The sequence below is a fragment of the Trichomycterus rosablanca genome, chromosome 10 (genome assembly GCF_030014385.1).
Source record: "Trichomycterus rosablanca isolate fTriRos1 chromosome 10, fTriRos1.hap1, whole genome shotgun sequence".
Taxonomy (NCBI): Eukaryota; Metazoa; Chordata; class Actinopteri; order Siluriformes; family Trichomycteridae; genus Trichomycterus; species Trichomycterus rosablanca.
The window spans coordinates 12,821,758-12,893,846 of NC_085997.1; the positions used below are offsets into that span (position 1 = coordinate 12,821,758).

Here is a 72,089-nt window from a genome sequence, read left to right on the forward strand (position 1 = left end):
TGACTTAATGTTGGGTTACATTGCTGGATAGTTACAACTGATGGTTTTGTAAAGGTGTTCCATCTTGCCACACCCATAACCCTTCCACCTGTGACTTAGTAAGTCCAAGCCAAAAAAATTGTGTCTCTAAAAAGCTGCTCATATGGCCAAGGATAAACTCCTGTTACATAAAAAGAAGTGATTAAATGTTTAAAAGCATTGAAAAACCTGTTTATCATTTAATATTTGTATGTAATTTAATCATTACAAACAAACATTTAAAGGTACAGCATGTGGTGTTGGTGAAACCCAACTCTTTTGTCCTAAAGTGATGGATTTGAACCTTTAGTCTGATTGAATTACATTAGGAAAAATCTGTGCAAATCTTTAATGAACGCTGTAAAAAGCAGTGGCTTAAATAGTGCAGACAAGTGACAAATCAAAGTAAAATTTATGCCATCAAACTGCTAGGCTTTCTTCTGCATCTTACAAAGAAGATTCTCATTTTGTCTCTCATAGTTGAAGTGTACCTATGATGAAAATTACAGACCTCTCTCATCTTTCTAAGTAGGAGAACCTGCACAATCAGTGGCTGACTAAATACTTTTTGGCCCCACTGTATGTGGTACACAAGGCTAGGTAAATTGTAAAAAAAAAAGTGCAATTTGGTTTCGATTTGACAATACACGGTTCTATAAATGAACTGGGGAAAACATGCAATATAACATTAAACACATCTAAAAATAGATTTCGGATTGAATTGGTGTTTAGGGTTTTGTTTACTCTGAATAGATAGTTTAATATGATTAATATGATTCATTTGTCAGTTGGCTGTGGCATCAGCTATCTTTTATGGAGTGGTATGCTGGGGCAGATAGATCTCTACGGCAGACAAGAAGAGACTGAACAAACTCATTAAGAGTTCCAGGCTCTGTCCTGGGAAGCCCCTTAGACCCAGTGCAGGTGGTGGGATACAGGAGGATGTTACCCAAGCTGGCAACCATGCTGGAGAATGACTCCGACCCCATGCATGAGACTCTGGCAGCACTGGGCAGCTCCTTCAGCGACAGGCTGCTTCACCCCAAATGTGTGAAGGAGTGGTATCGCAGGTCCTTCCTTCCTGCTGCTGTAAGACTCTACAACCAGCACTGTTTCCAGCAGATCACGTACACACACACTTAAAACTATACAAGTAAAAATACAGAGAAATGGCTTTATAAATGGCTTCATAAATTAGAACTTGGAAGTAGTTTATAAAAGTGAAGAGCTCTTAAAGAGCTGATCATGTTTTACTGGAACCATTGCTTTTGTTTCCCACTTTTGCCATGTTAGTTATAAATTATACCTGTAGTGATGTTGTGAAGTAATGCAGTGAGTCTCTGAAGGTCCTCATGAAGCTTTAATATCTCTCTCTGAGAGTTCACCTCACCCAAACAAGCTCTGCTAGCATTTAGGCCTCCAAACATATTTGATAATGCTGCAATCAGAAATACAAACATGTATGTATAAACACGGTTTATGCCTACCTATGAACAATCGACAATATCTGCTTCATTTTGGCATGAATATGCTTAGGACAGGACACAAGTCCAATGCAGTTCAGCAGGTGAGATTAAAACCCAGCTCTCCTGGATCCTGGACCTGTGCAACACTCAAACTACCTATACAGATAGCACAGCTGTAAATCTGCTCCTCTATACATGTTTATTTAACCATGCACTCTGTAGCAGAGCTCTGTAACAGATTGACTAAATTAAGGCTTACAGATAAGAAATTGTGTTATTATTTTTATATAATACAGAGAGTGGCCAGTGTGATAAAAAGTCCTTTAACTATTAAGATGGTGATCAAAAGACCCAGTGGCACCCACATGCTTCGAGGTGTTTTATTCTCACTCAGTTCTCTATCTGCAACTGTGAATTATATATTTTAAAATATTTAGTACACAATTTTAAAATTACAATGTTTACTGCCCATTTTGATCCAAGTCATAAAGACAAACACAATCAACATTTATACTCGTTTTTTCTCACTGTTAATAACATCATTTGTATATTAGCATAGTAGACTAAATCAAGTATGTACCCTGTGTTAAGTCCAATTATTTTGGTAAGGTCATTACCCAATGTGGCCAGTTAGGATGAAAAGTCCTAGATTGTCTGGGACAATAGTTTATATACAGCTGGGTAAGAGGTTAAACTTGGCATGAATGCACAATACTATGTATGGAGACAAAGGGCACTCAGACCAATATATCTCAAAATATCTACAGGTAGGCATTTGATGGATGCTGCTATCCAAAATGAATTACGGTTGGCTAAACAGTACTTATGGCCACTTGGCACCAAGTACCACACCAAAGCTTCACACATTTTGTCTACATTTAGCAGATGATTTAATCCAAATTACATATTAGATATTAGATACTGTAACAGGGCAGGTCACGCAACAATTAAAAATGAACCAAAGTGCAGGATGCCAGAAAAAAAAAAGTCACAAACGAAGATGGGATAAGCACAAAATAAACACAGTGGTCAAAATAATAGAAACAAAGTAGCAGCCCACGGCAGTGAAAGTGGATAGAAAAGGGAAAGCACAGAACTTTAAAATGGTTGTCACAATACAACAGACTACTCAGGCTGTCTGTGACAACCCACTTCGTGAAAAAAAACAGCAGAAAACCAGACAGGACCAACTCTGGCACTAGTTCCAGAGAAAAGCAGGTTTTTCTCTGTTGGCAGCTCTAACAGAGGAGCTGCCAACAGATAAAAGCTTATCATGAAATTTCATGGAACAATGTCTTACTAGAGGTCACTCACCTAAAGATTAGATGAACTGATGATGCAACAAGACATTGACCAATGAAAATCAACAGAAGGATGCCAAGTTATAATTCATAAACAAGTACTAGTGTTTATTAGCTTAGGTAGCATCTGTTTGTCTGTTTTAATGACTTGGATGATTAGACACAGTTTATTAGCAATTAATGTCAAAATTCAGGACATTAATAAACTTTTTGTTGAAATTGTACATATTTAAAATGCAGAAGCATCTTAGGAGGACTTACCTGCATATATGCTCCTAGGATGCTCAGAAGTTATATGAGATACTGCCATAACTCAGCTGTTTTTATTAGCTGTTTAGAAACTTAGACCTCTGAGTTCGTAAACTGAATGCTCCTTCTTCCTCACTCACAGTTTCAGCAACATTGCCTCTTTTTCTGGGAGGGGTAAAAAGGTGTGATTTTTTATTTAGCTGTAAAAGGACAAGGAGTGAACAGACTGGAAATGCACTATTTTAAAAAAACAGAACACAGTACAATCTTGACATTGATCATGGTTTAACTGAATAAATCCAATGTATTTTCTGATTTTAATGTTTTAATTTTCACAATAATTATATTACATATAATGCACAGTTAACTTTACAACACCCCATCTCGTCCTGTTCCAACAGACTCTGTGCAACAGTATCAACCTAATCAAAAAACAACAATAAAAAGGAAACATAAGCCTATGTTCTTTTGTAGTGAGTAGTGATTTGTAAATCCATTTCACCTGTAGGTATAAACCAACACTTTACAGGCATGTCACACTGCACATTAAGCTGCTGAGAGGACTGTTACCATTTTTAGCAGCCAGCAGTTAGTGGAGTGATACAGGTATCGTGAAAAATCAGTGTTACTGACTCATTGTTTTCTCATTACGGCATGTAAGCGAGCCAAGTGCAACAGCAAACGTTTTTCAACCCACACACGTAATAATTTTTATATACACAGTTCTATTAAATAGAGTGTTTGTTGCTTGGTACCGTATTTTATTGTATTTTTATCGTTTTTCGTTTTCATCTTTTTACACACCTTGTGGATCTATTTCTTTTGATACTTTTATTTGTGCTTTTGATACTTTTTGTTCTTTCTACTGTACATCGCGTCTGCGGCCGGTGGTGAACGGTTGATGAGTTTTCCTGGGATCGGCACAATGTTGAACTATTCCGTTGACCAGCTGAGGAAGTTCAACAATTGCACTACTCCATCGTGTATTTCAGTCATCAAACAGCTTGGACTCCTTCGCCGGCCTCGTTATATTCACAGGGGCTCCCGGAGAAAGCTTGTTTATTTTCGAAACGGTAACGCTATTCCATCCTTCTGGTCAGCCGTGCGCACTGCCGCTCCGCAAACACATCTTCAGAGCACTGCTGCCTTGCACACTAGTAGCGGTGTAGTCTCCATGACAACGCTGTCCACGGAGTGGGATGGGAAACGCGGAGTGGACTTTGCAAATCTCCGTTCTCTTCCTCGTTCCTCACAGCCAACTACACAACAATACCACTTGAAAATGGCATTGCTTAATGTTCGTTCACTCAACACAAAAAGTACTGTACTTAGTGAATTTATATCTGACAGTGAACTAGACTTTTTCTGTCTCACTGAAACTTGGCATAAACCCTTGGATTATTTTACATTAAATCAGACCACGCCAATGGGATACTCGTATATTGATGAACCTCGTATGGAAGGGCGAGGTGGTGGTGTTGCTGCAGTCTATAGGGATGATATTAAAATAACCACTTTGTCTTTTCCTGCTGCTCTTTCTTTTGAACACCTGGCTTTCAAGTTGTCAGGGCCTACTCCTCTGGTCACTGCTGTAGTTTATCGTCCGCCAAAGCCAAACGCTTCCTTTCTCTCTGATTTTTCAGATTTTTTAACCCAGCTTAGTGCCCTCTCATCCTCTGTACTGCTTATGGGTGATTTTAACATCCATATTGATGACAACAACTGTAAATTTGCCAGGGAATTTTTGGAATTGTTACAGTGTTTTAATTTCACACAACATATAAATTTTCCAACTCATAAAAAAGGTCATACTCTTGACCTTGTCTGCTCTACTGGTGTCCTAGTTCATCAGCCGTCCAGCCATGACCTTACTGTCTCTGATCATTTGACAATCATCATGGACATTGAGGTCACTAAGCCCATCACTAGAGCTAAACGTAAAATATCCTTCAGGAATCTTCAATATATCTCTCCCTCTGCTTTCTCAGATTCTCTTGTTAAAAAGATGTCTGTCTGTCCTGTACTGTCTAGTAATTCATCTGACCTTGTCGATTACTATAATGACATACTCGCCTCATGTCTTGATGAGCTGGCTCCTTTGAGAACCAAATTTGTTTCATTTAGTCATTCTGCACCATGGTACACAATTGAGCTTCACCAAATGAAATCCCGTAAACGCCAGCTTGAAAGACTTTATAAGAAAACCGGTCTAACAGTACATTATCAGATTTATTCTGATTATCTTCAACATTACAAAGACGCTCTTACGGCAGCCCGATCCACTTACTATTCCGAACTCATACATGCTGGATCAACAAATCCTAAGACTCTCTTTTCCACAATAAATAAACTTCTCAAACCAGTTGACAATACTACCAATTCCTTTACAGTTGACAAGTGTAACTCTTACCTCTCATTTTTTCAAACAAAAGTTGAGAATATCCACAATTTTCTGACAGTTTCCCCTGTCATCTCTGTTTCTCCGCCTATCTCACCTCAATTTATTACCCAGCCTCTGTCTCAGTTCTCACCTGTGTCTCATTTGGACCTATCTGAGATCTTAACAGGGATGCGAAGCTCCACTTGTGTTTTGGATCCTGCTCCATCAAAACTTGTTAAGGGTTGTTTTCCAGTTATCTCATCACTTATCACAGAGATAATCAATTCCTCTCTTAGTTCTGGCTCAGTCCCTCAATCACTCAAATTGGCTGCTGTTACTCCCATACTTAAAAAACCTGGACTTGACTCTAATATTATGAGTAACTTTCGGCCCATTTCCAATCTTCCATTTCTGTCGAAAATACTGGAACGTGTTGTTGCCTCACAGCTCAAAGATCACCCAAATTCCAATAATCTATTTGAATCATTTCAGTCTGGTTTCCGCCCCCAGCACAGCACTGAGTCAGCCCTCCTCAAAGTCACAAATGACCTTCTTCTTTCCTCAGACTCTGGACAAATTAATATTCTCGTCCTCCTTGATCTTACTGCAGCTTTTGACACCATTAATCACTCCATTCTTCTGTCCCGCCTTGAATCCTCTGTCAACATCACTGGTACTGCCCTTTTGTGGTTAAGGTCATATCTCGTAAACAGACAACAGTTTGTTAATATCAACAATTGTAGTTCTGCCATTGCTCCACTGTCCCAAGGCGTTCCCCAAGGCTCAGTGTTAGGTCCCCTTTTGTTTATTCTTTATATGCTCCCCCTTGGTGACATCATACGTCGGCATGGTTTACATTTCCACTGCTATGCTGATGATATTCAGCTTTACATCTCCTCCAAATCCATTAATACTGAACTTCACTCCACTCTGACAAATTGCATCACTGAAATGAAATTGTGGATGAAAGCTAATTTCCTCAAATTAAACTGTGAAAAATCAGATATGATCATACAACCCTGGCAAAAACCACAAAAAATTTTCAAATTACCATTGATAATGACACTTTGTCTCCGTCTTCTAACATCCGAAATCTTGGTGTAATTTTTGATAGCAACCTCTCTTTTGACCGCCATGTAAATCACATCACCAAAACTGCTTTCTTTCATCTAAAAAACATAGCACGTCTACGTCCATCACTCTCCTTTTCTGCCGCCAAAACCTTGATTCATGCTTTTATTACATCCAGAATTGATTATTGCAATAGCATCCTTTATGGTACATCTAACAAAATCCTAAAAAAACTTCAGTATATCCAGAATTCAGCTGCTCGCCTCCTTACTCATACTCGCTCCCGTGATCATATTACACCTGTTCTCCAAAAACTTCATTGGCTTCCCGTTGCTCAACGCATTCAATTCAAAATTCTTCTATTCACTCACAAAGCTCTCCATAATCAGGCCCCATCCTACCTCACCGACCTGCTCCATCAGCACATTCCCTCCCGTAGCCTTCGCTCTTCTGAGGCTAACCTACTGTCCATACCCTCTAGGACCAAGCACCGGACCTGGGGTGACAGGGCCTTTTCCATAGCTGCTCCATCTTTATGGAATGCTCTCCCCAAACACCTACGAGATTGTCCTGACCTGTCCAAATTCAAGTCACTTCTCAAAACTCATCTATTCAAAATGGCATTTAACTTGTAACAACACGAAATAAATGCTTTTATTTTTGCTATTCTTTTTAATAGTTTTTATACTTAGATCACGACAGAAATGTGAAGTCCTAGATCCTAAAACTTGTAAAGTTTTCAGTTTCCTGATTGCATGTGAATCTGTCCTGTTTCTGTCTCATTTTAAGAAATTGTTCTATATTTGTTGTTCTCTCTCATAATTTAGCTAATTTTTAATGAACTGTCTTATGCTGCTCTCTTTGTTTTTATCTTAATTATTCTTGATGTTGATGTACTATTTTGATTTTGTACTATGATTTGTATGGTGTATGTACGTATTTGTTTTGATTATTTGTCTTATGTAAAGCGTCTTTGAGTATCTTGAAAAGCGCTATATAAATAAAATGTATTATTATTATTATTATTATTATTAAGAAGTACTAATAATCATTACTAAAATAATCTTAAGAGAGGAAGAAGGCTGGTTATATTCTTATGAATAATTCTCCAGGCTGTTTAACAGCCAGCTCCCACCATGATTATATAAATCAGTCCCATTTGAAAAGATGTTGCACCCGACGGTCTTGAAGAAGTATACTGTATATAGTATACTTTTAGTTCATCATACAGGTTTGTGAGGTTTGTAAAGAAATGGGCTAAACCCCACAATGCAGAAAATTATTCTGTTGTTCTGTTTTGGGTTGGAAGATATGAGAAGATTCTTGGGTATTGTATAAATACTAACAGGGGATTTTACAGAACCAACAAAACAACAGCAAATAGGGGGTAATAATAATAGTAATGGTTGTGAATTAACCATTTGAACATACAGTGTATCACAAAAGTGAGTACACCCCTCAAATTTCTGCAGATATTTAAGTATATCTTTTCATGGGACAACACTGACAAAATGACACTTTGACACAATGAAAAGTAGTCTGTGTGCACCTTATATAACAGTGTAAATTTATTCTTCCCTCAAAATAACTCAATATACAGCCATTAATGTCTAAACCACCGGCAACAAAAGTGAGTACACCCCTTAGTGAAAGTTCCTAAAGTGTCAATATTTTGTGTGGCCACCATTATTTCCCAGAACTGCCTTAACTCTCCTGGGCATGGAGTTTACCAGAGCTTCACAGGTTGCCACTGGAATGCTTTTCCACTCCTCCATGACGACATCACGGAGCTGGCGGATATTCGAGACTTTGTGCTCCTCCACCTTCCGCTTGAGGATGCCCCAAAGATGTTCTATTGGGTTTAGGTCTGGAGACATGCTTGGCCAGTCCATCACCTTTACCCTCAGCCTCTTCAATAAAGCAGTGGTCGTCTTAGAGGTGTGTTTGGGGTCATTATCATGCTGGAACACTGCCCTGCGACCTAGTTTCCGGAGGGAGGGGATCATGCTCTGCTTCAGTATTTCACAGTACATATTGGAGTTCATGTGTCCCTCAATGAAATGTAACTCCCCAACACCTGCTGCACTCATGCAGCCCCAGACCATGGCATTCCCACCTCCATGCTTGACTGTAGGCATGACACACTTATCTTTGTACTCCTCACCTGATTGCCGCCACACATGCTTGAGACCATCTGAACCAAACAAATTAATCTTGGTCTCATCAGACCATAGGACATGGTTCCAGTAATCCATGTCCTTTGTTGACATGTCTTCAGCAAACTGTTTGCGGGCTTTCTTGTGTAGAGACTTCAGAAGAGGCTTCCTTCTGGGGTGTCAGCCATGCAGACCAATTTGATGTAGTGTGCGGCGTATGGTCTGAGCACTGACAGGCTGACCCCCCACCTTTTCAATCTCTGCAGCAATGCTGACAGCACTCCTGCGCCTATCTTTCAGAGACACCAGTTGGATGTGACGCTGAGCACGTGCACTCAGCTTCTTTGGACGACCAACGCGAGGTCTGTTCTGAGTGGACCCTGCTCTTTTAAAACGCTGGATGATCTTGGCCACTGTGCTGCAGCTCAGTTTCAGGGTGTTGGCAATCTTCTTGTAGCCTTGGCCATCTTCATGTAGCGCAACAATTCGTCTTTTAAGATCCTCAGAGAGTTCTTTGCCATGAGGTGTCATGTTGGAACTTTCAGTGACCAGTATGAGAGAGTGTGAGAGCTGTACTACACACCTGCTCCCTATGCACACCTGAGACCTAGTAAAACTAACAAATCACATGACATTTTGGAGGGAAAATGACAAGCAGTGCTCAATTTGGACATTGAGGGGTGTAGTCTCTTAGGGGTGTACTCACTTTTGTTGCCGGTGGTTTAGACATTAATGGCTGTATATTGAGTTATTTTGAGGGAAGAATAAATTTACACTTTTATATAAGCTGCACACAGACTACTTTTCATTGTGTCAAAGTGTCATTTTGTCAGTGTTGTCCCATGAAAAGATATACTTAAATATCTGCAGAAATGTGAGGGGTGTACTCACTTTTGTGATACACTGTAGGTAGTCCAGTGGTGCAGCAGGTATTGTGAGTGCCGCACAGTAACAGGGTCCTGGGGCCTGGAGTCAGTGATTCTAAATATGCTTCATGCAACCTCTGTAGTGTAGTTAAAAACAAAGTGACTTTTATTACTGGTCTTTTCTCAGTTAAAGTAAAAATATACATTGTTCCCCTCCCTGAAAAAGGTGTTACTGTTGTTAAACTGAAAGTAACAAGAAACACTTATTTTTATACTATTTACAGAGACCACCAGAGAGATCTGTTTCAATCAAGTGAATGATTATTAACTTGGACATAACATGTTGAATCAAAAATACTAGACAAAAATTTTGTTAAAGACTTACCTTATTTAAAGCATTTTAAACCTCAAGTGGTATTAATGCCTTAGGTAAAGAAAAGTCACAGGGTTTGGTATAGTGCACCAAGCTAAACAGTTCCATAAAGTTTATCTATATCACTAAATATTTTATTAACTGGATGCAGGCCATTAAGATATAAATTCCAAAGTAACATCTATTTTTTCCTGTTTGTACTGCCCTTACAAAAACAGCAATTCATTACCTTTTGCTCTTAATGTTAGTAAAAACTAAAAGAGAATCCATTTGGTTAGAATAAAAAAAGATCTAAACACCCAACATTAAACAAGTTTTAGTAATTTTACTGCATTAGACAAATAAGAATGATGATTGATAAGGGAGAAGTGGGTGCTTCAGTGTCAGTAAAGTGTTCTAGTACCATACAGCTAAGATCCAGGGATCCAGGAATTGAATCTCAGTGGAATTACCTGGTTTGCACCAAGATGTTTGGCTAATGTTCGAGAGGGATGTAGCTGAAACAGCCTAGCCCTTGGGAGGTTCACCTTTACATTGCAGCATTAAAAGTTTGTATATCTCTCGAACATTTCTCCTCTTTTAAATTTTTTGCCTGTTACCTTTTTTTTAAAAATGTATTTACTTGATTAATATATTGATAACATATTTGTATAGGAGGTAAAAAAAAAGGTCAATCAAGGACATTTATGCTTAAAATGTAAAATATCTGAGAGTGTTGCATCTGCAACCCAGACTTAGCTGTAGTGTTTCTAGAGGTTCAGGTGCAGCTTGAAACTTGCTTGTGAAACACTCTGATCCAAAAAATCCTGTCACACTTAATCTAGTAATGTAAGTACATGGTGAATATTCTGCATAAATTGAACAATCCATTACTTTCTGCTCACTTCATAAACAGAATGGCCTGTGACCATGGTCTATTTCTACTGCATGAATCAAGGCCCGTACATTACCTTAGTACATGAGTTATTTTGTTCAGTCCTTCTTGACCAGGGACATGACATACCAAACAAGTAACAAGTGCCCCTTTTGTTCTTACTAGTACTCTATGCAGTTGGAAATTGGCACTCACTGTCCATTTTATCAGCTCCACTTACCATATAGGAGCACTTAGTAGTTCCAGTCCATCTGTTTCTCTGCATGCTTTGTTAGCCCCCTTTCATACTGTTCTTCAATGGTCAGGACTCTCCCAGGACCACTGCAGAGTAGGTATTATTTGGGTAGTGGATCATTCTCAGCACTGCAGTGACACTGACATGATGGTGGTGTGTTAGTGTGTGTTGTGCTGGTATGAGTGGATAAGACACAGCAGCGCTGCTGGAGTTTTTAAACACCTCACTGTCACTGCTGGACTGAGAATAGTCCACCATCCAAAAACATCCAGCCAACAGCGCCCCGTGGGCAGCGTCCTGTGACCACTGATGAGGGTCTAGAAGATGACCAACTCAAACAGCAGCAATAGATGAGCGATCATCTCTGATTTTACATCTACAAGGTGGACCAACCAGGTAGGAGTGTCTAATAGAGTGGACAGTGAGTGGACATGGTATTTAAAAACTCCAGCAGCGCTGCTGTGTCTGATCCACTCATACCAGCACAACACACACTAACACACCACCACCATGTCAGTGTCACTGCAGTGCTGAGAATGATCCACCACCTTAATAATACCTGCTCTGTAGTGGTCCTTGGAGAGTCCTGACCATTGAAGAACAGGGTGAAAGCAGGTTAAAAAAGTATGTAGACAAATAGATGGACTACAGTCAGTAATTGTAGAACTACAAAGTGCTTCTATATGATAAGTGGAGCTGATAAAATTAAGGTGGAGGTGGTTTTAATGTTATGGCTGATCAGTGTATATTTTAGGTGTATATTCAAACAGACTTTAATTTTGAAAAATAAAAGTCTGCGGCGCTGCTGTTAGTGTTTTCTCATGAGGAAGTTTCTCTGGATCATTAAATAGTTGAACTTTAGGCTGGGTTGTGTAATTCTCTAACACAAACACACATACAGAGTTTATTTCAGCTTTTTAACGCTGTTGTGTGTTTATTTAACGGTGTGATTTTGTATTGCTCCAGCAAATATGAAATCCGAAACGGATACATTCATACACAGTGCTTATCTCAGCATTTGTAAACAAGGGAGGCATTTGGAATAAATGTAATTTGAATCCCTATAAATTAATAAGTAAAGGTTTTTTATCAGAAATGTCTCTGCTCGATTCAGAAGAAACTTCTCCACTCCTTAAAGGAGATGCTGAAAGGTAACCACATAGCTCACTGTATTCCGCACAGTTTTATCGAATTCTATATTAAAGGTAAACAAGATGATTTGATGTACGCATCCGATTGGGATTTCTATCTAACATGTCGGGAATTTGGTTTTGCTTTCATGTTAACATGTACTTTCTACATTTCAGTCCCAATTCATTATGTATGCTTTCCTAAATTGCGTTTTAACATGCAGCCACTGGGCGATTATGTACACTCCCTACACACATTGGTCAAACTGTTTCTCAGTCATTCTCCTCAGCTCCACCCAGACAGGGATCAGCGCCAAGAGAATGAATGAAACTCCTGAATTCAGTGATTTAAGTGCTGTCCTAATACTTTTGTCCATATATTGTACATTTACTGTTCAATTACTAATATTTCCCAAAAAACAAACATTGAATTTTATCCAGAACTGCAGAAAGTGTCAGTTGACTCGCAGGTCAACTGAACTAGGAACATTGAGAGGACTAAAGGTGTCTAGTGTAATAGTGGATTTTTATTGCAACTGGTTTATATTTGTATGTTGCTGCAGACATCCCAAGTTGCAAAAACTCATTTCAGGGAGGTATCCCCGGACCTCGACCCCGACCCCCCAAGCCCCAAAAAAAAAAGCTAAAAAACCTCGCGCACACACCAAAGGATATGGGTGATAACAGAACTTTTAGGAGCTGCTAACTGAGCTACTAAGCTAACTGTTCGCGACAAAAACACATTAATGTATACTACATAGTGCACTAGATAGTGTGAAAGATAATAGATTTATGTTCCCTACATAGTGCATTAGATTGTATATTAGAAAAGAATTTATGTTCCTTACTTAGTGCACTAGATAATAGACTTATGTTTCTTACATAATGCTTTAGGTATAATACATAATGCTTTTGTATATCAGATAACAGATTTATGTTCCCTACATAGTGCACTAGATAGTATTTTAGATATAAATTTATGTTCCCTACACAGTGCACTAGATAGTGAATTAGACAATTGGTTTATGTTCCCTACACAGTGCACTAGATTGTATATCAGATCACGGATTTATGTTCCCTACGTAGTGCACTAGATTGTATATCAGATCACGGATTTATGTTCCCTACATAGTGCACTAGATAGTGTATTAGATAACGCGTTCATGTTCACTACATAGTTCACTAGCTAGTGAATTACATAATTAATTATGTTCCCTACATAGTGCACTAAATTGTATATCAGATAACGGATTTATGTTCTCTACATAGTGCACTAGATTGTATATTAGAAAAGAATATACAGGGGTTGGACAAAATAACTGAAACACCTGATTTTAGACCACAATAATTTATTAGTATGGTGTAGGGCCTCCTTTTGCGGCCAATACAGCGTCAATTCGTCTTGGAAATGACATATACAAGTCCTGCACAGTGGTCAGAGGGATTTTAAGCCATTCTTCTTGCAGGATAGTGGCCAGGTCACGACGTGATGCTGGTGGAGGAAAACGTTTCCTGACTCGCTTCTCCAAAACACCCCAAAGTGGCTCAATAATATTTAGATCTGGTGACTGTGCAGGCCATGGGAGATGTTCAACTTCACTTTCATGTTCATCAAACCAATCTTTCACCAGTCTTGCTGTGTGTATTGGTGCATTGTCATCCTGATACACGGCACCGCCATTGGATGCACATGGTCCTCCAGAATGGTTCGGTAGTCCTTGGCAGTGACGCACCCATCTAGCACAAGTATTGGGCCAAGGGAATGCCATGATATGGCAGCCCAAACCATCACTGATCCACCCCCATGCTTCACTCTGGGCATGCAACAGTCTGGGTGGGACGCTTCTTTGGGGCTTCTCCACACCGTAACTCTCCCGGATGTGGGGAAAACAGTAAAGGTGGACTCATCAGAGAACAATACATGTTTCACATTGTCCACAGCCCAAGATTTGCGCTCCTTGCACCATTGAAACCGACGATTGGCATTGGCACGAGTGACCAAAGGTTTGGCTATAGCAGCCCGGCCGTGTATATTGACCCTGTGGAGCTCCCGACGGACAGTTCTGGTGGAAACAGGAGAGTTGAGGTGCACATTTAATTCTGCCGTGATTTGGGCAGCCGTGGTTTCATGTTTTTTGGATACAATCCGGGTTAGCACCCGAACATCCCTTTCAGACAGCTTCCTCTTGCGTCCACAGTTAATCCTGTTGGATGTGGTTTGTCCTTCTTGGTGGTATGCTGACATTACCCTGGATACCGTGGCTCTTGATACATCACAAAGACTTGCTGTCTTGGTCACAGATGCGCCAGCAAGACGTGCACCAACAATTTGTCCTCTTTTGAACTCTGGTATGTCACCCATAATGTTGTGTGCATTGCAATATTTTGAGCAAAACTGTGCTCTTACCCTGCTAATTGAACCTTCACACTCTGCTCTTACTGGTGCAATGTGCAATTAATGAAGATTGGCCACCAGACTGGTCCAATTTAGCCATGAAACCTCCCACACTAAAATGACAGGTGTTTCAGTTATTTTGTCCAACCCCTGTATGTTCCTTACTTAGTGCACTAGATAGTATTTTAGATATGAATTTATGTTCAGGCTATGTTAGAGGGGCCAATTACTTTCTGCCTAAATGTGCATTGTGGGCATTAAGAGGAAACAGTCGATATTCAATAGAATTCAACATTTTATTCATGTAGTTTTCAGTCTACATTTTCTTGAGTTTGATGTAAATAGATTAACAAAGAATCACCATTTAAGGCATTTGCTCTGCTTAAATGTCATTTATTCAGTCCTTTTCTTTTTCATATTCAATTTGAGTTACATATACTGTATTCCTAGGGGGGCTGTAGGGGGGACCGCCACTGAACCCCCTAGAACCGCCACTGGTAAAAAGTGATAAAAGTCAAAATGTTATTACTATTTAATTTGTAAAATATATTTAAAAATGTTTAATTGAAAGCAATATTTTTTGTATATTTTATTGGTTTGTCTGTAACATCTATAAAGGTGACTTTTAATGGTTCTTCTCTGTATCTTTAGTTGCAGAAAAACGTACAGTGCAGTAAAGCAAAGACGAGAATAGTGTAACTATTGCATTTAGACAGATAGCTTAATTAAAAAAAAAAAACAGTATACGTTCCCTAAAATACAAATAAATGTCCTGTTTCTACTGTGCTGGCCCTTTAGTCAAGTCAAGAGAGGCTTTATTGTCATTTCAGCTATATACGAGTACATATTGAAACAAAACAACATTCCTCCAGGACCAAGGTGCAACATAAAACGAAAAGAGCAAGACAGTACAGTACACAGTGCAGTGTACAATAAATACAAAAAAGACCTAAAATAAACACAAAAGACATTCATAATCTAAAGAGTAATTAAGGAAGACAAGACTAGAGACAAGTGTTGGTCAGTACATGGTACTGAGTAAATAATGGGTGAGGTAGAAAAAACATATTCCAATGTGCATATTCTAATGTTTCAAGTTTGATTCTGGCATATAACGTTTCAGTTTAGAATTACAATAGTTTTATAATGTCCAGATGTGCAGGTATTGTACAGAATAAGTTGTGTGTAAGTCAAGTCAAGTCAGACTCATTTATAGCACTTTTTCAATGAACATTGTCTCAAATCAACTTTACAGAATCCGGGACCAACAGACCAAAACCCCTATTGAGCAAGCCGAGGGCGACAGTGGCAAGGAAAAACTCCCTTAGAAAATTACAGGAAGAAACCTTGAGAGGAACCAGACTCAGCAGGGACCCATCCTTATTGGGTGGTCTGGAGGATACTTTAAATAAATAGGATTCAAACAAATCATACAAAAACTAAATTAAATTGAACTGAAAGTTGTAACTCTGCAGGTTCCCGTCCCATCTAGTAGGAGCACGCCAGGTTCCCGTCCCATCTAGTAGGAGCACTCCATGTTCCCATCCCATCTAGTAGGAGCATGCCAGGTTCTCGTCCCATCTAGTAGGAGCACGCAAGGTTCCCGTCCCATCTTTGTAGGAGCACGCTAGGTCCCTTCGCATCTAGTAGGAGCAGCGTTGTTGGCCCTACTAGATGTGTCTACTTACAGTGCCTACTTAATGCATCAAGGAAAATTTTCCCTATTTCTTTTAACTAATAACAGATAAGCTTATATCATCCATTCAAAGTATAAAATACAGCACTTCAGTCATGCTTCATTGATTTAAAACAGTGTAACATAGTGGACATGTCAGTACTGTAGAATAGTAAGATAAACATAAACACCATGAGCAGAACAAGTTCAGCTTTCTGCATGCAGACTTTATACAGTAGTCTGTAGCAAACAGTTGATTATAATAAATAATAATGTTACACACAAATCCACATATTAGCATGCATTCAGACTCCAAACTGATACAAAAGAGCTTCCCTTTTTATTTTAATGTTTATTAGTTCTGTTTATGATTTACATAACGTAAGTACCTTAAAAAGTTTTTCTGTTTAGTTTAGATTGCCAGCGTTTTCTTAAACAGAGTTTGTGCACCTAGCTGGCGCTGCACACTGCAGGTGTAAGGATTAGTCTCAACACAATAGTCTGAACTCTCACTAACTCTTCTGTCAGTTTAGATCAAGCATCAGCTGTTGTAGATTCAAATCAAACAATGACTTATTTGTTGGTTATCACATAACCGGTCATCATCCCTAAAACAGACCAAGAGAACAGTAATCTATTCAGATTCTTTAGAAGTAGAAGAAGATATACTTTATTTGTCATATATACATATACAGATGTACAGTACAATGAAATTCTTTCTTCACATATCCCAGCTTGTTTGGAAGCTGGGGTCAGAGCGCAGGGTTAGCCATCCTACGGCACCCCTGGAGCAGAAAGGGTTAAGGGTCTTGCTCAAGGACCCAACAGTGGCTGCATAGCAGAGCCTGGATTTGAACCGCCAATCTTCCAGTTGATTGCCCAAAGCTCTACCCACTGGGCTACCACTGCCCTTTATTAGTATTAACTAGTATATTAAGATATATTTTATAAGATACTCCTAAGCCCAAATATGTTGGTATTATTAAAATAGATATCTGAGTATGTAGAAGTGAAAAAATGAGGTAGTACATCTTGTGGTAAAACAAGCTCTAGAAAAAACACACATTGGAATAAAAATTGTATTTAGTAAATTATTAGAGTGGCAGTAAAACTGAACTGGCAAGCTTGATTGGAAGCTGTGGTTGATTTTTTGGCACTGTTTTTTTCAAGGAGGGTTGAGGGCATGGCTCATAGGCCTAACAGTGGCTGCTTGGCAAGACTGAAGCCTCAGCATTCTGATTAATAGCCCAGAGCCCTAACCACTGAGCCATCAATGCCCCTTAAGACAATTACAGAAAGGAAAACAAGATATGGTAATGGAAGGGAAGACGACATTTTTACATGGCTGCATAATGTACAAACAGGATGAAACGGTTCACTACACAACATTGAAAAACAGGAGTAAACAGTGTAATCAGCCAGGAATGGTAAAACATGTACTATTATATTGTTAAAAGCAGATATCAGTATGTTACAGTGATCAAACCTGAGATTAAGCAATTTAACAATGCCATGTCATTTACAAGATGTACCAAAGTGTGTTTTTTTTTTAAATGTATAGAATTAAACGGGTCCTTCTGTTCTTTACTCTATTTTATCTGTCTCAGTCAATATTAATCACTCCATAATACCCAGTCCAGTTGGTAGCCGCCAGGCTCTGTGCTTCTTACATGCTCTTTTCTTAGTTTAATAATACACTTGCTTTAATAACATTTTGGTCAGTGAAAGCTACAAATGATTTATTGTGATGTCTGTTTATAGCTTGCAGGAAGCTGAGAAAAGTCGGTGGAGGTCCATTAGGATCATGTACTTTACCATGTTCCTGAGCAGTGTGGGTAAGAAAGACAGCTACTGCTTCTTAAACCCCAAATACCAAAACAGAATGCTTTGAAGTGTTCAATCATAAAATCTCTTCTGGTACATCCCCTAATGTGCTCTGCTTGATTTAGGTCTGCTGACTGGGGAGCCCACTGAAGTACACAGAGCTCATTGTCATGTAACCAATTTAAGGTGACTTGTGCTTGTGCATTATCATGTTGGAGCTAGCACTAGTAATGAACAGTTTATGATCTTGCTGTTCTGTATTGCTGTCAAGTTCACTACATGATGCAGTTTTTTATTTAATAAAGCATAAAGATGACATTAAAATAAAACTCCGGGGCGACCCGGTGGCTAAGTGGGTAGCACTGTTGCCCCACAGCAAGAAGGTCCTGGGTTTGATCCCCAGACGGGTTTTTTCTGTGTGGAGTTTGCATGTTCTCCCCGTGTCTGCGTGGGTTTACTCTGGGTGCTCCGGTTTCCTCCCACAGTCCAAAGACATGCAAGTGAGGGTAATTGGAGGTACAAAATTGTCCATGACTGTGTTTGATGTAACCTTGTGTGAATTGATGAATCTTGTGTAATGAGTAACTACCGTTCTTGTCATGAATGTAACCAAAGTGTAAAACATGACGTTAAAATCCTAATAAACAAACATAAACAAAATAAAACTCTGTGATGTCCACAATTTATGGGACAGATGAATGCAGCCAAATACAGGAACATTTTAAAAGAAAACCTTCTTTAGAGTGTGTACGAACTCAAAATGGGGCAATAGTTCGCCTTTCAACACAGCAGTGACCTGATGCATACAGCCAAAACTGCTCTGGAGTGGCCTCAGAGCAAGCTAACATTGGGTTTTACTTCTCTCAGACGAGAACAGAAATCTTATGGTACAGTGGGCACAGGTTTGCAGAAACTTTACTGAAGATTGAAAAAATATCAGATTATAGGTTCAGAATTTAGAGTAAACACAATGAATCCATGAACCTGACCTGTCTTGTTTCAACAGATCAGGATAATGGCGACAGTGGCAAAGAAGTGTAGACAGTGTTTTTATCCTTCACTTTGGGCCTGTCAATACTATTTAAGCATCATTTGAATGCAGTGGCTTATTAGTTTTGTTGTTGACTATTATCATTTCAATATGATAATATGATAATGCTGAATATGATAATGCACTATGGCTCCAAGTTCTCTCAAACTGGTTTTATAAACATGAGAAGTTTTAGTGTTCTGTACCTGATGAAGTTATCATAACAAGAACCAAAATTGACCTTGTTGTCACAGGGCTGTGTTTCAAAGACTGTTATCTTCCTTCCAGGTTTTACGATTGTCATCACATCGATATGGCCTTATCTGCAAAAGGTAAAAATATTTTTAAATGAGATTTAAATGTGTTGAGGTAATTTAGTTTTGGGTTAAAAGCATATTCATACAGTTTATTTTTACAAAAAAAAGTAAAAATAGAATAAGTTAAATTAGTCAGACACTTCTTTTCACACTAGATGGTTTTTTACAGACATCAATAACTTTAACCTACTTTAACAAAGTATTAGTTTAAGGGTGGGCATATTTATGCGATCATATTATTGTAGGTTTTTTTTTATTTCACTCTAAAACGTTTCAGTTTGTTTTTCAATGAAATTGTACTGATTATAGCTTACGTTAAAGTTAAAATAAATCTGAAATGATTTGTCTTGGTTTTATTTATTTTTTATCACAAAAAAGTGGAATTTTAACAAGGGCGTGTGGATTTTTTATATGCCCTGTAGAGTGGCCCATTAAATTTAAAACACATCTGTGAGCTTTATGTCAACAAGTACTTGTAATGTACACCGAGCAGCCATAACATTAAAACCACCTCCTTGTTTCTGCACACACTGTCCATTTTATCAGCTCCACTTACCATAGAGGAGCACTTTGTACTTCAACAACTACTGACTGTAGTCTATCTGTTTCTCTGCATGCTTTCTTAGCCCCCTTTTATGCTGTTCTTTCCCAGGACCACTACAGAGTAGGTGATATTTAGGTGGTGGATAATTCTCAGCACTGCAGTGACACTGACATGGTGGTGGCGTGTTAGTGTGTGTTGTGCTGGTATTAGTGGACATGGTACTTAAAAACTCCAGCAGGGCTGCTGTGTCTGATCCACTCATACTAGCACAACACACACCAACACACAACCACCATGTCAGTGTCACTGCAGTGCTGAGAATCATCCAGCACCTAAATAATACCTGCTCTGTGGTGGTCCTGTGGGGTTCCTGATCATTGAAGAACAGAGTGAAAGCAGGCTAAAAAGATATGTAGAGAAACAGATGGACTACAGTCAGTAATTGTAGAACTACAAAGTTCTATATGGTAAGTGGAGCTGATAACATGGACAGTGAGTGTAGAAACAAGGAGGTGGTTTTAATGTTATGGCTGATCAGTGTATACATGGCAGTAATGCAGAACAGTAAGATGCATATAAACACAATGAGCACAGTCAGTAGCAAGCAGTTTATTACTACCGCTAACTAAACATGCTAATCAGATAACAAAGAAGCTGTTGGCTTATTAAAATCTTACAGACAACATTAGGGTTGTTATTATAAGAGGATAAGCAGTTGTTTTCCCTTACTGGGACATGATGCAAAATGTCCAAATTATTTTGTAAAGAAATAACATTATACATAGAGCCACACATGCAGAATTTAATATTTTGTAAAGAAATAACATTATACATAGAGCCACACATGCAGAATTTAACATGCAGACTAATACTGGTGCAAAACAACTTCACAGTTTGTAATTTGGTTCGGTCGTTCATGATTTAAATGATATCAACAGAAATTTTTGTTTGGATTAAAACAGCAGCACTTTTCTCTGAATAACTGAACAGTTAACTTGCCCATGTGCAGTGAGAAGGAGTTACAAATCAGTGGTCTTAATTCTGTACCACTTAGAAATTTGGAGTTTCACTTTCCCCTCATAATGAAGAATAAGCTGTTGGATATTATTTAAATGACCTTTTACATTACCTTTATTAACAACAGCCTTAACTGAACATTGACTTAAATGTTGGTTATTGGTTAAGCAGTTAATCAGTTAATTCTTAACATCCCTCATTGCTAACAATAATTTGTACCTGTTTTGTTTTGGCATTTTAGATTGATGACAGCGCAGATGCCAGCTTCTTGGGTTGGGTAGTGGCTGCATATAGCTTGGGACAAATGGTGGCATCACCTCTGTTTGGGTTTTGGTCCAATCACAGGCCTCGACGGGAGCCACTGGCCTGTTCTATAGCAATCAATGTTGTGGCCAACATCTACTATGCTTATGTGTACCTTCCTGCCTCTCATAACAAGTACCACATGCTCCTGGCTAGAGTGTTTGTTGGATTTGGAGCAGGTAAAGACTTAAAAAACTAGTATCAGGGGTCTAACTGACATACTGTGCTTATACTGTTGCTTAAAGACAGCTGTTGTTGTGTGTTCTTATTAATATCTTGTAGGTAATGTAGCTGTAGTGAGATCTTACGTAGCAGGTGCCACCTCGCTGAATGAGAGAACTGGTGCTATGGCTAACATGAGTGCCTGCCAAGCTCTGGGATTCATTCTTGGACCAGGTATTATCATTTTCTACCAGTGCTGTAACAGAAAGCAATTTGCCTTTAATGACATTGGGTACACTGACAGACGGTACATGTTCTCTGGATTTAATAGACTCAGTGCATTTTCAGTGCGTTAGCTAAAAGATAACACCACAAAACAAAACAATTAACCAGTCACAGAAAACCTAAACTTAGTATAAGAAGCACAAAACCTGGACTGCTAAGCAAGTATATAATTAAAATGAACAGATAAGTCAATGAGTTTATGTTTTAAAAACACTGGATACCTTAAAATATGTGCAGATATCTGTTGTTAAGTAGACATCTGCTGAATGGCGAATCCAAAATGGTCTGGGCAGCAATTTTGGCAGAAGTCAATCCACCCAATAAGCATTCTGTATGGTTAAAATAATCAATAAATATCAGGCAATTTCACTAGGTGCACTTTTCTAGGTGCACTCTTTTACATTGATGTTTTCTCATTTTAGCATGACAGTGCACCTATACCTACCACAAAAGGTATATAAATATATATATACAGTATATATATATATATATATATATATATATATATATATATATATATATATATATATATAGACAAAAAATAAAAGATAAAGATATAGCTCTCAGGTTAGATCAGTAGAAAGTCTACACAGAGAAAAGTTTAGCATTAAAACTCCATTAACATTATTAATGTTAGATTTACCAAGTGTTGGGCAACTAGTGATGGACAAAAGCCATCAGGTTGTTGTACCCAGTCATTAATGTTCAAAAAAATGTTAAATTCTACTCTTTTATATGAGTTTATTCTTTTAAGTATTGTTTTTATCAACATAAAATACAACCCCAAATCAGAAAAAGTTGGGACAGTATGGAAAATGCAAATAAAATAAAATGCAGTGTTTCTTACTTTTACTTTGACTTTTATTTTATTGCAGACAATTTCAACCTGAGATATGTTTTATCTGCTCAACTTCATTTTATTTATTAATAAACATCCATTCCTGCATTTCAGACCTGCAACACATTCCAAAAAAGTAATGAAGAGAAAAAACTAAATAAGGGTGTGATAAACAGATGATGTCAACAGGTGATTGTAATCATGGTTTGGTACAAAAGCAGCATCCAGGAAAGGCTGAGTCTTTGATGAGCAAAGATGATCAGAGGATCTCCAGTTTGTCAACAAATGTGTGAGAAAATGATTGAAATGTTTAAAAACAATGAACCTCAAATAAAGATTGGAAGGGATTTGCATATTTCTCCCTCTACAGTGCATAATATCATTAAACCATTCAAGGAATCGGGAGGAATTTCAGTACATAAAGGCCAAGGGTGCAAGCTTGATCTTCAATCCCTCACACGGCACTGCATCAAGAACCGCCACTCAACAATAGCTGATATAACCACATGGGTGAGGGATTACTTTGGCAAACCTTTGTCAAGCTCTACAATACAGAGTTACATGCACAAATGCCACTTCAAACTTTACTGTGCAAAAAAGAAGCCTTATGTTAACCATGTCCAGAAGCGACGTCGACTTCTCTGGGCTCAGAGGCATCTAGGATGGACCATCACACAGTGGAAACGTGTATTGTGGTCAGATGAATCAGCATTTCAGCTCTTTTTTGGAAAAAAATGGACGCCGTGTGCTCCGGACCAAAGACGAAAAGGACCATCCAGACTGTTATCAGCAACAAGTCCAAAAGCCAGAGTCTGTCATGGTATGGGGCTGTGTCAGTGCCCTTGGCAAAGGTCATTTACATTTCTGTGATGGCAGCATTAATGCAGAAAAGTACATTGAGATCTTAGAGCAACATATGCTGCCTTCAAGACGTCATCTTTTCCAGGGATGTCCATGCATTTTCAACAAGACAATGCAATACATGCTGCACACATTACAAAGACATGGCTGCGGAAGAAGAGGGTACGGGTACTGGACTGGCCTGCCTGCAGTCCTGACCTGTCCCCAATAGAGAATGTGTGGAGAATTTTGACCCTGTACTGTTGCACATCTTAAGACGTGTTTGCAGGAAGAATGGGACAAAATAAAAGGTGAAACAGTAAATCACTTGGTATCCTTGGTGAGGGAAAGGAATGGCGACATTACAAAGTGGTAAATGCTTTACTGTCCCAACTGTTTTTTGGAATGTGTTGCAGACCTGAAATGCAGGAATGGATGTTTATTAATAAATGAAATGAAGTTGAGCAGATAAAACATGAAATTTCTCAGGTTCATCCTGTCTGCAATCAAATAAAAGTCAAAGTAAATGTAAGAAACTGTGTCTTTTTATTATTTGCATTTTCCATGCTGTCCCAACTTTTTCTGATTTGGGGTTGTACCTGCATCAAATGAGCAAATATTTAGTCGTATCTGTAACATTGTTTGTCAGGTTCTATGATTGAACTTTTTAACAATTTCACAGCAGCTTTTCAGCACCTTGAACATAATAAGCATAGTACTTGTGGGCTTTGCATGATGAGTTTTAACAGTACTGTAAGCTTATCTTGATATAAAGAGAACATTATGTAGCTTTAATATGTGTGGTGAATATTTTCAGTTCTTCAGGCAGGCCTGTCGTTTATTGGTGAAAAAGGCTTCAGTGTGGACTTCATATATTTGAAGTTTAACATGTACACTGCACCAGCGCTGCTCGCTGCCTGCTTCAGCATCATCAATATCCTGCTGGTTATCATATTCCTCAGGTAATGCTTTGATTCACTGGAAATGGGCTTTTTGTAACTTTGATGTATTTTATATTTCACTCTAAAAGGTAAAACATCAAGTAAAATCACATAACCACCTCAATTCTGCAAGCTTTGTTTGAACAGCCAGAACAGAGGACATGCTATTATTCAATTAATCCAAGTCATATTTGTTTTCCTAATAAGTGTAATAAAATAAACACACTTGTTTTTTTCACTATTTCTTAAATAATCTCATTTAATTAGGAATTTAAATAGTCTAAACAAAAAAGCATAAATTAGCTAGCAGTCTATTTCATTAAATAAACAGCAACTCAGTCTCACTCGACTTGATCCTCCACCCAGGACTAGAGGAAGACAAGCATCAAGGCTCTTCTCTGTTCTGGCACCCAAGTGGTGGAACGAACTTCCTCTGTCTGTCCGAACATCTGAGTCTCTTGCTGTCTTTAAAAAACGATTAAAAACCCACCTCTTAAGCACTTAAGCTGACTTGTACTTACTTACTAACACTTTTTTCCATTTATTAAAAAAAAAACAACAACTTGGTTCTAACAGGGTTTTCAGCAGATTTGTGTTCTTGGACTGTTGTTTACTTAAACTAGAGTAATGAAATGTTTACTATAGAAGCACTTCTGTAAGTCGCTCTGGATAAGAGGGTCTGCTAAATGCCGAAAATGTAAATGTAAATCACAAGAAAGGACCTTGATTTTGCTGTGATTCATCACAAATACAGTTCTGTTAGGTTCATTTCTAACATCAGCTTTGAAAAGATCCCACACTTGGCACTTTGTTAGCTGCCTCATGTCTGACATTCCTGTTGACAGCAGTAAAGCGGGCGGCACGGTGGCTTAGTGGGTAGCACTGTTGCCTCACAGCAAGAAGGTCCTGGGTTCGATCCCCAGGTAGGGTGGTCTGGGTCCTTTCTGTGTGGAGTTTGCATGTTCTCCTTGTGTCTGCTTGGGTTTCCTCTGGGAGCTCCGATTTCCCCCCACAGTCCAAAGACATGCAGATGAGGTGAATTTGAGATACTAAATTGTCCATGACTGTGTTTGACTTTAAACTTGTGAGCTGATGAATCTTGTGTAATGAGTAACTACTGTTTCTGTCATGAATGTAACCAAAGTGTGTAAAACATGACGTTAAAATCCTAATAAATATCTAAAAACAGTGAAGCTAAATGTGCTTGTTTAACGTTTCTTCGTGTTTTGTTCTGTTTGAGCAGGGAGGTCAGTGTAGATGACCATGGAAATCGGATCAGAGCTATAAACTATGTCTCAGAAGGTATTGTATACACTCAATTCATGGGTCCAACTTCATGTTTGTCTAGATGACTTTTTCTTTTTTTCGAACAAAAATTCACCAGAGTAGACGACTTAATGATGACCAGATGTAAACGACTAGAATTAGAGTTTTATTTCTCAAAGTCATATCTTATTGACAGATTATTTACCATTACTAGGTACCAACTTCAGAACAATATCTGTACATAGCTGACAGATTGACACAGTTTACTAGACAATATAACCTGATTTTACCTGTTTCTGTTTTTAAAAAAAAAGGGTTTTTTTATGTCACAGAGCGAGAAGATGTGCCACCTGAAGTAGAGGGAAATATTGACCAAATTGCTGTGCTGACATCCAACATCCTGTTCTTCGTCATACTCTTTATATTTGCTGTGTTTGAAACGTGAGTTCTTCTCTTAAAATCTTTTAATTTTGTCTTCCACTGCTGAGAGATACCAGATTGCATCCAAGGAGAGCATGTCACTGTACACTCCTCTTACAACACGTGTACAGCCCTCCTCTTCTCGCCCATGCACACTGCACAGGCGGCTCTTCCACCAATCAGGGTCCTTATACAGTGTATGAAGACCCATCCACCCACCCACACATAGTCCGGTCCCCACCCTGCAGATACAGTGGCCAATTAGTATCTGTTGCAGGCACTGCCAATTATGCCTGCTACATGGCGCCCAGCCGACCGGTGGCAACACCGAGTTTCGAACCGAGGAGTTCAGAAACTGGTGAAACTGGTGAAGCTGGTGTGCTAGTGGAATATCCCGCTGTACCACCAACTCTTATATTGTATGCAAAACCTGTAAATCAACTTGCGTTTACTATTTGCTTACTTTACATTTGGAAGAAATTATTAATTTGATAAAATTCTAGGTCACCTTATATCCTCTGCAAAAAATTTTTTGGTCAATTGTGGCTTTTGCTGGAAAGAATTTCTTAAGCTTATCTGCTATAATGAGTTTGGCCAAATATAAGCAACATAAACATTGCAAGCATTGCATTGAATTGTAAAAAGCAATGTTCCTGAATAGTTTTTAAATGATCTGTGTGGATGTTATAAAAAAATATCTATTAGAATATTAGTATTAGGGTGCTCGGGTGGCGCTGCTGTGTAAAACGCCAGCCCACCATTGCAAAATCTCTCGAATTTGAATGTGAGCTTTGCCATCAGCCGGCCAGGTGCCTGCACAGACATGATTGGCTCTGTCTGTGGGAAGCCAGGCCAAAGAGATCCTTTATTGCTGTTGCAATTGCAGCTTCTGCTGAGTGGTCAGTGGCACCTGCACAGGAAATAATGGATAATAGCAATCAGTGAGATTATTCGTGATTAAAGAACCAAATTAATCGCTATTAATGGACTGTAAAAATAACTAAGCAAAATTTGGAGTTATGCACATTTTTATTGCAAGAACATGTTTACCAATAAAAAAATAATTAATTTATGATAAAATTATTAAATCTAAATTGTTTTTAGAAAGCTAGCCAATGCATATATAGAGTTGTTAACAGCTACCCATTTTTCAGCCAGTAATTTAAAATGACAAGTCTGTTCACATTATCTGGCATGATAACGTCATGTCGACCCACATCGTTAACAATGTTAAAGCGTCTACAGTCCATTGTGATCCATTTAACACCAGTGTTTGTAATGTTCCAGCGACATGTATAGTTCATGGACTTTACATCCAAATTCCTCTAAAATAAAGTTGCCTGAGCTTATTTTGCCTGTAACACATATTCGTGCGCTCAGACGCCTGACGAGACAAAGGCGTGCTTTGACCGAAGATGATATTGAAGCGTCAATTAATAACTGTCATTTTGTCTAGTGATGATTTCTCACCAATAAAATAGACCAATAAAAATCATTTGATAAAAATTTTTATTCTCGATTAATTTTTTTAATCGTGATTAAAATTTTAACACGTTAATTAACGCGATTTATGACAGCCCTAGTTTAAATAGACTAAATTATAATTCAAGCAAGTAACTTCATTTAGCAGAATAAATAAACAGGGACCCACCAACAGCTTCCAGCAACAGAGCACCTCGATTTGGAAAGTAGAAGAAACTGGGTGCAAAATTGGCCAATCACTCAGACTTTAGTAAACAGAATAGAATATGTTGAATATGAGATGCACTTTAAATACTGTCACCTTGTTCCTTCTTTTTTTCTTCTGAATCCAGCCTAACAGTCTTAGTTCATTTAGCCCAAAGCTCTCAGTATTGTTACCCTACATTAAATTTTTTTGTTTTGCAGTATATCCACCCCATTGTCGATGGACATGTTTGCATGGACTAGAAAGGAAGCTGTTCTGTACAATGGGATTATATTAGCAGCCATTGGTTTAGAGTCCATCATAGTTTTCCTGGTGGTCAAAGTGATGTCTGAGAGGTATGTGCAAGCACTCATTTTTGTTTTAAATAACTTTTTATTGGTAATATTGGAAACAACCTTCTCATTACACTTTTTTAACCATATTCTAATGGAATAACAATCGTAGATTGTACCCATGCGCCAAACCTTTACCAGCACCTGCATTCATTTATACATTCATATATGCTTACTTATTTACATCTCTGCATGTACGATAACATTCATACTTTCTCAGACATTCTCATTTCTTTAGAGCTTAATCTATTTACCCTTTATATCACCATTCTGTCCTACTGACTGACTTTGAGGTTCAATAAACAAGAAAAACAGAAGTGGAGAAATTGGGCACCCCATTTATCATTTCACAATAAGTGTTCTTCAGAGGTCCCTGTTTATTTTAATTATAATTTAATTATTTAATATTGTTATTATAAATTGTTTGTATCACTTTAGAAGGTGTTGTGGAGTTTTTTTTTTGCTTAGAAAAGTTAATCTGACATCATTATAATATAATATTCCCAGCATTATTGCTTATATAGTTTTTTCCAGTAATGTGTCTCATCATGTGTTCTTCTTATGTTGTCCTGAGTTTGTCTACAGATTACAAATCCAGACTACAAATCCAAATCCTAATAAGGTAGAGCAGGACCTGGATGTGAACAATTTGTAATCCAAATTTGAAAAACTGATTGACCTATAGGTACCACAGTGTAGTGGATCCATACTTGCTTTTGGTTTGAGTGTAATTATTGCTTCCCTCCTGGAATGGGTTTATTTCCCCTTTCCAGGACCCAGTCTAGGCCTGGTAACAGTGTGGGTACTAATTGCAATCTGAGCTATTTTCCTGGTTTTAATCGATTAATGGCTTTATTTAGTTCCTCCATTGTAGTTTATTTGACTAATTATTCTGATTATTCTAAACACCTGTGACTCCTAGCGCTCATTTTCAACATTCAGTCACTGTTCTAGAGTAAAGAGATTTAACCGAGCAGATGAGAGCTTGTGTTGTCATTGGGAAAAATATACATCTCGGGCTGCATGAGCAAGTAGTCTGGGCACCAACCAGCAACTACGTCCTAAAAAATGGGTTCAGTTATTGCTTCCAGAAAACTTTTGAGATATCTGTAAGGACATTAAGGACGTTGTTGTACCAAGTCCAGTTGAGGTCTGGACCCGCTATGCCCCTGATTATGACGAAGCACTTATGAAAGATGAATAAATGAAATACACAGATCAGGCATAACATTAAAACCACCTCCTTGTTTCTACACTTACTGTCCATTTTATCAGCTCCACTTACCATATAGAAGCACTTTTTAGTTCTACAATTACTGACTGTAGTCCATCTGTGTCTCTGCATGCTTTGTTAGCCCCCTGTCATGCTGTTCTTCAATGGTCAGGACTCTCACAGGACCACCACAGAGTAGGTATTATTTGGGTGGTGGATCATTCTCAGCACTGCAGTGACACTGACATGGTGGTTGTGTGTTAGTGTGTGTTGTGCTGGTATGAGTGGATCAGACACAGAAATGCTGATGGAGCTGATAAAACGGACAGTGTGTGTAGAAACAAGGAGGTGGTTTTAATCTTATGGCTGATCGGTGTATGTAAGTGCATTTCAGCTCATTTTCAACTCATCCTTAAATATAAAAGAATGATCAATTATTTACTTGCAATAGGTTCTGAGGATAAGGTTGAAAGGGCATCAATAACTTGGAGCAGCCAGTCAAACCTCTGTGTGTTTTTTTGGAAGGTGGTACCTGAGGAAACTCATATATGGGACACTAAAACTACCTGCCATGTCACAGTTCCACAAAACCACAATGATAAATCTTACTCGTAATCAGTGCACACCTTATTATTATGATCAGAGGTTATAGCTTTTTATTGGCTCTATAATCAGGACCATGCAGTTAGAAAACTAACTTCTCTTGGTTGTCAGGTTTGGTGATCGTCCAGTACTTATGGGTGGCTTAGCCATCATATTTATTGGCTTCTTCATACTGTTACCTTGGGGAAACCAGTATCCAAACATTCAGTGGACAGGTGAGGAATTCTACAAGTCATTATGCCAAACCTAAATTAAAGTGAAGTTTTTCTTGTTGTTATTCCATTACAACAGTAATCAGTTTAGTATTTCATACAGGTTCACATCTGTAACAAATACTTATGACTTATTTACTTTTGGCTCAACAGACCTTCAGAATAATTCTATGCCAGCTATACATTTGGAACCTACTGCTTCCCCTAATGGGACTTTGGAGCCCACTGGATGCCCATCTGATCAGCTTTGGTGCCAGTATATTCCCGCTATCCACCTGGCACAATACTTAACATCTGACATTCTCATAGGAGTGGGATATCCTGCATGTAACGTCATGTCCTACACACTGTACTCAAAGATCCTGGGACCCAAGCCACAGGTGGGATAAACATAATGCATGTTTAATGTTCAGGTAACTGTGATAGTTGAAATATTACATTTTAATACAACTGTTAGCATAGCTTTATTTAGAATTCTTGAATACTTAAATAATGTGCAGTCCAACCATATTCACAAATTTTAAATGAGGCTATCGTAGTGCATAGCATCGTAGCATTTCAGTTATTTCCTAAACAGCTGACAAACTGTGAAACATGAGAAAATAAACGAACAATACCAAACATTCATGTCTATGGAACCGTTGTTACATGAATGATGACAGTGCAGCTATTGTCACATTCCTGTCTTTACATGAATAGCTTTTCTTTCTGTCTAACTCAAGCACTGAAATTAAATTGACAAACAACTGTGTGTGTATATGTTTGTGTGTGTGTGTGTGTGTGTTACAGGGTGTCTATATGGGTTGGCTGACGGCTTCGGGCAGTGGAGCTCGAACCCTTGGTCCGGTGTTTGTTTCTCAGGTCTATACCATATTAGGACCTCGGTGGGCCTTCGGTCTCATTTGCAGCATTGTACTAGCAGCCATTGTACTTCTGACTGCCATGTATAAAAGACTCGTTGCTTTCTCTGTGCGGTATGAAAGGTTATAGAAGTGACAGCTCTATACACAAAAACCCACTAATCTGTTATTCCTGCTTTATAAGGGAACATTCAGTTCTAAAATTAGAGAGCTAGTGCAGACTGGAACCACAATTGAGTGTCAGTCATCAAAAGTCCAGGGGTCTCTTACAAATAATGGACCTTATTAGCAGGAGCGGTCTCGGTGTCTCAATGAACGTCTATCCACAGCGCATTACAAACCGGAAGTCTTATTCACAAAACCTTTGTGGTATTTATTTAAAAATTCAGACAGATGTGTCTCACTTGAAAGCAGTGTTGTAACAATGTGCAATTAATTACATGTAATACATGTTTCATCTCTTTCCTGGTACACCACATTGCTTTCAACCCCCCACCGGTATCGATCTAGAAGACTAATCTGGCCAAAAGTATGTTTTATATAATCTTTTTTATACAAAGGTATTATAGGAGAGTACCTTAAACTGAAATGAGGAAACTTTATTGCTTGTGATGTCATGATGAGGGTTTTATATTATATTATATAAAGCTCCATGGAATTGTCTTTATTGAGAGATATTTATGTGTATTTATTCTTTCGCTATATTTTAGCTAACACTGGTGGATGGATGGATGGAAGTAAATGTTTGCAGTTATACTTTGGAGTTTAAGTGGCAATGGTTTAAACTAACTTGAATCTAAGTGTACAGTCTGTTTTGCTGATTTAACACATTCATACAGGGAATGAACCTAAATGTGGCATTTCTTGCCAATTTTTAATTTGCTTAAATTTAACATGGAAAACATGAAAATGGAAAAAATGAAAGAATAATACTAATATTCATAATAAGAGTTTGCAAAGTTCCTTAAGTCAGGGTTTTTTTTTACACTTAAGGGTTGTGCACCAGAAAATGGGTCACAGAGAAAAAATAATAATAAATAATATTTATTATAAATTTTAACAGCACCGAAACACAAAACTAACTTGTACGCGGTCGGGCGGCACGGTGGGTAGCAGTCGCCTCACAGCAAGGTCTTGTGTTCAATCCCCAGGTGGGCCGGTCCAGGTCCTTTCTGTGTGGTGTTTGCATGTTCTCCCCGTGTCTGCGTGGGTTTACTCCGGGTGCTCCGGTTTCCTCCCACAGTCCAAAGACATGCAAGTGAGGTGAATTGGAGGCACTAAATTGTCCATGACTGTGTTCGATATAACCTTGTAAACTGATGAATCTTGTTTAATGAGTAACTACCGTTCCTGTCATGAATGTAACCAAAAGTGTAAAACATGACGTTAAAATCCTAATAAACAAACAAACAAACATGTACGCGGTCGCCCTCTTGTGGAGGCTTAAAAAAACGTTTAAAAAAAAAACCCTGCCTTAAGTTATACAAATATCATGTATGCAGAGCTCAGCTGTTCAGGTCCACCTCTAAAACCACTGGAGCTTAACCTCCTGAAGTACTACAGATTTTTCTCTTTACATTCAGGTCCAGATTGTAAAATATTGAGTGTCTGTGTAACTTTAAGATGTTTTATAGATGGATTGAGATGCACTGCAAGCTTTTTGGTTACAGGAAAGAGCTTTAAAACAAACATGTGATTATTTTGTACAGTCTGGTCATCCAAAGTGAGTCCCAGACTATCTGTGAAAATACATTAATAATGTATTACCAAAGACTTTTCATAAGCTATGGAATTGAACAGAACACTGAAACAAATTTAAAAAAAAAGTTACCCTGGGGAAACCTGAAATTTTCTTTAAAAATGTTGTCATTGTGGTCTTCAACTGTGTCCTTTTCTGTCACTGATTACTGGAATCTCACTTTTGTCCAAAAAAACAACAATGAGATACGATTAGATTGACAGAAAAGAAGATAATGCACAAATAGCTTATTTTCATTGGAAGTGTTTAAATTTCTCAGTCACAAAACACACAGCTGCAGAAATGATGACAATCCTACCATGTGTGTTAATTTTTAACTTCAACTGTAATTAAAAAGTAATTTTATTAAAATGTGGTAATTTAACAGCATTTTTGTTTGTATTGTTTTGTGTAGCTTTGGTCACATTGTAAAGTTATTTACACCCTTAAACCAGACCAGAAATGTCCATGCATTGTGTACATTGCTCACAATTTCACTGCAATTTTACAATTTCAATTTCAACATACACTGATCAGCCATAACATTAAAACCAACTCCTGGTTTTTACACTCACTGTCCATTTTATCAGCTCCACCTACAATATAGAAGCACTTTGTAGTTCTACAATTACTGACTGTAGTCCATCTATTACTCTACATACCTTTTTAGCCTGCTTTCACTCTGTTCTTCAATGGTCCACCACAGAGTAGGTATTATTTAGGTGGTGGATCATTCTCAGCACTGCAGTGACAATGACGTCGTGGTGGTGTGTTAGTGTGTGTTAGTGTGTTAGCAGCGCTGCTGGAGTTTTTAAATACCGTGTCCACTCACTGTCCACTCTATTATACACTCCTACCTAGTTGGTCCACCTTGTAGATGTGAAGTCAGAGACGATCGCTCATCTATTGCTGCTGTTTGAGTTGATCATCTTCTAGACCTTCATCAGTGGTCACAGGACGCTGCCCATGGGGTGCTGTTAGCTGAATATATTTTTTGGTTGGTGGACTATTCTCAGTCCAGCAGTGACAGTGAGGTGTTTAAAAACTCCATCAGCGCTGCTGTGTCTGATCTACTTATACCAGCACAACACAGTAATTGTCAGTCAGTAATTGTAGAACTACAAAGTGCTTCTATATGGTAAGTGGAGCTGATAAAATGGACAATGAGTGTAGAAACACGGAGGTGGTCATAATGTTATGCCTCATCAGTGTATATATACAGTGGAACCTCGATTTAACAGACCTTCATTTAACAGACTTCGAATTTAACAAACAAATCTAAAAAACTGCATGTCTGCTTCGATTGTTTAAAATTCCTGCAAGAAGTGTACCCATACCAGTAGTTCAGCAATTGTCTGCTAGCCAGCGCGTCACTTTGTTTACAAGAGTAATAGGCTTCTTTTTTTTTTTTTTTTTTTGCTGGGAGGCTTGCTTTGTTCTCGCCCTTTTCTCTGTTTTATGCTTAATTTTTGCAAGTTCTAGTGCTTAATTATGGCTTAGAAAAACAAGGAAAGTGATAAGTGAAAGAGGCATGCATCTAGGTATTGCTGAAAAGTTCAAACTTATTAAGGAAGTGGAAAGCAGTGTTTCTGTGACTTGTATATGTGAGGAATATGGTTATGTATGAAATGTGAAATTTCTAGTAGTACTGTACACCAGTTTTAATATTTATTCATGGGTTTTACATTACATATTTACATATTTATTTACGTTGTTCATTTCTACTTGCATGTTTAGCACTTATGTGGACCTTAGTGCTGTGTTTTTGTATATTTTCACACCACTCGGAAAAACCCTCGCTGTTTCAGACAATCGCATTTTACGGACAAGTGCTCTGCCTTTTAGTCTGTTAAACCGAGGTTTCACTGTATATATTAAAACTATATTTTTAAACCGGTGTGGAATAAATCTTCAGGTATTTAATGACATTACAAATCACTGATTTTTCACTACTTTTTAAACTGTATTTTTTAATAATGCAGAAAACAAATACATACACGTACATACACACACTATATGGCCAAGTGTTTGGACACCTGAGCTTGTTGGACATCCCATTTCAAAAAACAGATTAAAATAGTGTGACCTCTATGTCATATTTCCAGCTATAACAGCAGCCACTCTTCTGAAAAAGCTTCTCACAAGACTTCAAATCAAATCCTCAATTGATGTTCCAGTTTATTTCAAAGCTAATCAGTGAGGTTGAGGTCAGGACTCTGAAGTTTGTTTAATCCAAGCTTTCCCTCAAGGCTTAACAGACTGCATGGAACAGGACACAGTCATGCTGGAACAGGAAAGGACCTTGCATATAATGGATAATTGGATGCATATAATCTTCTTTATTTACATAACAATGTCTTCTGCATTACTGTGTGCTGGTGAGAAGTCATGTAACCTTGTTCTTTTTCTTTCCTCGTTTAACTTTTTTGGCTGTGTGTTTGGATAGGTTTTGCACTGCTTTAGCACTCGGCTTCTGAAAGCTGTAAATTCACACACGAAACAACATGAGCTGGTTTTCAGGTTAGGTAAAATTGCATGTCACCATTATGGTGTATAGTGTATAGTGATGCATACGTGTGTGTGTGTGTGTGTGTGTAAAATACTGAAACAGACAAAATTCAAGAAGTGTCATTATTTGGCTAACTAAACTATGGTGGCGATCACAGTATGTACAAGTATTAACTTACTTTTTCTTGTGTTTGTTGGGACAGGCTTTGTGTTTGTGCCCTGGCTGGCCACAGTTGTAGCAGCCTGTTTGACCACACTGATGATCTTGGAGAGCACAGCGTCCACATGAAGAACAATGGTGCCATGCTAAGAGCAGAATCCAACAATACAAACCAGGGGCTTGTACATTAGTATGACTATTACCATCACAAGATCTAACAGGTATGGACATTTAAGCTTGAAGAACTGTATTTTCTGTAATAGCACTGTAAATACAGTATGTCTTACAACATTTTTAAAGATATAAATGTTTGTGTGGTAAGTGATGCAGAGACACTTCTCCCTTTACATTATCATCATAGCTTCATTGCAATGAATGACAACTTTGGGCAGTGTTAGCTTAGCAGTTTAAGTATTGTACGAGTGATAAGAAGGTGGCTGCCACTACCAAGTTAGCACTGTTGGGCCCTTGAGCAAAGCCCTTAACCCTTGATTGCTTGTATTGTATTTGGTCACATTAGTAAGTCGCTTTACATAAAAGTGTCTGATAAGGCCACTCAGGTGGCACAGCAGTAAAATACGCTAGCACACCAGAGCTGGGATTTCAAATACATAGTATTGAATCTCAGCTCGGCCATCCGGATAGGCTGTTGTTCACAGGGTGGGACAAGCCGAACCCGGGTTCCTCATAACTGGTGCAATTACGACCTCTGCTGGCTGATTAATGGTGCTTCACAGAGTTGGGGAATAATGCGTTGATCAGGGTGTGGCTCTCCGTGCACAAGGCTGATCCGCAAATGAACTCGTCTCTTGCAGGTGAAAAGATGCAGTCGGTACTGAACACGTGTCGGAGGGGGCGTGTGTCAGTTGCGACGCTTCTCAGTCAGCAGTTGAGGGTTGTTTCGGTAGAGGTGAAGCGTAACACAATCAGGGTAACTGGATACGGTTAGATTAGGGGGAAAAATAGGAGAAAAAGAGGAAATGCTTGCCTCAAGAAAAAATAAAAGGACGCACTTACAGGGCTTTACACACTTTTCACATTCTGTACAATGCTTCCACTGTCTTCCATTCTGAAAAAAAGCAAATGAGAAGATCTTTAGGCACAGTTGTTTACTATCTAAGAAAATGCCCAAAAGAAACGACATACCTTTGATGTGCACGCATCACACTTCGTGCAGTGCCTATTCTCTGCTGAGACGTATCTCTCACAAATGCTGCAAAATCTGGCATGTGGAACAGTGCAGGAAAGGCAGCAAGATATTAGTTTTAATTAGTAAACAAACACCATGACCGCATGAAACCAAACATATTTCTTAATAAATTACTGCAACATTTGCAAACCAATTGAAAACCATTCTCAAACATTAGATATTAGCTATTATTGGCTCTGATTATGAGATCTAAATAGTGTAACATTTATAAATTGCATTAAGTGAGTATTCTTTTAAAACTGAATTGTTAATACAGTGGTACCTTAAAACTCAACGTCAAGTGGTTCTGGGATTGGCGTTGAGTTTAAAAGACGTTGAGTTTCAAGGTATTCTTTCCCATATAGATGTATGGGAAACATGTTAATGCGTTCTATGGTCCTGTAGACTCGCATATATATTTAGGCTTATGTAAAATAATGGGGTTGTTTTTGACACACACTGACAGTAACAAAAATATAATATAAAAACACTGAAATAAAAAGCTGATTCTCACAATTTCTCAGAACCCCGAGCTGTAACATAAGTTTAAAAGTGAAACAGCTAATCATAAATACATGTGGAGCTTTCAGAGTGAATCTGATGGTTATTTCACACAAATGATGTATTATCGCACCGCTCAAGCCGAGCGCTGAACAAAGCGACTGTTCATTGTTAATTTGAAATTAAATAAAGAATTTTTTTTTTAAACAGACTGAAAACGTTGAGTTTAAGGATACAAATTTCTCAAAGAAGGGTGTTGAGTTTCAAAGATTTTGAGTTTAGGAGATGGTACCACTGTAATTAACAATAATTGTGTCATTATTAAAGTACTATGTGTGTCTGTGGGTTTACCTGTAGCCTTCCTCGCTCGGCAGAACAATATCTTTAGGACAAAGATTTGTGAACAGCCGAACTGGGGACTGTTTGCGACCAATCTTGCCCTGTTTGTACAGGGGGTGATTATCGTAATCTACCTGCAGTAAGAAAAATCAGACTGGATTTACAGTACATAAGTATAAGTGCACATAAGTAACAATGAGAAGCTACAGGGAGTGGACAAGATATAAGAATATACCCTCTTCCTAAAAATTCTGCAATGTTTAAAACCTGTGACTGGAATGAACAGTCTAGCATTTGACTTATTTCCTCTTATACCATCCTGGGAAATTGGCACATAATAAAAAAGTGCCTGCACCATAGGGGGCACCTGGCCTGTAAAAATGCCAAATTTTTGTTGACTGTTATCAGACTATGCAAAGCAATCACTAAACCTGCAAAATTTCACCAGATTGCTGGCAGCAGCATTACGGATGCCCTACTGTATTTAACCTGTGGGCTAAATCTTTTACTTGCAACCACTGTTCTTTTTTGCTGATGTTTGTTTTAAGGGGTCTGGACAGCATATGGACAATAATTAGTTTCCCAGTTTTCCTAAATAGTGCAGCTGCAATTCAGGCACCCACTTTTTGAAACCAAGTCCTTACTGAAACCCAGTTGCCTCATATTGATTTGAAATTCTACATATGCAAGTACTAAGTGAGAGGTTTTTTGATTGATGTGTTTTTTGATTGGCGGCTTGATGGCTTAGTGGGTAGTACTGTCACCTCACAGCAAGAAGGGTCCTGGGTTTAATCCCCAGGTTGGACGGTCCGGGTTCTATCTGTTTGGAGTTTGCATGTTTGCATGTTGCATGGGTTTCTTTCGGGAGCTCTGGTTCCCTCCCACAGTCCAAAGACATGCAAGGCGGTCCTGGTCCTATCTGTGCGTAGTTTGCATGTTCTCCCCGTGTCCGCATGGGTTTCTTTCGGGAGCTCCGGTTTTCTCCCACAGTCCAAAAATATGCACGTGAGGTAAATTTGACATACAAAATTGTCCATGACTGTTTGACATTGTGAACTAATTAAGCTTGTGCAACCAGTAATGACCACTTCTGTCCTGAATGTAACCAAAGTGTGTAAATCATGACGTTAAAATCCTAATAAAATGAACAATTTGGCAAGCCATCAACGTTAACTTATCGGTGTATCTGTTTATGTAATTGCGATTAGGTCACTGTAAACTCTATAGCATTCCCATTATTTTGTTCACCTCAGGTACACATTTATATAGGTGTACAATACATGTACTGTATATAGTTACATGTATACTGCTGTCCATCTGTTACCAACCCCCTACCCTACCCAGCTCATCAATGGAAAGTGGTTCCCTACTGATCAAATATTATTTAAGCTATAAACACCAGCACAACAAGTGACAATCACTCAGCAGCTAAGCTAAACGTGAAAAGTGCCAAGTAAATTTTCAGCACTATACACACTAATGTTACGCATGTACCAAGAACAACTTAATGTCTGGTCAGTGTTAGTAGCTCCACATACAGTGAAGCCGGAAAGTCTGCACACCCCTTTCACCGTCTCCACATTTTATTACATTACAGACTCATTCTATAATAGATTGAGTTCATTTTTTGCCTCAAACATCTACACACAATCACCAATAATTACGAAGTGAAAGCAGGTTTTTACACATTTGTGCTAATTTATTAAAATCGAAATGTAAAATATCATATGTACACAAGTGTACACAAGACTTTCCGGCTTGACTGTAAGTAGCTGTAGGTAGACTGTAAGTAGCTGTAAGTTGTTAGAGAATATGTACTTGGTAATCCAGCATGGTGAAGGAAGGAAAACATTCCAGGATTCTTGGCTCAAAAAAGTAAGGAAATATCCAGACCATAGGCATCTCTGACATACTGCACTCTGCAGAACAGTTTTCAATGGTCAAACATTTACAATCATTACTCTTTTATCATTATTTACAACATAGAAAGGTACCATGGATATATAAAATTACACACTAGTTTCCTGTAGTGCTCTCCATGTCTCTGATATCTTAGAGAACGTGTGTCCTAGAAGCTTCACCAAACCTCCAAAGGGTGGGTCTGCCACCATCACTACTTTACTCCCACTTAGAAAGTCCCTGAAAACTTTGGCTGCATCCTGGACAGATGAAAAGTAAGAAGAGTAGCAGATGGTGTTTAAATTGCATGGATGATTAAAAAAGTGTAGAATATGGCATGTGTTGCTTTTTACCTCTCCGTTGAAGAAGTGATGATTAAACATGTTATAGTGACAGAATTCATCCTGTTCATAAAACTGGGAATATCTAAAAAATAAATAAATAAATAAATAAATAAGTGATTTTAGTCAATGTTATAGGCAACCATGACCAGGAGTCCAAGAGAGCATTATACCTTCTCTCACACTCCCAGATTAGTGGGTGAAATGCAAGTGATGTTGTGGGTTCAAATTCGCAACAATTAAATAGAAAGGAGTTTGTAGGACAGGTCCTGCACACCAAGATAGGTTCAGTCCTGGTCAGGGTCACTATAAGTCTGGTGCACCCGGGTAATCCTGAGAACAAGGCTGGGTTGTCAATTAATCATATATCATCACAGCTGGGTTTGATCCTCATTTTTAGCACGTCCGATTTTTGCTTCCTCTCTACTGGTGCTGACCCCCACCCCGATTGAGGAGAGTGAGACTGTCACACGTCCCCTGCGACACGTGTGCAGTAGCCGACTGCATCTTTTCACCTGCACGAGGCGAGTTCATATGTCGATCAGCTTTGCGCACAAGAGCCACACCCTGATCAGCGTTATTCATCGACATCGTTATTCATTATGTGCAGTCGCCATCAACCAGCCAGCAGAGGTCGTAATTCGCTCAGTTATGAGAAGTCCCTATCCGGCTTTATCCTACCCTATGAACAACAGCCAGTCGTTGGTTATGCAGCCACCCAGCCGGATGGCAGAGCCGAGATTGAATATCATGTGTTTTACCGCTGCGCCACCTGAGCGGCCGATCCTTAAACACTGTGAGGAGTTTTGCATGTTTTCTCCATGTCTGTGTGGATTTCCTCTGGATTCTCTGGTTTTCTTGAAAGCACCCCAGGTAAATTGCCTGATCCATTATGTAAACATAGTTCAGATATTTTCTGCCTTGTACCCAGTGTTTACAAGTGGCACCAGGCCAACTGTGACACTGACAAGGATGAATAGGGGAAAACTAATATTTAAAAAGCTTAAATTAGTGAGCAGCATTGTGCTCAAGGTGGTAAAGTGGGTGCCACAAAGCAATATGAGTCCTGGGGACAAGCCTGGGGTTCAATCCTCACCTCCAGTCACTGTCTGAGGAGCTTTGTATGTTCTCCTTTTGTCCACATGCAGAAGCTAGATGGCTACACTAAAATTGACAAAAGTGACTGAGTGACTGTTACCCTGCGATGAGTGGCACTGCACCCGCTACAACCATGATGAAGCGTTAGTGAATGAGAGACGAGTTTAGACTTTTATGTGTCAACCCACAGGAAACCACAACTTGAGCTAGCACAAGAACTTCTGCAGAAGCAAGCATGTACATGTACGTACACACAGGCTATAACTTGTTATGGGCTTATACACACATCTACAGCTTTTCCAGCACATACCAGACCAGAGAAGAACTTTAAGAGAACACTGACTGGAAAACTTTACCCTGCATCATACAGTACTGTAGGTAATACTTCTATTTTATAATTTACCTTATAAGTTGAGGCACTTAAATTTTTTGTGCACTAATTTCCTGTTTGATTATGTAGGGTATAAATATGATAAATAAGAAAATAAATGAACAAATATGTGTTGAACTGCAATGAAATTACAGACATGTAAACGTGTTAATGGTAAATAAACTATATAAAATAAATGTGTGTATATTTTTGTTGTCCGGGTTAGTTTTTGCAGTGCGTGCAGTGTTATATAGTAGGTACTTGCAGGCTGTTCTACAGGCAACTTCTTCATGAAAGGAACAGTAATGAAATGATTGGCTACTGTAAGCAAATCCACTAGTTAGAAAACACATGTATGTTTGTATTCACAGAGCTGGCAGAAATGGCAGAGGAAGACCGCACCGCTCAGCTACCACAGGCTGATCCGTTCAGTCTGACATCAGTCACGCAGCCCTTCCCTCCCTCTCCAAACACAAAACGCAAAACTGAAGGGACCACAAACAAATGCTCAGAGGTTTGTAACATTTTGTCCTACAGTGGTAATACAGAGTAGAGCACTGTTAACAGAATAATATTTCTTCTCTTTCTGTAATTTGCTTAATACTCACTAATAATGGAAGTCAAACTAAATTAGAACTCTTCTATTATATTATTCATTACTAATGGTTACCAACAGCACTTGTATTTTTTTTATATTTTCCATTAAAATCTTTGGACGTCGGCGCCCAGGTGGCGCAGCGGGATATTCTGCTAGCACACCAGCAGCGAGTTTCTGAACTCCTCGGTTCGAAACTCGGTGTTGCCACCGGTCGGCTGGGCGCCATCTGGTGGGCATAATTGGCCTGCAGCAGACACTAATTGGCCATCGTATCTGCAGGGTGGGGGCCGGACTATGTGTGGGTGGGTGGGTCTTCATATGCTGTGTAAGGACCCTGATTGGCGGAAGAGACATCTGTGCAGTGTGCAGTGTCTCCTCGGATGCAATCTGGTATCTCTCAGCAGCAAAAGACAAAAATTAAGTGCGCTAAATTGGGAGGAAAATAGGGAGAAAATGCAAAAAAATAAATAAATCTTTGGAGTACATAGGCATTATATGATGAAATGTATGTATTATTTTCTCACAGACTGTACTACTGTATTGCTACATATAAAAGTTTCAATATACACTGATTAGGCATAACATTATGACCACCTTCCTAATATTGTGTTGGTCCCCCTTTTGCTGCCCCATACGCAACAAACTGTGATGCACTGTGTATTCTGTCACCTTTCTATCAGAACCTTGACTTCAGCAATTTGAGCTACAGTAGCTCATCTGGTGGATCGAACCACAAGGGCCAGCCTTCGCTCCCCATGTGCATCAATGAGCCTTGGCCGCCTGTGACCCTGTCGCCGGTTTACCACTGTTCCTTCCTTGGACCACATTTGGCCCTTGTCAAACTCGCTCAAATCCTTACACTTGCTCATTTTTCCTGCTTCTAACACATCAACTTTAAGGATAAAATGTTCACCTGCTGCCTAATATATCCCACCCACTAACAGGTGCCGTGATGAAGAGATAATCAGTGTTATTCACTTCACCTGTCAGTGGTCATAATGTTATACCTGGTCGGTGTATATACATATGTATGTGCTTGACAGGAGCAGGTACATTTTAAAATAAATGTACCCATCCAAACAGCTAATATCTTTTCATTCTCACTTGCCTTAGTATTTTTATCTGGTAATAAATAAGCCTGTATTTATCCGTGATGGCAGCAGTATTTACCCAGCAACTGTACTATGTTTTGGGTGAGTTTTCCTACATTTTGACTCTGGGGTGCTTTCAAGTTGACACATAAATACCCAAGTTAACAAGCATGTGTAAACGGTTTTTTTTCTGCAAGTATAGCTTAAAGTCTCAACAACAACATTTTGTCTGGCTGTATCACCTTTATAGTATTTTTACCCTGTAGAGATTACACAGTTAACTTTATACAAAGACTTCATCTTATGCTACAGTTATGATGTTATATTGTATTCTATCAGATTTTTTTCCTTTCTGCACCCAAACTGATTATTTCACTGTGCTGGTGCACAACACATAGAGGCTGCACACTACCACATGGCTTCTCTGACATATGTGAAGCTGCCGGCTTATCTTTAGCATGCTACTCGTTCCACATTCTGCAAGTGCCTTAACCAGACAGTACGAGTCAATGTTGTAGCTGCAAGAAGCCAAATACCCATCCGGGCCACCCCTCCCTCAGCCAATTATGTGTGCAAAGTGCCCGGCCAGGGATATTTATAATACTTTAGTTTAATCAGTGTGTGTGAACACTAGGAGCAGCTTTCCTACTGGCTGGACCAGCTGGAAAAAGAGAGCAAAAAGACAGAGGCTCACATGGCATCTTTGAAAAAACGCCAGGTCAACTTAAGTGTAAGTAACTTAATCATTATTCCTAACTAAATATTACATATATTTGCTGTTCAAGCATGTGTGTGAATACAGTTCAACCCTGAAACCACCTATGATAGTCATAAATCCTTTACATGAAATGCTCTAACATGATAAAGCCCTGAAGCTTCAAACTTTTTCATTGTAACAATTATGACACACCCAACACTGAACCCTGATCACTGTTCCTCCTGTCTCTCTCCGCTCGGGGTAAAGACTAGTTTAGAATCGATGGAACAGCAAGTGCGGGAGCGGTTTGACACCATGCGTCTGGCTTTAGAGAAAGACGAACTGTCTGTTCTGAACTCACTACAACAGGAACACAGAGAAAATAGCAGCAAACTGAGCCGGGTTCTGCAGGACTGGAACCAGCACCTGAAACTGGTGCGCAAACACATCAGCACCATCAAGAAGCTGCAGGAGGATAAAGCTGAGAGCCAGCAGCAGGTACAACTTCACAAACCTTGCTTAGTGCTATGATGTTTGCTTTGTTTACAATAATAATGCCCCCCTGCCTAATTTCCTCAATTTTTGTATGTCACACTTAATTTTAGCTCTTTAAACTGAATTTAATGTAAATAAAGAGAACATGACTAAACAGAAAATCCAGTTTAAATCCTCAACATAACCTGGTCCTATGATAAACTAATTGCCTACTTAGATGCTCCATCAACTATTTAACTAATTTAACACTAAGCAGCAATTAAAAAACAAATGAACAAGTTACGGAAATGTATCAATCTGCAAAGGGTTTCATTTCTAATGCCAATCAAACTACATTACACCATTACTCATTATTTCCCCCCAAAAAATGGAATAGGGTGGATATTTTCTTAAGAGAATCATCCAAGAAGTTGATAAAACACAAAGAAAACTGCAGCCTCACAAGTGTTTATGATGGTCAGCGTTAATGATTCCAATAGTAGAAAGAGACTGGCAAAAATAGTATTAATGGTATTAAAACACAACCAAGAACATCATAAGAACATGAATACATGGGTCTCATCTTGCATTTGAGAGAAAATGTTCATTATGCCACAGCCGTTTATCGACAGCAGTCAAACTGAGCATGAAGGCATTAGCCAGCTGTAGGTGTTGATTAGCTTATGTATATAAATTAGTAGTATAATACATTAGTAGTAATTGTGTTAGTAAAGTGAACTATATTGTGTAGTAAGCAGTAATTCTATAAGCAACACTTTTGAACTATTTTCTATTCTCTCTTCTTTGTGTTTTTAGGTCTATTGTAAAGATTTCAGGTAAATCAGTTGAACATCCCACTACACTTTCATGCTATATATGTATTATCAGCTATATATTATCAGTGATTCTTGACTCTGGTCCTGAAGTAGCCCTGACATGCACATTTTTTCCTGTTTCCCTGCTTTTACAAACACATGATGTGGTAAATGACACAAACCCAACATACAAGAAATCTATTGAATTTAGTTTGTTTATTAGATGCATAATAATTTTGCAAAGTGGTCCCTAATCAAAAGTATTTCTGAAGCATGGATACTTAAATATTGTAACTTTGCTATTTGTAATTGAATTTTATACAGGTAAACTTTGTGCTTCATGTTTGTATTTATTAAAAAATTTAAACCAGCTATAAAATAGCAGGTAATGAACATCCAGTATAAATTGACATGTTGAAGGTTTTCCATGTTATAATATATAAGAGTTAAAAGTTTGGTGGTTCTGGGCAGATTGGTGGCTAAGTGGGTAGCACTGTCACCTCACAGCAAGAAGGTCCTGGGTTTGATCCCCAGGTGGGGCGGTCCGGGTCCTTTCTGTGTGGAGTTTGCATGTTCTCCCCGTGTCTGCGTGGGTTTCTTCCGGGAGCTCTGGTTTCCTCCCACAGTCCAAAAACATGTAGCCAGGCTAATTGGAGACACTGAATTGTCCTATAGGTACCAACCACTAGGATGCATAAACCAGTGCATTGTAGTGCCGGTCCCAAGCTCGGATAAATAGGGAGGGTTGTGTCAGGAAGGGCATCCGGTGTAAAAACTGTGCCAAATCAACAATGTTGATCACGATCCGCCGGCGACCCCTAACGGGAGCAGCCGAGGACATAGAAAAGTTGGGTGGTTCTCTTAAGTATAGAAACACTCCTGCTTGTATTGTCTACCCTCAAAACAAACCTGGCTAAGATTAAAACACAGAATATTATACATTTTGGACAATATTAAAACATGCCATCAGAAAGGTGAAAACAGTACAAAGCCACATTTTAGCATACATGTTGTGTAATCCTGGTCAAATTGCATGTTTTGTTGAGTTTTTTAAGTAATAATAGGTAACCATCCTCTAAAGTTAAGTTTGTTTTTTTTCTATGAATTTAACACCATTTATAGTACATATTTTCTTATATATTTTTCTTGGTAAATTAAGCAAACAAAAATAAACTGTGGATTATAATAACAGTATGAAAGTTAACTTACTTTACTGCAAAAGTTTGAATTTTGAATAATACTGTACATTTATTATTGACTTTAACTTGGCGCAGTGTTATGTCTAAAGACGTCCTTCAGGAACATACAACTTAAAAGGTTTAGTCCACCCATAAACTAACAATATATTTACCAGGCAACTGCATTAGGTCTCAGGAAAAGAACCTGCCTGTTTACTCAGCCTTTCGACACTGGGGTGCATTTACTCATAGTATTTAACAACGAGTATTGGTATGTACCAGGTTTGTTCTAAGATATGAGCCAGAAAGCAATAGTCAGACCCTGCATACTTCCTGAACAGAGTAAAGAATCACTGATTGATATGCAACAATAATCCAACAAAACATATATAAAATGAGTATACTGTATATAAAGAAATATAAATAATAAGTGTTGGTAAACAAACATGTGACAATATGCTGCTGTAGTTGCCATAAGAAGCAGGATGCGACAGAGGTGGCCTTAAAATTAAACGAGGAAAAGTTTAAGAAGCTCATGAAGGTTTTAGGGAAGATTTCCAAAGATCTGCAAGTCCAACTTCAGAGAAAGAGCCTGCTGTTAGGTAAGTATTAAGCAACATTACAAGTAGATAATTGTTACTACATGTCATTTGTAGTTGATTTTTAATGTACAGTATATTATTAATCTGCAAATAAAAAAATTGTAAACTCATGCTAGGAGATGTAAAGCCTTAGAAACTACAAGGTTCCATGTTAAGCATCCTATTACAAACCTATGAAAAATAAAGCAGATTATTTTGGTGTTATATACAAAAAAGCACAATTTTGGGAGCTCTGGTGGCACAGAGGTAAATCACACTAGCACACCAGAGTAGGGATGTCCCGATCACGTTTTTTTGTTCCCGATCATTAATTTTGATCCCGATCCGATACCGAGTCTCAAACCGATACTTGTATTTTCTAGATATTGTCTAGATAAGAACTAGATAATACTGTTCACACAGTGCACACTTCAAGTACATTACAGTTATTCAAATTAATCCAATGTATATGTTTAACAACTGAATAGCTCTGCAGTGCTGTAGGAAAGAAATTGCCTGCATCCAAGCTATTGCTTAATGTTCTTTTATTGTTACAAAATAAAAGTAAACAAACTTAGTGCAGTATTGTAGTAGTAAAACTCAAAATGAAGTGAAGGTTCTTTTTGAGGAAAATCAGCATCTCTGCCGTGTTAGCAGACAGCCGGTTCCTCTTCTCATCATATAATAAAAAACTCGCTGTATTCGACTGAGTGTTTATTTTTTAGGTGCCGTATCAAATTGGTAGTAATTGTAGATCGTTTGGTTAAATTATATCTGGTTTGTTTCTTATGAGCCACCGTACTTGTATGCGTGTTGTAACTGTAACAAACTTTTCTGTGGTTGTATTGTGACAATGGTTTGATGGACGTTTCTACGCGAAGTGAGTGTGTTTTGACCCTTTGGGGCTTCCATAGTGCATGGAATAGCATGCTTGGCTAACGCGATGACTCTAGCTGTCCGCTATTCGGTACCGTAACAGAAGAAGTTAATAAAGTGTTATGCTCCCGACAATTAGTGAATATACCGTGTATTTATTTCTTTATTAAGCAAGTGCATCACTACGACGCTCGGTTACATAACTAAGCCATTCAGAGAATATACAGAAAATGATTGGCTCGTCTGAGGGTGGGAATGTGGGATGAAATTCCACATGACTGCTGCAATTCTGACCTCTGCTGGCTGACTGATAAAGCCTGCACAGAGACAGGGGATAATGGAGATCGGTGCGTGACTGTCCATGTGCAATGTGGATCTCCATATGAACCCGACTCACGCAGGTGAAATCATTATTACCAATAAAGCTTAAGAGAAATTGAGTAGGATGTTTGGGGTTTTAGTACATTAAGCCATGTTAAGTTTTATTAAGTGTTTAAAGGGTCTCGAAACAGCAGTAAAATGCTCAACCTTTTTATCTCTGTGTTTCCTACCTGCACCATGGATTGACAGACCACTAAAAACATTAAACTATTGAATTAAACCATACAAATTCTGGGCCATGTGATGGCCATTTCAGGCTGCTCTTAGATATACACTGATCAGCCATAACTTTAAAACCATTTATCATTTATCAGTTCCACTTACCATATAGAAGCACTTTGTAGTTCTACAATTACTGACTGTAGTCCATCTGTTTCTCTACATACTTTTTTAGCCTGCTTTCACCCTGTTCTTCAATGGTCAGGACCCCCACAGGACCACCACAGAGCAGGTATTATTTAGGTGGTGGATCATTCTCAGCACTGCAGTGACAATGACATGGTAGTGGTATGTTAGTGTGTGTTGTGCTGGTATGAGTGGATCAGACACAGCAATGCTGCTGGAGTTTTTAAATACAATGTCCATTCACTGTCCACTCTATTAGACACTCCTACCTAGTTGATCCACCTTGTAGATGTAAAGTCAGAGACGGTCGCTCATCTATTGCTGCTGTTTGAGTTGGTCATTTTCTAGACCTTCATCAGTGGTCACAGGACGCTGCCCATGGGGCACTGTTGGCTGGTTAATTTTGGTTTGTCTGATCCACTCATACCAGCACAACACACACTAACACACCACCACTATATGTCAGTGTTACTGCAGTGCTGAGAATGATCCACCACCCAAATAATACCTACTCTGTGGGGGTCCTGACCATTGAAGAACAGCATGAAAGGGGGCTAACAAAGCATGCAGAGAAACTGATTGACTACAGTCAGTAATTGTAAAACTACAAAGTGCTTCTATATGGTAAGTGGAGCTGATAAAATAGACAATGTGTGTAGAAACAAGAAGGTGGTTTTAATGTTATGGCTGATCGGTGTACATTTAAGAAAGCATATCACAGCCTTAATTTCTGAACTGACCTGCCAATGACAAATGTAGAAACTAAATTAGATTTTAGTTTTACAGCCAAGTCTTTTGGACCAAGTCAATAGATCCCAATTTAGGAATCTGTGGCTTTAATGTGTTATTTTTGACAATGAACCTGAGCTTGATCACGATTTTGTTGTTAAACTTTCTCACCAGAATCCACAGTGGTGGTGATTGACAGAACAGCCAGCCACAGACAGATACAGGTGACTTCAGGGAGGAAGTGCATGCACCTCTCTCCAGATGACACACCAGTTCCTGATCACCCCCTACAGTTTGACCAGATCTACTGTGCCCTCGGCTCACCTGCCATAACAACAGGTCAGCATTACTGGGAAGTGGATGTTCACTGCTGCCCAGCCTGGTCTGTGGGGCTGGCTTATGGCAGCCTGCACAGGAAAGGACATGACAAAAGCACTAAACTGGGCAAGAACAGGCTCTCATGGTGTCTGGAATTTCGAGATGGGCATCTTTCAGCCTGGCACAATGATCGCCATGTGGCACTGGACAAGGCTGGCCGGGCAGAGCAAGGGGCACTTGTTAAGGTGGGAGTTTTTGTGAACTATCAGAAGGGGCGAGTCACTTTTTATGATGCTGACTCTATGAAAATGCTGCAGGAATTTTCAACAAGCTGCTCTAATATGTTTGATAGAGCACATCACCAGTTTACTGAGCCTGTGTTCCCTGCATTCCGCTTTTTTAAACCCAGAGATCGACACGCTGTTCCAGATCATATGGAGATCTGTGACCTTAGTATCTAAAACATTAATCCTAATCAAATACTATAGTGATGAGTATTTTAGATTTGTACAAATATGCAACTGCAATTTCTTGTTATATCAGCTTGAAAAATGTATAGCGCCTGCAGTTAACATACACGGATCAGCCATAACATTAAAACCACCTCCTTGTTTCTACACTCACTGTCCATTTTATCAGCTCCACCATATAGGAGCACTTTGTAGTTCTACAATTACTGACTGTAGTCCATCTATTTCTCTACATACTGTTTTAAGCCTGCTTTCACCCTGTTCTTTAATGGTCAGGACCCCCACAGGACCACCACAGAGCAGGTATTATTTGGGTGGTGGATTCTCAGCACTGCAGTGACACTGACATGGTGGTGGTGTGTTAGTGTGTGTTGTGCTGGTATGAGTGGATCAGACACAGCAGCGCCACTGGAGTTTTTAAATACCATGTCCACTCACTGTCCACTCTATTAGACACTCCTACCTAGTTGGTCCACCTTGTAGATGTAAAGTCAGAGACTTTGAGTTGGTCATCTTCCAGACCTTCATCTGTGGTCAAAGGACGCTGGCCATGGGGCGTTGTTGGCTGGATATTTTTGGTTGGTGGACTATTCTCAATCCAGCAGTGACAGTGAGGTGTTTAAAAACTCCATCAGCATTGCTGTGTCTTATCCACTTATACCAGCACAACACACACTAACACACCACCACCATGTCATTGTCACTGCAGTGCTCAGAATGATCCACCACCCAAATAATACCTGCTCTGTGGTGGTCCTTGGAGAGTCCTGACCATTAAAGAACAGTATTAAAGGGGGCTAACAAAGCATGCAGAGAAACAGATGGACTACAGTCAGTAATTGTAGCACTACAAAGTGCTTCTATATAGGCTTCTAAGTGGAGCTGATAAAATGAACAGTGAGTGTAGAAACAAGGAAGTGGTTTTAATATTATGGCTGATCAGTGTATTTACATATATGGCATACACAGCAGCTGTTTATTTTAGCACTTATACATTAAATACCTTACCTGAAATCAATATCCAGTAATAAACTCTTCATAGAATGAATCTTTCCCTCTGAGCTCCATATCTTAATCAGTTCATGTAATCTGTAAATAAAAAAGTAAAGTCTGTATATGGTACACAGAATAAATTGCATTGTAATAAAGTTTTAAATTAACAACACATAAAAATGACTGGTTTTAATATCATTATTTTAAAATGGTAAGTTTAAATGCACATAATTAAAAATATTATGTAACGTAAAACTAAATTAAAGCTTAGAAGTAACAAATAGGGCTGTCGAGATTAAAATGCTTAATCAAAAGATGTTTTATTGGGCTGTTTGTGAACAGACTTGTCATTTTAAATAACTGGCTGAAAGATGGGTAGCTGTTAACAACTCTATATAGGCATTATCTGATAATTTAGATTTAATTATTTTATCGTAATTTCATCAATTTTTTTATTGGTGAACATGTTCTTGCAATAAAAATGTGCCTAACCTTTTACATTTTGTTTAGTTATTTTTGCAATCGATTAATCACAATTAATTTGGTTCTTTAATCAAGATTAATCTTGATTAAAAATGTTAATCGCATGACAGCCCTAGTAACAAAGAATGTCAGAATTTTTACCAAATAATTATTAAAGTGCTTATTAACTTAAAACAGTTTAAAATGGTTAAAACATATAAGATTATTGTTATTCTAAGCTCTTTGTAGGTGAAATTCAGCATCACAGGAGAATTTTTTTTTTATTCTTATATTTTATACTTAATTCTTTGTGCAAATTACATCCAAAAGAGAAATCCTAATTCAGTGATGACAACATCAGCTGCAGTAAAACAAACATTACCCAGGAGAATGCTAAAAACAAATATCTGCTCGTCTCCATACTAGTTACCAGTGTGGTCTACATGAATGCTAAGTTATTATTGTATATATTTACATTTTCAGCATTTAGCGGACGCTTTTATCCAAAGCGACTTACAAATATGACTGAATAGTTTGAGCAATTGAGGGTTAAGGACCTTGCTCAAGGGCCCAACAAGTGGTGGTGGTGAGGCTTGAACCGGCAACCTTAGGATTATCAGTCCAGCATCTTAACCACTGAGCTACCACTGCCCTCTATATATCAAAACAATTGGGTACTATTAGGTAAATCACTAAAATTATTAAAGAAAATAAAGACTAATAATAAAAATTCCATTGTGTTTCTCAAGCTAGTATTACTGGTTAGCTGGGGGAAGTTGTGGCCTAGTGTTTAAGTAACTGGACTAGTAATCAGAAAATCACTGGTTCAAGCTCCACCACTGCCAGGTTGCTGCTATTGGGCCTTTGAGCAAGGCCAAAAACCCTCAATTGCTATGACTGTAAAGTGTCACAGTACTGTAAGTCACTTTGGATAATAGCATCTGTTAAATGCCTAGAATGTACACTGTTAACTATTTACCCAACCATAATATAAATTATACCATGATATTGGATTATGTGTAGATCCTATCTACAAATAATCCAATATCATTTTATAATTTATATATACCATGTTAAATAACCTTTTTGAGATGTAAATGCTGAAAATGCTGAAAATGCTGAATCTTTAGCTAGTAAGCATTCTAACTTTCCAAGGACTAATTTGTAGTCAGGGACAAATGGTGGCTGTCATTCTGAGCACCCTGGCTGCCTGTTATTAAATGGCAGTATGACATGTGGTTGGGTTTCTAATACAATCAGATGTTCTTAATAAGGAGAAGAGATTAAAAAAGGCAAATACTTACTAGACAACTATATATTTAATAGTATAAAAGCATACTATTATATAAGTGTTTCCTTAACTCACTTAAAATGACCAGCTGAGCTAACAAGCTAGGTATTTTACCTACACTTTTCCAAAACAGTCATATACACGGATCAGCCATAACATTAAAACCACCTCACTGTCCATTTTATCAGCTCCACTTACCCTATAGAAGCACTTTGTAGTTCTACAATTACTGACTGTAGTCCATCTGTTTCTCTGCATGGTTTGTTAGCCCCCTTTCATGCTGTTATTCAATGGTCAGGTATTATTTAGGTGGTGGACCCATGGGCAGCGTCCTGTGACCACTGATGAAGGTCTAGAAGATGACCAACTCAAACAGCAGCAGTAGATGAGCGATCATCTCTGACTTTACATCTACAAGGTGGACCAACTAGGTAGGAGTGTCTAATAGAGTGGACAGTGAGTGGACACGGTATTTAAAAACTCCAGCAGTGCTGCTGTGTCTGATCCACTCATACCAGCACAACACACACTAACACACCACCACCATGTCATTGCAGTGCTGAGAATCCACCACCCAAATAATACCTTCTCTGTGGGGGTCCTGACCATTGAAGAACAGGGTGAAAGCAGGCTAAAAAAGTATGTAAAGAAACAGATGGACTACAGTCAGTAATTGTAGAACTACAAAGGGATTCTATATGGTAAGTGGAGCTGATAAAATGGACAGTGAGTGTAGAAACAAGGAGGTGGTTTTAATGTTATGGCTGATCTGTGTAGATGTCCCATTAGATGATTTCCCTGTAACTAGTTTGTCATTAAAAAATCAAAACCATCCTGTATGATAAAATAAACTGTATGCTTTGTTTATAGTTTATAGGACTTATCCAACCTTTATTTGAAATTTAATTTATTTAGGAGTAATTTATGATCTTTGTGAGATGCGAATTGAGCCGTAGTTTTATTGCCCTGAAAGAGGAAGCTAACTGTGGTCCTGGAGTACTCCCATCTGTAATTTATTTTATTTATTTATTAGGATTTTAATGTCATGTTTTACACTTTGGTTACATTCATGACAGAAACGGTCATCAGTTCACAATTTTAATGTCAACAGTCACTGACAATTTTGTATCTCCAATTAACCTGACTGTATGTCTTTGGACAGTGGGAAGAGTCCCCGGAGGAAACCCACCCAGACACGGGGAGAACATGCAAACTCCACACATAAAGGACCTGGACCCCCGTCTGTAATTTAGTTTCTTTAATTATCCAAACAGACCTGACACACATTAGCTTTAGACACACCATATCCAATCAGCTATTTCACAGGTCCTACTTCATGTAGGTGAGCAGGATTTTTTTAATGTTCAGGACAGGAGTGTTCCAGGATCTGGAACTGCTCTAAACTAGGACATGTTAATAGCAGTCCTATGGAGCACTCCTCTATACATTTTTAGGTTTTTCCAGTACATCACGGTATGATGGGTTTTCTGCTCTAACACACCAACCTAAACTGGTGACTTGAACTGTAGCAACTTTTGAGCAGGAATACATGTAACTGCTGGACACTGGCCCTGGGAGACTTGAATTATGCCTCCCTGACATAATTCACTTTGCTGAGCATCAGTGTTAATTTCGTTGACGAATGATTTTCGTCATAGTTTTCGTCAACGAACCTTTTTTTCATGACGAAAACGAGACGATGACTAAATAAAAACTACAAAAAAAGATAAAAACTATGACGAAATGAATCGACACTTTCGTCAACGAATAAAAACGAGACGAAAATGTTTGGCAGGGACGACATCCAATAACTGATTTAGTTTTGTGGAAGGTAGGGACAAGTTAGAAAGCGATCCAATCATAACTACTTTAGCGTATGTGGAGGGGTGGGACAAGCCGATTAGCCATCCAATCAGTACTAATCTTTTGCAGTACCGCGGCAGAGCCGTAGATAGAGATAGCTCTGTACCGCGGTAAGAGCACACTCGCACAAGTTTGATCTAAACCCGGGAAGACCAGACTAGCCTGTGAACTGTCGTTACTCATGGAACTAGGTTAACTCCACAATGTCAACAGGGAGAAAGAGGAGCGCCGATATATGGACACATTTCTCATTTGACATCGTGAAAAACAAGATGATGTGTAAACCATGTGGGGCCATCTCGGGTAAAAACACAACAAATCTGAAACATCTGGCACCGCTGGCAGTATAATGGCAACATAATGTCACTGCTGCTTTTATGGTACCCAGTTTTATAAAGAAAGTAATATGCAATTTGTTATGAACAATGCATATATTTTTCAGGCAGAGCAGGCCTACTGGTCATTAATATGTTGTTATTGTTATGCTCAATAAGCAAGGTCAGTTAAATAAAGATGTTTGAAATAAGTTAAATCTGTTTTTGTGTGTATTGCACATTCAAACATTAATAATATTCCATAACTGGTAAAAAATGTTTCATTTTGTGTAAGTGTATATAATGACTTAAATAATTTAAGGGAAGTGATAAAAAAGCATTTACATTTTACACCCTTTATATGTATTTTAGGGCGGCACGGTGGCTAAGTGGGTAGCACTGTCACCTCACAGCAAGAAGGTCCTGGGTTCGAACCCCAGGTGGGGCGGTCCGGGTCCTTTCTGTGTGGAGTTTGCATGTTCTCCCTGTGTCTGCGTGAGTTTCCTCCGGGTGCTCCGGTTTCCTCCCACTGTCCAAAGACGTGCAAGTGAGGTGAATTGAAGATACTAAATTTGTCCATGACTGTGTTCGATATAAACTTGTGTAATGAATAACTACCGTTCCTGTCATGGATGTAACCAATGTGTAAAAACATGACGTTAAAATCCTAATAAACAAACAAATATGTATTTTAGTCGACTGAATCGACTGTAGATTTAGTCGACTATATTCTTATGATAATTAGTCGACTAAAACTAGACTAAAACTAAAACAATTCAGATGACTAAATTATGACTAAAACTAAATCAAAATTTGCTGTCAAAATTAATACTGCTGAGCATGAATCCAGACTCACCTGGGTGTCCCTACACACAGAACCTTCTGGAAGCCTAATCCAGAGAGAACATTCAGCAAGAAATGGCAGCTGCGATCAGCGAACAGGTACTGGGCATTACTCTTCTTGTTCTCTAGGGGGCGAAGCAACAGACTGGGCCGTTTCAGCTGAGAAACTGTGATATCACCAGAATACAGCTGGTGTGAGACGTGGATATTCCACTCTGCATGAAGGAGCAGGGTCTGACAATCTACACAGAACCTTCTCTGATCCAGTGGCAAACATGCAAACTCCCTGAACCTGTAGAAGGATAGTAAAAGTATGTAAACTTGGCCATTATACCAGCATAGAAATAGAATCGGACAACTGTCTGATTATATAAAGCAACATAAAATGATTACAATCTAATTATTTACATGCACAGCAGTTCTACTATAGACACACTTACCTTGCACAGTATTCTGCATGAGTAAAGGCGGGTCTTTTTAATCGGTTTTGCTCCTCTCTTGCATGCAGGCTTTCCTCTGATACCTAGCACAAACATTTTTAGGCTCTTTTAAGTTTTACATTTCAATTGAGCAAAACAGCTATTGTTTTTTGGTTACTGTACTTTAGGCTCAGCAAGTTAATATTGAGCAGGCATGAAGTTAGTTGCAAATGCTTCCTTTACAAACAATTCATATATATATACTGTATATATGTATATCTCATTTAGTATAAGGGTGACAGTGTCAGTATAAGAGTTCACCATTTATTACCACTCTCTAACTGTGGTCCTGGATTACTCCCGTGTCTTGCAGTTTCTGTGATTATCCTGTGTTGAATCATGCATTACCTAAAACTACCTGTCCTAAATGTAACCAAATGTAAGTGTAAGTGTAATAAATGTAAGTGTAAAACAATAAACAAACAAACTAAAAAGGTGGTGTAATAAAAGTAAAACACAATCATATTTGCTTCAGATGCTTTTACCTTTTCATTTTCCCACTGAAAGAACTTGCAGTCTTTTCTATCTCGACATGCAGAGCATGCATAAAATCTCTTTCCACTCTTGTCACCTCTACACATGATCTGAAACAACACTGTAGGTCCTGCAAAAAAGACAGTTTCAGTTGCAAGAAAACAAATCTAGTTTTAATTAACTTTATTAAAGCCTCTTCCAAGTCTTTTCACTCTGGCATAACAAAGTTTCATTTGATGGGAGTCTAAACATTTTCTGGATTTGTTACCTATGTTTACCTTTTACACTTTTAGCAGAATGTGTACTTATTTTAATCATCTGTTACTGTGCACAATTTGTCAGCCCCTTTCTAACCTATTGAAGGTAATAGACATGGACATGGACAAGATATTAAGATCTATAATTTTCTGCACAGAACTGCCACTAACACTGTTGTTTCTGTTGGTATGTGTGGTACTATAAGCATTTCAGGTGGAGCTGTATTCCATCAATGTCTTGCTGTACCTGCCGCATTTACAACACACTCTACGATGCTAAATATAGTGTAACACCTATGGTCAGTTGTCAAAAGAACACTGCAAAGTTATAGTTAATTGATCTCCACTAGTCAAACAATTAATGACATTGAATTATACTGTGAGTAAATACGAATTAAGCATTATTGTTTGTTTATTAGGATTTTAACGTCATGTATTACACTCTTTGGTTACATTCATGACAGGAATGGTAGTTGCTCATTACACAAGGTTCTTCAGTTCACAAGTTTATATCAAACACAGTCATGGACAATCTTGGTATCTCCAATTCACCTCACTTGCATGTTTTTGGAAAGTGGGAGGAAACCGGAGCACCCGGAGTAAACCCACGCAGACACAGGGAGAACATGCAAACTCCACACAGAAAGGATCCGGACCGCTCCACCTGGGGATCGAGCCCAGGACCTTCTTGCTGCGAGGCAACAGTGCTACCCACTTAGCCACCGTGCCGCCCAATTAAGCATTATTAAGCAATAAAACAGCAGCAGAAGTGGAATGACATAAGAATGTAATTTCACTAGCTTTTCCTTACGTTATGACAAGAGGGTTAAAGTGCATAAGCTGTATCTGTATGGTTCCAGTGGTAGCCCTGTGAGGGTAGTAACTGCCCACTGGGATTGTGTTTTTGTAAGCTGCATGAATACGTGTCTATTATGTGACATAAATATTAAAGTATCTGATAAAATGGACATGGTAAGAGTCACCTGGTGGCAAATGCAAGGTTAGGTGTATATGCATTCCCGTCTAGTAGCCCTTCATAAAATAAATTTTATGAGGTCTGTTAGATCCATTGGTTAGGTTCAGCTAATAAAGCCAGGAGTTTAGACTGAAGCCCCCCAAAAGTCCAGAATACAAAAATTTTTATGTCCTTGTACCTACAATTGAGATTAGTGATTTGCACTTAGAGATCCCCAGGTGGGGCGGTCCGGGTCCTTTCGGTGTGGAGTTTGCATGCTTTCCCTGTGTATGCGTGGGTTTCCTCCGAGTGCTCCGGTTTCCTCCCACAGTCCCAAGACGTGCATTCAGGGTAATTGGATACACCAAATCATTTGATATAACCTTGTGAACTGATGAATCTTGTGTAATGAGTAACTACCATTCCTGTCATGAATGTAACCAAAAGTGTAAAACATGACATTAAAATCCTAATTAACAAACAAACAAACATTTGCACTTAGTTTGTACTACATTTTATTTAGCATTGCACTTTATAGAATAGAAGAAGCCTTTATTTGTCATGTATACATATACACTATACATATACGTATAGTACAACGAAATTACTTCTTAACATATCCCAGCTTGTTTGGAAGGTGCCCCTGGAGCACAGAGGGTTAAGGGCCTTGGTTAAGGGCCCAACAGTGGCTGCATGGCAGAGTTGGGATTCGAACTCTCAGCCTTTCAGTTGATAGCCCTAAGCTCTACCCACTAGGCTACCACTGTCCCACTGCACTTGTCTTTTAGTATTTAATATGGATTTTTTCATATGTAAAGCATTTTGAATGAACTGTCTAAAATACAATAGAACTAAATCATTTATGTAATTACCGAACATTTGTATTAGTTTCACTATAGAACAATAAACTCCAAAAGTTGGTTCGCTCACCATGTGGACAGTGAGGAACGGATTTGTCCTCATCTTGAATAATCACTTCTACATCTCCAACATCTGCCATTTCTGAAGTGTCTATAATTAGTTATTATTCACATCTGTTTAGATCTGCTGAAGTCCACACCGAACACACATCTCAGTCACATGTTCACCCGGGTGAGTCTGTCGCTGCTATATGACGTTCAGTTCACGTGTAGATCAACAACACCGCCTCCAACAGTGTGTGAGCAAAACATACTGGTCTCTAGTGATGGGTCGGTCGCGAACGATCCGGCTCTAAGAGCCGGCTCTTCAAAGTGAACGACGGGATCCGGCTCCTGATTAGGAGCCGATTCGTTTTTTTCCCGTTTTTTTTTTCTGTCAAAGCCGCACGTGATTGGTCAAGATACGTGGTGCCGTTTGTGTGTTTACACTGAGCAGGAGGGGAGGGGTTACACACACACACAGAGACAGCGTGCACACGAACAGGAGGGAGAGAGAGAGAGAGAGAGAGAGAGAGAGAGAGAGAGAGAACTCAGTGCTTTACACAAGTCAAATCAAATCACTTTATTGTCACGTCACATTAACACAGGTGTGAAAGGTGAGTGAAATGCTTAGGTGCTCAGTCCCTCACAGTTCCAATACACATTAATTACAAAAAATATATACACATTAACTTACACAGGCAGACATTTCACGCTGGAAAGGTGAGGAAAATGAGTGAGAGGAAACATAGTAAAGTTTGGACTCGAGGAGCCCCTTTTACAGAGAAGTGCAGGCCCACTGGTGGGAGACCAAGTGTTCAGTCTACCCACATCTTATACATGTGATGGCACATAGACTGTTTATCTGTCCACTCAGAGAGAATCTTTTTTAACAGGGCAGATCATAACAGAAAAGAGAAACAGGATCAGCCCATCAAAGATGAGCTCCTTGGTTTTTCTGAATGCTGATCTTCACTAAACTATCTTCTTTTTGTTTTGCACATTTTCATTTATATTTTGCTGAGTGTGAGTGATGCTTCGTTGATGTAGTGTTGTTTCACTCTAGATGCTTGTTTATTTTGTTTTGTTTATTAGGATTTTAACGTCACGTTTTACACTTTGGTTACATTCATGACAGGAAAATTCACCTCACTTGCATGTCTTTGGACTGTGGGAGGAAACCGGAGCACCCAGAGGAAACCCACGTGGACACGGGAAAGACATGCAAACTCCACACAGAAAGGACCCGGGCTCTTCACCTGGGGCTCGAACCCAGGACCTTCTTGCCGTGAGGCGACAGTGCCAACCACTTAGCCACCATGCCGTCCCACTCTAGATGCAAATTTACAAATAATATACACAATCAGATCTTTTTGTCTAATTGAGATAGGTCTTTGTTTTTGTATTTTATCATTTATTGTTGGAGCACTCTGTTCCATGTTGAGTATATAAATAAAGCAATTTAAATAATAAACATTTAATACAATGTTTTTTTTACATTAGTAATTCATTTTACATGTAATTTGGTAATAAATTAATTTAAGCAACAAAAAAATCTAAGGAGCCACTTGGGAGCCGAAAGAGCCGGCTCTTTCTAGTGAGCCAAGCCAAAAGAACCGGTTCTCTAAAAGGAGCCGAAATTCCCATCACTACTGAGTGTATGTCTCCACTTCAAACCAGCATTTTATACTGGTCTCCACCTATAGGAGCGCGTTGTGAAGGCTGCTTAGACTGAAAAACTGAGAACAGGACTATAAAAGTAATGAAATGGATAAGGATTATGTGCATATAATACAGTATGTCGGCTTGAAACTGGTACAGCGGTATGCTTCATATTTAGCAGACGCGAGCGGCTGTGTCCCAAACAACACCCTCATTCTCTAAATAGTGGGCTAAATCCGAGTCGCTAATTTGGAATGAGACGCAGCCTTTCAGTATGCATTTTAATACTAGGTGGTAAATTCGGTTCATTTTATGGACTCGGGTTAATCTGAGTCACTCAGTAATGTGATCCGGTTCACTTGAGTCACTTGTACTGACATCTTGATTGCTGCATGAAAATGCATTCAAATATCACTTGTCTTCCATCCACTCATCTTCTGTAAATAAATCCTTCTCTCTTAATTCTCCTGGCACCTCACACTTCTCCTGTCAGTGACAAGTTGACACTTTTTTCTAAGTGTAATCTTGATCATGGGGACAAAAGTAGAGGGGAGAGGGGGGTGGCCTCACCTACCAATCAGATGGGTATATTAATGTATCAAGGGTTCAAGGGGGATGCTCAACAACAAATTGCCATGGTAACTTGACCCAGTCAGGCAGCCACAGTGGCATCAAAACAGTCAATAAATTACCATGAGGAAGGGCTATGATACGCCTTATGTGGTACAGTCCTAAAGTAGCCTGTTAGCATTTGCATTTTAATAATAATATAACTATATTTTGTTGTTGTTTTGCTTACAAGAAAATATGCTGCATTACTAATACATACCACTACTACTGATGATAATAATAATAATAGCATGTGCATAAAATCAGCCACATAACGAGCACCAGTGTGTTTAACCTCTTGTTTATTGGAATATTTAACTTATTACTTAGATTCATGGACTGGAGTGAAGTGGGTTCAGCCAAATCACAGTCCGCGGTTTTTCCGGTGAGTCTGCTCACTCGCCTTGTGTACTCAACAGCAGCCAATCAGAGGACTCGTAGGATCCGGGTTCATTGAGACCTTGGACTCGTTGAAGGCCAGCTGTAGCCTAGTGGTTAAGGTACTGGACCAGTGATCAGAGGGTTGCCGGTTCAAGCCACACCACTACCAGGTTGCTGCTGTTGGGCTCTTGAGCAAGGCCCTTAACCCTCAATTGCTCAAACTGTATACTGTAATGTTAATCGCTTTGGATAAAGGTGCTGCTAAATGCTGTAAATGTAAATTATTCCTGATTCAGTACAAAGATTCGAATCATTAACCTGGGTGATTCAGGTCCGTGTACCTTTGGTAATTAGTTTTTCACTTTAAATCCCAAAGTTGAAAAACAAGAAAACGGGTCGTTTTTCGTTTCAAAAATCAATATTGAAAAACGGGGAAACGGGGCGTTATTCGTTTTTCGTTTTAAGATCAAAAATCAAATAACAAATAAGCAGAAATTGAAAAACGGGTCGTATTTTAATTTTCCAAAATCAATATTTTTTTATCAGTTCAACCAGAAATACAAGTGCGAGCGCGTGCACGTGCTGAGGTGAGTATACATGCTTCATATAAAGTGTAAATCAGGTACAAGTGTTGAGAAGACTGAGCAAAAAATCATAATAACGTTATGCCTGACTTCTGACGTGTGTCTGCCGTACTTTTTCCTGCCTTTGTAATTCACACAAGAACTATTTATCCTAAAAAAAAAATAGGGGGCTATTCTAAGAAAAAGGAATGCTGCATTATTTTTTACATTATTATTATTATTATTACCATATACAGTAGGACTCAATTCTGTAATACAGGCATAACTAATCGTACATGTCACTTAGTGGTGGTAAATTCGGTTCATTTTATGGACTCGGGTTAGTCTGATGTGATGTGATTCGGTTCACTTGAGTCACTTGTACTGACATCTTGATTGCGATTGATTTACTGCATGAAAATGCATCCAAATATCACTTGTCTTCCGTGCGCTCAGAGCCAGTGCCAATCAGAGGACTCATAGGATCCGGGTTAATTGAGATCTCGGACTCGTGATTCCTGATTCAGTACGAAGATTCGAATCCTTAACCGAGGCGATTCAATATTTCTTGTTCTCGGCCAATAAACATCCAAAAATTAATAAAATTGCACGAACTAACTCCGCAGTAAACAAGGAGCAACAACAATCAAATATATTTCAAAAAGTTATTTGCTAAATAATAAGCAGAACGCTGATTTTAAAAAAGCATTAGATGTTGTAACAGTTTCACCGTGACATGTACGATTAGTTCTGCCTGTATTACAGAATTGAGTTCTATACGGTAATGCCAAGTTCACACTACACGATTTTTGCCCTGATTTTCGCTCGGCGACCGGATCGAGATTTCTAGCCTGTCAGATATCTGATCTGAGTTGTGCGTCTGGCAATGAGTGCCATGTCGAACAGCCAATTAGAACGCAAGGTACGGTGTGATGGGAAATGTAGGAGAGGAGTGTAAACAGGTGGGACAGGGGCGTAATATAGTTTATATCAGAATACACCGGCACACACACACGTTTTACAGTATTTCTGACTTGATCGTTCTCTACAAAACATAACACCAACGTTGCATTGCAAAAATATTTATTAGCCTCCAACTCACTATAGAACAATCCAAGCTGTTCGTGTTGCCAAATCCACTCAGATTCATTAATTTTCCCTCTTTGATTTTACGCTGCACATCAGCGCACAAACACTTTGATCACTCGCTACTTGTTGACGTGCATTTTTGGACGTGGTATCATTAAACCCCTCGTCACTTCTCACATGTGTTTTTGTAAAAAACAACAAACAAAAAAAAAAACGTAGTTTGGGAGACCAGAGAAGCTCGCCTGTGATTCCATCCAGCTAACAATTTTTGGTTCCCAGAACGTTCTGGGAACGGATCATTTTGGTTGCCCTTTGGTTCCCCAGGAAAGTTGTGCATTATAGTTCTGGGAACGTTCCCCTAATGTTCCCGTAATCTTAAAATTATTGAAACCTTTAAGGGAACCTTGTAAATTATTGAAAACTTTAGACAAGAAAACCTCACTTTCTAGTTGTGCTAATGGAGAGTTCTGCTTGCTATAGAGCTAATTTCTCTCACTGGATCATGAGAAAACCTTCCGGGAACGTTACTGGAACGATACTTTATACACATAAGAAATAAAACCTTATACAAGCTTTAACTAACGTTCTCTGTTAGTTCTCATAAAACCATGAGAGAACGTTAGGTTTCATAGTTTTATAGTTGGTACTTGTAAGTAAAGGTTGATCTACATGGACCGTCTCAAGCAAAAGGCTGCTTTTTTGGTAAGTTCCTACTAAAAAACTTTAAAGATCATAAGAAAACCTTCCGGGAACGTTACTGGAACGTTACTTTAAACACATAAGAAAGAAAACCTTAAGGCAACTTTTAGATAACGTTCTCTGTTAGTTTTCACTAAAACATGAGAGAACGTTAGGTTTCATAGTTCCAAGAACGTTCCGGGAACAGCGCTGATTTTTTTAACGAAAATAGAACGTTACCATAACGTTATGGGATGGTTCCCTAAAAATAACCATAGGGGAACCAAAATCTAACGTTACGGGAACGTTCTGTGTTAGCTGGGCAGTTGGTGATAGATCGTGTAGTGTGAAACCCCCTTATTCCCGATTAGTCGTGTAGTGTGAAATACACACCGACTGAAAGACTCCCGAGTGCAAGAGATCCAGTTGTGTAGTGTGAACTGTACAGCGACCTGACGACTTGGAAAGTCATGTAGTGTGAACTTGGCATTATATGAAGCATGTATACTCACCTCAGCACGTGCACGCGCTCGCGCTTGTATTTCTGGTTGAACTGATAAAAAATGTTGATTTTGGAAAATTAAAATACGACCCGTGTTTCAATTTCTGCTTTAAAGTGAAAAACGAATTACCAAAGGTACACGGACCGTGTACCTTTGGTAATTCGTTTTTCATCTCAAATCCCAAAGTTGAAAAACAAGAAAACGGAGCGTTATTCGTTTTTCGTTTTAAGATCAAAAATCAAATAACAAATAAGCAGAAATTGAAAAACGGGTCGTATTTTAATTTTCCAAAATCAACATTTTTTATCAGTTCAACCAGAAATAAAAGTGCGAGCGCGTGCACGTGCTGAGGTGAGTATACATGCATTTATACATTCATATAAAGTGTAAATCAGGTACAAGTGTGGAGAAGACAGAGCAAAAAGTCATAATAACGCTACGCCGCGTCCCCTGTTCTATTACCGTATAGAACTCGATTCTGTAATAAGAACTAATCGTACATGTCACGGTGAAACTATTACAAATATATTTGATTGTTGTTGCTCCTTGTTTACTGCGGAGTTAGTTCGTGCAATTTTATTAATTTTTGGATGTTTACTGGCCGAGAACAAGAAATATTGAATCGCCTCGGTTAAGGATTCGAATCTTCGTACTGAATCAGGAATCACGAGTCCGAGATCTCAATTAACCCGGATCCTATGAGTCCTCTGATTGGCCCTGGCTCTGAGTGCACGGAAGACAAGTGATATTTGGATGTATTTTCATGCAGTAAATCAATCGCAATCAAGATGTCAGTACAAGTGACTCAAGTGAACCGAATCACATCACTGAGTGACTCAGACTAACCCGAGTCCATAAAATGAACCGAATTTACCACCACTATGTGACATGTACGATTAGTTATGCCTATATTACAGAACTGGATCCTATACGGTAATAATAATAATAATAATAATAATAATGTAAAAAATAATGCAGCATTCTTTTTTCTTAGAATAGCCCCCTATTTTTTTTAGGATAAATAGTTCTTGTGTGAATTACAAGGGCAGGAAAAAGTACGACAGACACAAAAGTCAGAACAGGGGACGCGGCGTAACGTTATTATGACTTTCTGCTCCGTCTTCTCAGCACTTGTACCTGATTTACACTTTATATGAATGTATAAATGCATGTATACGCACATCAGCGCGTGCACGCGCTCGCACTTTTATTTCTGGTTGAACTGATAAAAAATGTGGATTTTGGAAAATTAAAATACGACCCGTTTTTCAATTTCTGCTTATTTGTTATTTGATTTTTGATCTTAAAACGAAAAACGAATAACGCTCCGTTTTCTTGTCTTTCAACTTTGGGAATTAAAGTGGAAAACGAATTACCAAAGGTACACGGACCTTTTATCCTAACCTAATTGTATTGTGTTTCAGTTGTGTTTTCTTATTATAAACAATCAGTTTATATCTAAAACATCTTGTTTTATAATAGAAGAGAAGCTTTTTATAAAAATAATTACAAATGACTTATGCACTTGGGAATAAAGATTTTAATTTAAAGCATTAACATAACATTATGTTCAAACATTGCTAATAAGGTTTTTATTACCTTTTTGTTTAGCGTTTCTGAAGCACTAAACCTGCCAGGACCCTTTACCAGGGTGAAAATTAATTAATAAATGTTTTTTTCTTATTGTGCGTCATTTTAATATCACTGATACGTATAATGTTCAGTTCTACCCCTTGCGCTATTATATAGGTTCAACCACTGGGTGGCACCAAATCACACAGTGAAGAGCGACACAATAAAAGCAGTGACTTGAGATCTTTCTGAAACTCTGGACAATATTCAGGGTAATAAAACACCCTGAAGGTTCCTTTTGTTAGGCAGCAGTGCGGCTATTAATGCAGTGGACTACATTCAAGTTATTTAATTTATTATATTTGTTGAAAATATTTACATCTAACATATTCTGTTAGGAATCAGACAATTAAAAAGTTCTGTTCTAATGTACTTCTCTTATGTTGTGTTATATGCCATTCAATGTTGTTGATGTTATCAGGTGTTACTTTTTGTTAGTCTGCTTCAACCTGATCAGAGTCATGGTAGGCTACTGAAATACAGTACATTGTCTGCAAGGCAGGAAGACACCAAGCACAGGGAGTCAGGCCAATGCAGGACATCACACACTCATATTGCAGTTTAGAATAACCAATCCTTCTGTTAGGTTGCAAGGGTAGCACGGGGTCTATTATGCTAACCTGGGTTTAAATCTCAACAGTGCTGTCTACACTGACATGACTGTCTATGTATGATATATGGCTGAAGCCCTGTGTTTCATTTCATTCATTTCATTCAACATTAACACAGGTGTGAAAGGTGAGTGAAAATCATGGGTGCACAGTGCCTCACAGTTTTAACACACATTAAATACAAAACACACATTTGTTTACATAAATCTTACATAAAACTAGCACCGTCTGTTCATTATATACATGTAAGGCTATAAATGTACAGATATACAGCATTAAAGTACTGTATAATCTACTGTGAGTCCGTTAATGTGAATGTTGCAAGTATTATTCCGGCATATAACGGTTCAATTTAGAATTATAATACTTTCATAATGTCCAGATGTGCAGGTATTGTACAGAATGAGTTTTGTGTATCAGTCAAGTCAGATTTATTTATATAGCGCTTTTTACCATGAACATTGTCTCAAATCAACTTTACAGAATCCAGGACCAACAGACCAAAACCCCCTATTGAACAAGCCGAGGGCGACAGTAGCAAGAAAAAACTCCCTTAAAATTACAGGAAGAAACCTTGAGAGCAACCAGGCTCAGCAGGGACCCATCCTTCTTGGGTGGCCTGGAGGAGTTCTTAATTGTTCAATCCAGTCTTTGATGAAGACCTGGACATTATAAGTTCTGGACATTTTTGGTGCAACATGCCAGATTCCTGTCCCATCTAGTACGAGCACGCCAGGTTCCCGTTCCATCTAGTATGAGCACGGCAGGTTCCCGTCCCATACATAGCGGCTCCCTGATGCCCGCAAGTCAGATAAAATCTCCCGGAATCTAGAACGAGCGGCCAAGAGCGACACACACGCGCACACGTATTAAATTCGTTATCTGATATACAATCTAGCGCACTGTGTAGAGAACATAAATCAATTGTCTAATATACTGTCTAGTGCACTATGTAGGGAACATAAATCCGTGATCTGATATACAGTACAATCTAGTGCACTGTGTAGGGAACATAAACCAATTGTCTAATTCACTATCTAGTGCACTAAGTAGGGAACATAAATTCATATCTAAAATACTATCTAGTGCACTATGTAGGGAACATAAATCCGTTATCTGATATACAATTTAGTGCACTATGTAGTGAACATGAATGTGTTATCTAATACACTATCTAGTGCACTATGTAGGGAACATAAATCCATGATCTGATATACAAGCTGAGGACTGTGTAGAGAACATAAATCAATTGTCTAATATACTGTCTAGTGCACTATGTAGGGAACATAAATCCGTGATCTGATATACAGTACAATCTAGTGCACTGTGTAGGGAACATAAACCAATTGTCTAATACACTATCTAGTGCACTACGTAGGGAACATAAATTCATATCTAAAATACTATCTAGTGCACTATGTAGGGAACATAAATCCGTTATCTGATATATAATTTAGTGCACTATGTAGGGAACCTAAATCTGTTAACTAATACGCTACCTAAAGCATTATGTAAGAAACATAAGTCTATTATCTAGTACACTATCTAGTGCACTAAGTAAAGAACATTAATTATTTTCTACATACAATCTAGTGCACTATGTAGTATACATTAATGTGTTTGTGACGCGAACAGTTAGCTTAGTAGCTCAGTTCGCAGGTCTTAAAAGTTCATATCTCTTTTTTTTTTTTTTTAGCTTTTTTTTTTGGGGGGGCTTGGGGGGTCGGGGTCGGGGTCGAGGTCCAGGTCCGGGGGTACCTCCCTGAAATGAGTTTTTGCAACTTGGGATGTATTAATACAAGAAATCTGCCTTTAAAGCTGGCCACCATGACAGATGTTTGCCTGGAACTACATTTCCCATGCTGCCTTGCGCTTGACGGTGCTGTGCTGCTGATGCAGAGGCGCAGTGTTGCTCTGTCACACACCCATGCGCAGCGCATCGACTGCGATCATCCACGAGATCCACAGTGTTCGATGTACAGGATCCGTACTGGCGAGGAACACTGGGCTTTTTTATTGATCCGCCACCATCTCTGGAGTGAAGAGTGCAGTGTGTATGAGTGTGTGTAATGCACTCTGTTTAGTACAGTAGTGGAGACGGACCAGCACACACCGCGATGAGCACTGGTGAGTCCTACACTGCATGTTGTTTTGGTAGACGCTACAGTAATTAGGAAATTACACTGCGCGATATGTGCTACACACATTCAGTAGATCGGCTGCCCTGTTTTTTCCACCATCCCCATCTTTATTTATTTTAATGATCATTCTGCTCAGGGTCGCAGTGGGTCCGGCGTCACTCCAAACAACTGGGAGCAAGGCGTTAATACAAAACACACACTAACACACTAACCAAACCATCCACTGAACACAGTACATAGAATGCACTGGAGATTAGGATTAAACCTAGGTCCAGCAGCTTTTTCTGAGGCCTCCTAAATCATGGTTGTGCTTCAATGCAGTCCAAGCTAACACAACAGTATTTGTATCCGTTTGTGTGTTTGTGTGTGTGTGTGTGTGTGTGTGTGTGTGTGTGTGTTTTACTGATTATAGTTTTAAATGGGTTTAGATTCTGGAAAATTGCATGTACCCCATTAATTACTTATTTAGTTTTAATCCCAAAATATATAATGCAGCTTAAATGGTTGTTTTTAATCCTATTACCAGTATTACAAACTGGGGGCGGCATGGTGCGTAGCACCAGTTGCAACTTCTGCTGTTGCTGCAGACCTGCACCCTGACCATAGAGAGTAAGAGACTGTCTCATGTCCCCGACAACACAGGTGCAGTCACTGACCCCTTTTTGTTTTTTTTGTTTTACCTGCCAGTCACACAGAGGCCAGTATCACTTTTGGTCAGGTGTCCAAATACTTTTGTCCATATAGAGTATGTTTTTGAAATGATCTTGTATTCTTATCCACATCTGTGCAGCTTTTCCTTTTATATTAATTTATAAGACATGCATTTTGTTCTACTCACTCAAATCAAATGACATTTATTCTAGGGCGACGCGGTGGCTTGGTGGGTAGCACTGTCGCCTCACAGCAAGAAGTTCCTGGGTTTGATTCCCAGGTGGGGTGGACTGGGTCCTTTCTGTGTGGAGTTTGCATGTTCTCCGTGTGCCTGCGTGGGTTTCCTCCCACAGTCCAAAAACATGCAGTCAGGTTAATTGGAGACAGTGAATTGCCCTATAGGTGAATGGGTGTGTGTATGTGTCTGTGTATGTGTGGCTGCCCTGCGATGGACTGGCGCCCCATCCAGGGTGTTACTGTGTGCCTTGCGCCCATTAAAAAGCTGGAATAGGCTACAGCACCCACCCCCCCCGACCGTAATTGGATAAGCGGTTAAGTCAGTGAGTAAGTGAGTGAGTATTACAAACCCTTTTTTCCAGTGTGTTCACTGACCAATTTATATGTTTAGTTTTCTTTTATTTTCATCTTAGGGTTGCAGTGGTTCTGGAATCACTTGTAATGTAGTAACTCACCCCTGTCAGGACGCCAATCTATTGTGGGGCCTTGCCCACCCCATTCCCCACCCACCTCATATGTACCCAACCAAGTCTGTATGTAGAAGCCTGACCGGCCGATAGCAGCGCTGGAGTTTCGAACCCTGGAGCCCAGAAGTAGTGGGTTAACGTAATTTACCACGGCAGCAACTTAATTGTTTAGGATTTGTTCTAAAATGCAAACAATATGTCAAGAGAGGGTCTGAACAAGGCTAATCAATGTGCACATTTTCTCGACTGTAAGTAATAATTTGTTTAGTTGTTGCTTTTTGATTGTGTATGTTCTGATATACTTGCCATATTATGTCCAATCCCTTTGGTATGGCTTTTATGCTTTGGTACCACAATAAAAATAAAACCTAGGGCTTTTTTATCATTTTATTCCTGGACTACTGGTTTTATGTCATGCAATAGCAGATTTGTTTCTTAACATTATATATAAAAAAAATCTACTAATCATTTAACTGTTTAGAATTAAATGCCAAATTGGTATTAGAACAGATTTTTTCCATAAATCCCCGAGATATTTTAAGCTCTGTGCTTTTGTGATGTTGACTCAAAGATGGGGACTCGAGTCCAAGACTCGTTTCAAATGGCACGGACTCGACTTAGCAACATTAGTTACGTGTGACAATTATATATATCCAACATCATTCTGGTGCTAATGATTGTGAGAACCGCTTTCTAAACCAGTCAGACCTTTTGATTGTAATTTCAGTAAGAAATGCTGTTATCTGCATGTATTTAGTTTTAGGAGGTTTTTAATTATAAGGACATTTACAAAATAACGGATTATATTCCTAATGGGACACACGGTTATAAATTTAATAGCATCTGGAAGAACATAAGCTAAGATAAGCAGTATTATGGATTTTTTTTGCTGTGTGTGAGATTTTGGCCTCTGTGCTGTGATTTGCAATGAAAACAAAACGTTAGTTTAAGCTTTTAACTGGTACATAGGAAAGTAAAGGCACTAAGTAAAATGGCAAAATACAGTCGCTAATCTGTTGTTTTATCTGAATGTACATATTATTTGTTTATTTCTACGCTACATTTCCAATATATGTTTTGTGTTTATTATATTGACTCGTGACTTGACTCAGACTCTAGCCTAAAGACTCGTGACTTGACTCAGACTCTAGCCTAATGACTCATGACTCAACTGGGACTTTAGCCTAAAGACTCGTGACTTGACTCAGGATCTAGCCTAAAGACTCTTGACCTGACTCGGACTTGTATTTTGTGACTTGTGAACATCTCTGTGTTAACTTATGTAATTATTCACATAAACTTAGTATGCAAACCATCTTAAAACATACTAATCTCATGGCTTCACCTGTTTTTCTATCATGTCTATATGTAGTCAGCTCAGCTACTGTAAAGATGTCAACACTGAATAAAACTATTTTGGTAAATAATGGGTCTAAACACAAATTTGGCATGGATTTTGATCTAATGGGTCAAAAATATACACACAGCAAATAAAATGTTAAATGTGGGCCCGCAAGCTCACAGTTGGCACACGAAGGGGGGCGCATGTCCAAAAAGGTTGAAAACCCCTGGTCTAGAGAGTCTTGCTATGTCATTCCTCTATGTATTGGGTGCAGTAAAACTAGCTTCATTTATGTACGAAGTCAGCATCAGTACATCATAATCAGTGACAAAAAAAGGCCATGCCACAACCTACATGGAACAGTGTCTCCTGCCAAGGTGTTATAAAACACAAACTGTCATCTTACTTATAATAGAAATGTGCCTAGATAGTTATATGTAATGCAAGAACCACAAAAAATATTGGTCATACATTAAAAAAACATGTAAACTGATCATTGGAATGAGTTTAGAGGCTGCTGTGCTGTGGAAAATCTAAATCAGCACCTTAAATCCAGTTGTAGTTAGACTCTAACTATGGCAAAATGTTTTTGATGATTAAATGATTGGATGTTGGCATGGCATAAGTCATCAGCCTGATAAAGTATATTTTAAAATGTAAAGCTGAGACGACTGACTGATTAATATCCCCAATTCATACTAGTGTAATTAGAAGCAAGATTATGTCTTTAGTTATATGCCAGCTCATGATACAGAGAGAGACCGTTCTAGAACGCTATGGAAGGGAGGGAGGTGCTGTTTGTGTTAAATGTAACAATGGCCTGTGACATTTCTCATGTGTAATCTTGTAGTTAATTCTTGCAATTGAGGGACGGAGTGGCTTCCAGGTAATTTTGTTTGTGATGAGATTGGCATGAGGCATGAGTTACAGAATCATGGCCACCTCCCAAACTGTTCCACATGGAGACGAAGATGACTAAGGGTGCATTCTCGTGACATGAGGCCCCACCAACAGATCCACACTGGATGTGGCGGCTTCACTTCTTTTACAGCCATCCCTGATTCTTACAGACTTACTCTTATATTTTTGCTTTTCAAAGAATGCAAGTTATCAC

At 38.8% G+C, this 72,089-nt stretch overlaps 3 protein-coding genes and 1 long non-coding RNA gene across 5 annotated transcripts in view; 2 read left to right on the forward strand and 2 right to left on the reverse strand.

Annotated features, from left to right (window-relative positions):
- LOC134321786 (uncharacterized) overlaps positions 1-3,161 on the reverse strand; it is a 17,656-nt gene extending 14,495 nt beyond the window's left edge. Inside the window, exons 1-2 of the long non-coding RNA XR_010013920.1 lie at positions 3,047-3,161; positions 1,325-1,456 (exon numbers count right to left, since the gene is read on the reverse strand). This is a non-coding gene — a long non-coding RNA (uncharacterized LOC134321786). The remainder of the gene's footprint in view (positions 1-1,324; positions 1,457-3,046) is intronic.
- Positions 3,162-12,012: 8,851 nt separating this feature from the next.
- Positions 12,013-33,011, forward strand: mfsd8 (major facilitator superfamily domain containing 8). The gene is made up of 12 exons (XM_063003606.1): positions 12,013-12,140; positions 17,951-18,024; positions 19,332-19,375; positions 21,163-21,403; positions 21,507-21,620; positions 24,167-24,311; positions 25,534-25,592; positions 25,889-25,997; positions 27,864-27,998; positions 29,923-30,026; positions 30,177-30,403; positions 30,813-33,011. Exons 1-12 carry the CDS (start codon positions 12,085-12,087, stop codon positions 31,011-31,013), a joined length of 1,509 nt encoding a protein of 502 aa, XP_062859676.1. The 5' UTR covers positions 12,013-12,084; the 3' UTR covers positions 31,014-33,011.
- A 1,563-nt stretch (positions 33,012-34,574) lies between these two features.
- On the reverse strand, positions 34,575-58,581 carry zcchc4 (zinc finger, CCHC domain containing 4). 2 transcript variants are annotated; one of them, XM_063003608.1, is made up of 13 exons: positions 58,441-58,581; positions 56,310-56,428; positions 55,786-55,868; positions 55,359-55,637; positions 50,588-50,668; positions 39,571-39,643; positions 39,336-39,477; positions 39,137-39,237; positions 37,331-37,452; positions 36,436-36,511; positions 36,307-36,358; positions 35,309-35,435; positions 34,575-35,101 (listed from the first exon to the last, which is right to left on the reverse strand). In XM_063003608.1, the coding sequence occupies exons 1-13, from the start codon at positions 58,508-58,510 to the stop codon at positions 35,008-35,010; spliced, it is 1,419 nt and encodes a 472-aa protein (XP_062859678.1). In that variant the 5' UTR covers positions 58,511-58,581; the 3' UTR covers positions 34,575-35,007. The 2 variants fall into 2 exon arrangements, with proteins under 2 accessions (XP_062859678.1, XP_062859679.1); XM_063003609.1 differs by lacking the exon at positions 34,575-35,101 and having other exon boundaries at positions 35,344-35,435; positions 37,331-37,448.
- Positions 41,382-49,570, forward strand: si:dkey-219e21.4 (nuclear factor 7, brain). The gene is made up of 6 exons (XM_063003607.1): positions 41,382-41,540; positions 43,350-43,445; positions 43,680-43,910; positions 44,703-44,722; positions 46,348-46,481; positions 48,966-49,570. Exons 1-6 carry the CDS (start codon positions 41,382-41,384, stop codon positions 49,568-49,570), a joined length of 1,245 nt encoding a protein of 414 aa, XP_062859677.1.
- Positions 58,582-72,089: the final 13,508 nt, after the last annotated feature.

Bases quoted from the DNA above. Each gene is read 5' to 3' on its own strand.
- mfsd8 (XM_063003606.1), top strand. From the start codon at position 12,085: ATGTCTCTGCTCGATTCAGAAGAAACTTCTCCACTCCTTAAAGGAGAT. The intron at 12,141-17,950 runs GTAACCACATAG...GTCTGTTTATAG, and splicing joins CTTAAAGGAGATGCTGAAAG to CTTGCAGGAAGCTGAGAAAA. The intron at 25,998-27,863 runs GTGAGTTCTTCT...TTTGTTTTGCAG, and splicing joins ATATTTGCTGTGTTTGAAAC to TATATCCACCCCATTGTCGA.
- si:dkey-219e21.4 (XM_063003607.1), top strand. From the start codon at position 41,382: ATGTTTGTATTCACAGAGCTGGCAGAAATGGCAGAGGAAGACCGCACC. The intron at 43,446-43,679 runs GTAAGTAACTTA...CTCGGGGTAAAG, and splicing joins AACGCCAGGTCAACTTAAGT to ACTAGTTTAGAATCGATGGA. The intron at 43,911-44,702 runs GTACAACTTCAC...TTGTGTTTTTAG, and splicing joins AAGCTGAGAGCCAGCAGCAG to GTCTATTGTAAAGATTTCAG.
- zcchc4 (XM_063003608.1), bottom strand. From the start codon at position 58,510: ATGGCAGATGTTGGAGATGTAGAAGTGATTATTCAAGATGAGGACAAA. The intron at 36,512-37,330 runs GTAAACCCACAG...TCCACATGCCAG, and splicing joins CCGAGCGAGGAAGGCTACAG to ATTTTGCAGCATTTGTGAGA. The intron at 35,436-36,306 runs GTAAGTGCGTCC...TTCTGCTCTTAG, and splicing joins TGAAAAGTGTGTAAAGCCCT to CATGGCACCATTGTTCTTCA.